The sequence below is a fragment of the Hypomesus nipponensis genome, chromosome 7 (genome assembly GCF_054491055.1).
Source record: "Hypomesus nipponensis isolate SF chromosome 7, ASM5449105v1, whole genome shotgun sequence".
In the NCBI taxonomy this organism is placed as follows: Eukaryota; Metazoa; Chordata; class Actinopteri; order Osmeriformes; family Osmeridae; genus Hypomesus; species Hypomesus nipponensis.
In genome coordinates this window covers 8412753-8474547 of record NC_140367.1, presented here as the reverse complement: position 1 = coordinate 8474547, position 61795 = coordinate 8412753, and the positions used below count along the sequence as shown (strand labels likewise).

Here is a 61795-nt window from a genome sequence, read left to right as displayed (position 1 = left end):
AGGTTAAGGAGGGAACAAACATTCTTAAAAAATCATTTTATTTAGTTGGTGGGTCACATATTCTGACGGCCGTCAGAAATGGTGACCTACGTGGTAATGGCAATATGATTACTCTAAATCGGAAAAAATGGCTCCATATTAGTGTGAATTGATTAAATAACTACCCCAAACCATCTTTCGAAATGTAAATACATTTGGGAAGCAGTTACGGAGGGAACACACATATTCTTAAAAAATCGTTTTATTTTTTGTGGGTCACACATTCTGACGGCCGTCAGAAATGGTGACCTACGTGGTAATGGCAATATGATTACTCTAAATCGGAAAAAATGGCTCCAGATTATTGTTAAAAGGATAAAATAACAACACCAAACCATCTTTTGGAGTATAAATACATTTGTGAATTATTTAGAGAGGGAACACACATTCTTAAATGTATTTTTTATTTTTTTGGTGGGTCACACATTCTGACGGCCGTCAGAAATGGTGACCTATGTGGTAATGGCAATATGATTACTCGAAATCGGAAAAAATGGCTCCAGATTAGTGTTAAATTGATGAAATAACAACCCTTAACGCTCTTTCGAAGTTAATACATTTGGGAATAGGTTACGGAGGGAACAAACATTCTTAAAAATCATTTTATTTTTTGGGTGGGTCACACATTCTGACGGCCGTCAGAAATGGTGACCTATGTCGTAATAGCTCTAGGATGACTCTAAATCGGAAATATGGCTCCAGATTAGTGTTAAATTGATAAAATAACAACCCCAAACCATCTACGAAGTTAATACATTTGGGAATAGGTTACGCAGGGAAAACACATTCTTAAAAAATCATTTTATTTTGTTGCTGGGTCACACATTCTGACGGCCGTCAGAAATGGTGACCTATGTGGTAATGGCTCTAGGATGACTCTAAATCGGAAGAAATGGCTCCAGATTAGTGTTAAATTGATTAAATAACTACCCCAAACCATCTTTCGAATTTAATACATTTGGGAAGCAGTTACGGAGGGAACACAAATTCTTAAAAAATCGTTTCATTTTTTGGGTGGGTCACACATTCTGACGGCCGTCAGAAATGGTGACCTCTGTGGCAATGGCTCTAGGATGACTATAAATCGGAAAAATGGCTCCATATTAGTGTGAATTGATTAAATAACTACCCCAAACCATCTTTCGAAATGTAAATACATTTGGGAAGCAGTTACGGAGGGAACACACATATTCTTAAAAAATCGTTTTATTTTTTGGTGGGTCACACATTCTGACAGCCGTCAGAAATGGTGACCTATGTGGTAATGGGTCTATGATGACTATAAATCGGAAAAATTGCTCGAGATTATTGTTAAATTGATGAAATAACAACCCTTAACCCTCTTTCGAAGTTAATACATTTGGGAATAGGTTAAGGAGGGAACAAACATTCTTAAAAAATCATTTTATTTAGTTGGTGGGTCACATATTCTGACGGCCGTCAGAAATGGTGACCTATGTGGTAATGGCTGTATGATGACTCTAAATCGGAAATATGGCTCCAGATTAGTGTTAAATTGATAAAATAACAACCCCAAACCATCTACGAAGTTAATACATTTGGGAATAGGTTACGCAGGGAACACACATTCTTAAAAAATCATTTTATTTTTTGGGTGGGTCACACATTCTGACGGCCGTCAGAAATGGTGACCTATGTGGTAATGGCTCTAGGAAGACTCTAAATCGGAAAAAATGGCTCCATATTAGTGTGAATTGATTAAATAACTACCCCAAACCATCTTTCGAAATGTAAATACATTTGGGAAGCAGTTACGGAGGGAACACACATATTCTTAAAAAATCGTTTTATTTTTTGTGGGTCACACATTCTGACGGCCGTCAGAAATGGTGACCTACGTGGTAATGGCAATATGATTACTCTAAATCGGAAAAAATGGCTCCAGATTATTGTTAAAAGGATAAAATAACAACACCAAACCATCTTTTGGAGTATAAATACATTTGTGAATTATTTAGAGAGGGAACACACATTCTTAAATGTATTTTTTATTTTTTTGGTGGGTCACACATTCTGACGGCCGTCAGAAATGGTGACCTATGTGGTAATGGCAATATGATTACTCGAAATCGGAAAAAATGGCTCCAGATTAGTGTTAAATTGATGAAATAACAACCCTTAACGCTCTTTCGAAGTTAATACATTTGGGAATAGGTTACGGAGGGAACAAACATTCTTAAAAATCATTTTATTTTTTGGGTGGGTCACACATTCTGACGGCCGTCAGAAATGGTGACCTATGTCGTAATAGCTCTAGGATGACTCTAAATCGGAAATATGGCTCCAGATTAGTGTTAAATTGATAAAATAACAACCCCAAACCATCTACGAAGTTAATACATTTGGGAATAGGTTACGCAGGGAAAACACATTCTTAAAAAATCATTTTATTTTGTTGCTGGGTCACACATTCTGACGGCCGTCAGAAATGGTGACCTATGTGGTAATGGCTCTAGGATGACTCTAAATCGGAAGAAATGGCTCCAGATTAGTGTTAAATTGATTAAATAACTACCCCAAACCATCTTTCGAATTTAATACATTTGGGAAGCAGTTACGGAGGGAACACAAATTCTTAAAAAATCGTTTCATTTTTTGGGTGGGTCACACATTCTGACGGCCGTCAGAAATGGTGACCTCTGTGGCAATGGCTCTAGGATGACTATAAATCGGAAAAATGGCTCCATATTAGTGTGAATTGATTAAATAACTACCCCAAACCATCTTTCGAAATGTAAATACATTTGGGAAGCAGTTACGGAGGGAACACACATATTCTTAAAAAATCGTTTTATTTTTTGGTGGGTCACACATTCTGACAGCCGTCAGAAATGGTGACCTATGTGGTAATGGGTCTATGATGACTATAAATCGGAAAAATTGCTCGAGATTATTGTTAAATTGATGAAATAACAACCCTTAACCCTCTTTCGAAGTTAATACATTTGGGAATAGGTTAAGGAGGGAACAAACATTCTTAAAAAATCATTTTATTTAGTTGGTGGGTCACATATTCTGACGGCCGTCAGAAATGGTGACCTACGTGGTAATGGCAATATGATTACTCTAAATCGGAAAAAATGGCTCCATATTAGTGTGAATTGATTAAATAACTACCCCAAACCATCTTTCGAAATGTAAATACATTTGGGAAGCAGTTACGGAGGGAACACACATATTCTTAAAAAATCGTTTTATTTTTTGTGGGTCACACATTCTGACGGCCGTCAGAAATGGTGACCTACGTGGTAATGGCAATATGATTACTCTAAATCGGAAAAAATGGCTCCAGATTATTGTTAAAAGGATAAAATAACAACGTCAAACCATCTTTTGGAGTATAAATACATTTGTGAATTATTTAGAGAGGGAACACACATTCTTAAATGTATTTTTTATTTTTTTGGTGGGTCACACATTCTGACGGCCGTCAGAAATGGTGACCTATGTGGTAATGGCAATATGATTACTCGAAATCGGAAAAAATGGCTCCAGATTAGTGTTAAATTGATGAAATAACAACCCTTAACGCTCTTTCGAAGTTAATACATTTGGGAATAGGTTACGGAGGGAACAAACATTCTTAAAAATCATTTTATTTTTTGGGTGGGTCACACATTCAGACGGCCGTCAGAAATGGTGACTTCTATGGCAATGGCTCGATGATGATTCTAATTCGGAAAAAATTGCTCCAGATGATAGTGAATTGATGAAATAACTACCCCAAACCATCTACGAAGTTAATACATTTGGGAAGCAGTTACGGAGGGAACACACATTCTTAAAAAATCGTTTTATTTTTTGTGGGTCACACATTCTGACGGCCGTCAGAAATGGTGACCTACGTGGTAATGGCAATATGATTACTCTAAATCGGAAAAAATGACTCCATATTATTGTTAAAAGGATAAAATAACAACACCAAACCATCTTTTGGAGTATAAATACATTTGTGAATTAGTTAGAGAGGGAACACACATTCTTAAATGTATTTTTTATTTTTTTGGTGGGTCACACATTCTGACGCCGTCAGAAATGGTGACCTATGTGGTATTGGGTCTATGATGACTATAAATCGGAAAAATGGCTCCAGATTAGTGTTAAATTGATGAAATAACAACCCTTAACGCTCCGGATGAGTGTCCGGATGACCTATGTGGTATTGGGTCTATGATGACTATAAATCGGAAAAATGGCTCCGGATGAGTGTTAAATTGATGAAATAACAACCCTTAACCCTCTTTCGAAGTTAATACATTTGGGACGCATTTACGGAGGGAACAAACATTCTTAAAAAATCGTTTTATTTTTTGGTGGGTCACACATTCTGACGGCCGTCAGAAATGGTGACCTATGTGGTAATGGCTATATGATTACTATAAATCGGAAAAATGGCTCCAGATTAGTGTTAAATGGATAAAATAACAACCCCAAACCACCTTTTGGAGTATTAATACATTTGGGAATAGGTTACAGAGGGAACACACATTTTAAAATTATTTTTATATTTTTTTGGTGGGTCACACATTCTGACGGCCGTCAGAAATGGTGACCTACGTGGTTATGGCTCTATGATGATTCTAATTCGGAAAAAATTGCTCCAGATGAGTGTGAATTGATGAAATAATTACCCCAAACCATCTTTCGAAGTTTTAATACATTTGGGAAGCAGTTACGGAGGGAACACACATTCTTAAAAACTCGTTTTAAGTTTTGGTGGGTCACACATTCTGACAGCCGTCAGAAATGGTGACCTATGTGGTAATGGGTCTATGATGACTATAAATCGGAAAAATGGCTCCAGATTAGTGTTAAATTGATGAAATAACAACCCTTAACGCTCTTTCGAAGTTAATACATTTGGGAATAGGTTACGGAGGGAACACACATTCTTAAAAAATCGTTTTATTTAGTTGGTGGGTCACATTTTCTGACGGCCGTCAGAAATGGTGACCTATGTGGTAATGGCTGTATGATGACTCCAAATCGGAAATATGACTCCAGATTAGTGTTAAATTGATAAAATAACAACCCCAAACCATCTACGAAGTTAATACATTTGGGAATAGGTTACGCAGGGAACAAACATTCTTAAAAAAACATTTTATTTTTTTGGTGGGTCACACATTCTGACGGCCGTCAAAAATGGTGACCTATGTGGTAATGGCTCTAGGAAGACTCTAAATCGGAAAAAATGGCTCCAGATTAGTGTTAAATTGATTAAATAACTACCCCAAACCATCTTTCGAATTTAATACATTTGGGAAGCAGTTACGGAGGGAACACACATTCTTAAAAAATCGTTTTATTTTTTGGTGGGTCACACATTCTGACAGCCGTCAGATATGGTGACCTATGTGGTAATGGGTTTATGATGACTATAAATCGGAAAAATGGCTCCAGATGAGTGTTAAATTGATGAAATAACAACCCTTAACCCTCTTTCGAAGTTAATACATTTGGGAATAGGTTATGGAGGGAACACACATTCTCAAAAAATCGTTTTATTTTTTTGGTGGGTCGCACATTCTGACGGCCGTAGGAAATGGTGACCTATGTGGTAATGGCTCTATGATGACTCTAAATCGGAAAAATGGCTCCAGATTAGTGTTAAATGCATAAAATAACAACCCCAAACCATCTTCCGGAGTATTAATACATTTGGGAATTAGTTACAGAGGGAACAAACATTCTTAAATGTATTTTTTATTTTTTGGTGGGTCACACATTCTGACAGCCGTCAGATATGGTGACCTATGTGGTAATGGGTTTATGATGACTATAAATCGGAAAAATGGCTCCAGATGAGTGTTAAATTGATGAAATAACAACCCTTAACCCTCTTTCGAAGTTAATACATTTGGGAATAGGTTATGGAGGGAACACACATTCTCAAAAAATCGTTTTATTTTTTTGGTGGGTCGCACATTCTGACGGCCGTAGGAAATGGTGACCTATGTGGTAATGGCTCTATGATGACTCTAAATCGGAAAAATGGCTCCAGATTAGTGTTAAATGCATAAAATAACAACCCCAAACCATCTTCCGGAGTATTAATACATTTGGGAATTAGTTACAGAGGGAACAAACATTCTTAAATGTATTTTTTATTTTTTTGGTGGGTCACACATTCTGACGGCCGTCAGAAATGGTGACCTCTGTTTTAATGGCTCTATGATGACTCTAAATCCGAAAAAATAGCTCCGGATTAGTATGACTTTATGAAATTATTAGCCCATACCATCTTTCGAAATGTAATACGTTCGGGAAGCAGTTACGGTGGGAAAACACATTCTTTAAAAATCTTTTGTTGTGGGGTCACACATTCTGACGGCCGTCAGAAATGGTGACCTCTGTTCTAATGGTTCTATGAATACTCTAAATCTGAAAGAATGGCTACAGATTAGTTTAAATTGATGAAATAACTACCCCAAACTGTCTTTCTTAGTATCAATACCTTTGGGAAGCAGTTACTGTGGGAACACACATTCTTAAAAAATATTTTGTTTTGGGTTACACATTCTGACGGCCGTCAGTAATGGTGACCTCTGTTTTAATGGCCCTATGATGACTCTAAATCCGAAAAAATAGCTCCGGATTAGTATGACTTGATGAAATTATTAGCCCATACCATCTTTCGAAATGTAATACGTTTGGGAAGCAGTTACGGTGGGAAAACACATTCTTTAAAAATCTTTTGTTGTGGGGTCACACATTCTGACGGCCGTCAGAAATGGTGACCTCTGTTCTAATGGCTCTATGAATACTCTAAATCTGAAAGAATGGCTACAGATTAGTTTAAATTGATGAAATAACTACCCCAAACTGTCTTTCGAAGTATCAATACCTTTGGGAAGCAGTTACTGTGGGAACACAAATTCTTAAAAAATATTTTGTTGTGGGTCACACATTCTGACGGCCGTCAGTAATGGTGACCTCTGTTTTAATGGCCCTATGATGACTCTAAATCCGAAAAAATAGCTCCGTATTAGTATGACTTGATGAAATTATTAGCCCATACCATCTTTCGAAATGTAATACGTTCGGGAAGCAGTTACGGTGGGAACACAAATTTTTAAATAAAATAACAGATCTTTTTTTTTTTGTGGGTCACATATTCTGACGGCCTTCAGAAATGGTGACCTCTGTTTTAATGGCTCTATGGTGACTGTAAATCCGAAAAAATGTCTCCAGATTAGTGTTACTTGATGAATAACTACCCCATACCATCTCTCGAAATTTTAATACCTTTGGGAAGCAGTTACGGTGGGAAAACACCATCATAAAAAAAATCATTTTTATTAGTTGGGTGGGTCACACATTCCGACGGCCGTCAGAAAGGGTGACCTCTGTTTTAATGGCTCTATGATGACTCTAAATCTGAAAAAATTGCTCCAGATTAGTGTGACTTGATGAAATAACTACCCCATACCATCTTTCGAAATTTTAATAAGTTTGGGAATTAGTTACGGTGGGAACACAAATTCTTAAATAAAATAACAGATCTTTTTTTTTTGTGGGTCACATATTCTGACGGCCGTCAGAAATGGTGACCTCTGTTTTAATGGCTCTATGATGACTCTAAATCCGAAAAAATGTCTCCAGATTAGTGTGAGTTGATGAAATAATTACCCCATATCATCTTTCGAAATGTTAATACGTTTGGGAAGCAGTTATGGTGGGAAAACACATTCGTTGTCTTTTATACGACGTTCCTAGTTCGAGATCCAAAGTCAAACATTCCAGAAGAGACTCTAAATAAACCACCACAGTCTGAGCTTGCAATGTCCAATGCTTCTCGCCTTGTGAATTTTAGGGAAGCAACTTCTGGTGCTGAATGGACAGCTCCTTTCTGACGCGAGAGGGTTGGATTCTTCGCATCCTCCTCCACCGACTGGCTGTGTGAAATTGAACAAAGTGATTAAATACATATTTTCATTTTTTATAGATATTTTTTGCGTGCAACTTTGAGGTTAATCTATTGAGTCCAGTAGGAGAGGATGCCAACACATGCGCTTAGCCGCGTTGACCTGTTGAGGACGCGCACATTCAACCCCGATTGCATTAGCTTTAAAGCAAAGTTGTGCTTGGCTTTCTGTGATGAATACAAACAAAGCACGTGTTAGAGGAATGCAACGAGTTAGCACTATAGAAACCCAGCCTGAATTAAGACACGGAGAGCGAGGGAGGGTGTGTCCCCTGGGTAGATGTCGTTTCACGAGGAAGACGCTCATTCCAAGGAAAGATCGAACCAAACCCAGGTCCGCGCGCCCCTCATACACCACGGTGGAGTGATGACTTTCCCAAAGAGGGCACAAGTCTGACGGTGACATGATCAATGAGCGAATGAGCTGTTCCGTGTGACTTCACCTGTCGGAGGGGCGCGAGGGGAGGAGAGAACAGGATCCCCGAGGCACACAAGCAGCTTGTATCTGGTGCTATACTGTTGGAGAGCATTCACATAAGGAACAACTAGTGGGGAACTGACAGGCGGAAAGATTAATGCTCCCCTTTTACGCTCGTATAACACTAAGCGTCATGGAAGCACCTGGTGGCTGAATGTGGATGCGCCCGGGTTAAATCTAACGAGTTCTGGAGATTTCTTAACGAACTGGGTGTGCACTGTGCTCGTTGTTACTCTGGTCTACATTCGATACTTTCTTTATCAAGTCATGTCTTATACAGAGCGATGGGCAAGTTTGACGACAACGAGAGGATAATCCTCAACGTTGGGGGAACCAGGCACGAAACGTACAAGACAACCCTAAAGACCCTTCCGGGGACACGGCTGGCCCTTCTCGCCTCCGATTCTGACATCGAGTCCGTTTTGGATCAGCTGCAACAAGTCCCCGGCTTCATCGAGTACAACGCGAGGACCAACGAATACTTTTTCGACCGCCACCCTGGGGTTTTTGCATATGTGCTCAACTACTATCGAACCGGGAAACTTCACTGCCCGGCAGATGTCTGTGGTCCGTTGTTCGAGGAAGAGTTGTCCTTCTGGGGCATCGATGAGACGGACGTGGAGCCTTGCTGCTGGATGTCATATCGGCAGCACAGGGACGCAGAGGAGGCGCTCGACGTGTTTGAGTTAAATGTTGATACTGGAGATGACGATGAAGAGATAGGGAAAAGACTCGGAATTGAGGACGTGGTCGCGGACGGTAATATCAGCCGCTGGAAAAAGTGGCAACCGGTGATTTGGAATCTATTCGAGGATCCCTATTCTTCCAGAGCGGCAAGGGTAAGGGCGCTCGGCCGCGTATGTGGAAAAGTCATTACAATGGTCTCACCAAAGTTCCCCTATCTTTTGTTTCCAAATAAAGCACAATGACAATAACCAGTGATTCATGCTCGACAAATACAATCATACATTTGTTTTTAATGTATTTATTGTCCGCACAATCAAAAGGCTACGTCTAAAATTACGTCTCAAACTTAAAAACAACCAAATCTTTTCAAATCAACAATTGTCCTTAATCTTTTTCTAGTTAACAATGACGTGCTCCATTTCCAAATACGCGATAAATTGAGACACTGGGTCTTAGATAGCCTACACTATTGTCAAATTAATAAATACCTTTTTTGTGTTACAAATGATCAAATGTGACATTTGCTATTATAGCCTATACACTACACAGAGGGGAACCTGGAGGAATCCCTTAACAAATGACCTAGCCTATGTCAGTCCAAACTGCAACTACAATATTGCCCTTCATATGTTCTTGAATCGTATGCTTCTGGTCTTATTACGCACATAATAGCCAGGCTGCTTATCTATAGATGAGATCGAACATATTGTAGCCTAAGCATTTCCCCAATTACGCACGCAAACGTCACACTGTGGCTGGGATGAACTGATAAAATGACCTTGAATTCATGAGGAAATCTTCGACCATTATAAATAAGTGAAAAATAGGCCTACATTTAATATGACCAATTTGAAGCTGTCTGGCATTTAAAGTTGTTTTCCCAACGCATAGCTTTACTTGGTGAATGTTCCTTCACCTTAGCATGCTTCAATGAATTCTTATTAACACCTGTCACAAACAATGAGAAATATTGTTAGTTGTCCCTTCTAGAATTTCTGTACCTATAACAGACAGGAAAGATCATCTTCAGGCCTGCCAGATTATTGCCGTGAATGGATGTGTGACAAGCTTAGGGGAGAGGTCACGTCACACTGGCTGCTTACAAACACTAACATATTCGGAGACATCTTACCGTCCCAATCTCCTCCTTCTGAAGAGTGGTGTTCACAAGCAGATCATCTCCCAATGTAGCAGTTCCAGGAATAGCATTGTCTGATGTGTGTGTGTTTGTGATTGTGTGTGTACATGTGTATGTGTGATGTCAGAGTTGTTTTTAACACTGACAAGTCTTCCAAAAAACGGAAGAAAATCTGCAGACGGAGGTTGTGATTGTTCTGTCTGCCACTATGACCTACATAGATGAATATGGTATTTATATACATGTTATCTCTCTCTACCTGTCTGTTTTCCTATACCCAGTGCCAGTTTGAAGTCGTAGATAATTGGCTTTATCCTTCTCTGAGTGAGGTATGCTCCAGATGAAACAGCAAAAAAAGTCAGCTCTGGACTGTTGATCTAATCGATAGTTAATTGTTTCTCCAGACATTTAATCCCAGCCCCTCTCTGCTATTTACATTTTTAACAAACGGAGGCAGAGGAGGAAGGGGGTGAAAGGGGGGAGGGGGGGGTTGTGCTTTGTCCTTGGTCCATCTCGCCTTACTTGTACTCAAGTCAGTATGCAGCCAACTTTTCCTGCATATTTCCTTTCTCTGTGTGTGCGTGCGCGTGGATGTGTTTGTGTGTGAGAGAGGGTCGTTAAGGGAAATACATGTGTAGAATATGCTTTTGTGCATGTGCTATGTGAGTGTAAAGAGAGGACGTGAGACGCACACACACACAGACAGACTTTGCACCCTGTGCTCGGCCTGGGAGGAGATCTGCAGAGAAGGAATTAAAACCACCCCTTTGGTGGGGTGTGAGATGACAGCCACTTCTTTAATAGTGTTCAAAGAGGTTGTACCATGGGCCTCCCACCTCCTCTCTACCCCTCCTCCTCCTGTTCCTCTGATGATGGTGATGGCGGACACGGCAAACCCACTGTTCACCTGCACAGCGTCGAGGGGGGAGGGGGGTGAGGCTGCTTGACTTTGATCCCTAAGCCTCTCTGCTCTTATGCCTAGGCTCCTAGTCTTTACTCACCCCCAAGCATTAAGGCTGAGATCTCTCACCTCCCAGTGTGTATGTGTTTGTTTACGTGTGTGTGTGTGTGCATGTTGGAGTGTGTGTGTGGGTGAGTTTGTGTGTGTGTGAAAGTGGATCCTCTATGCTCAGATCCCCTGTTGATAAGACAAGGTGTTAATGTAGAGGAGCAGGGACTTATCCCAACGTGCAAAGTAGTATTTGCATATAGCAGATGTGTGACATGAGACTAGCTACAGTCACATACCATACTGTATTGTTCCCTGGATCACTGCCCCTATTGGATTGGTGTCAACATGTGTGGTTAGAACACTTACCAGGAAACCCTGCTCACACTGAAGATATTGCAAATCCATAGATATTACAAATCCATAGATATACAGTAGTATAGTCCCCTTGACCATACAGGGTTGTGTTGGAGGAGCTGGTCAAGATTGTACATGATCTTGATGATGAATATGATGATGAGCGGGATGATTTTGACAATGATGATTGTGTTGATGAAGATGATGGTTATGATTAATGGTGACAGTGAAGATGAGGATGATGGTTGGGGTTTTAATGATGATGACAAAGATGAGAGATAAACCTGGATGCACATTCCATGTCCATGTAACCCCCACCCACCCACACACACACACGCACGCACGCACACACACAAACCCCCCAGGACTAAATATCAGGTATGATGGAAGTTCAAGGAGTGGATTGTTCTTACAGAAGGAGAATCAATACAGAGTGCTCCCTGATAGGACCCCACCACAGGCTTCAGCATCCCACCAGCCTGTCCATGAGTGTGCATGCCTCTACTCCAGGAAGTAAAGACAGGCAGGGTGTCATTGTGCTCCTCGACGCCCCCCCATGCTGTTGCTATTGATGTTGCCATGTTCTCTCTCTCTTTCTCTCTCTCTCCAGTCATGTTTCTGATTGGCCTGAACCTGCTCCTTTTGTGTGTGTGTTATTCTGTGTTTATTGTGTGTGTGTGTGTGATTGTTTTTGTTTATGTTCGTTCTGTGCCCTGTGTTAATCTGTTTGTGTTTGTCTCTCTTGTATCTTCTGTAGTTGGCCATGGTCGGACTTGGATGGTAATAAGCCCCCCCACCCCCCCCGACAACCCCCCTCCCCCCATGCCATGTTTGCTCCCCCTCCAGGCTGAGGTCCAGCCTAACCGACACCCTCGCCGAACGAAAGCACTCGTGCCTTTCCCCCGCCCCCATCCATGAAAAAAAAAGAAAAAAAAAGATTTTCCCATGATCTCATCTGAGACTTGCAGCTTGCTTCCGCCAGTTAAGAGGTTAACCCCCCTGCGTCTGGGTACCGCCGCCGCCGTGCGCCTGAAGATGCTACCGGGGCCAGGCTGAGCGCTCAGCCTGTTGTCATGGCAACATCATTCGCCTCATGCCGGCCTTGTTTTCATTGAGAGCTGCCCGGTCCATGAAACCCAATTGATTTCAGAAATGACGTCAACCATAAACCCCACCACCCCACCTGCCCCCACTGCCCCCACCCCTGCTTTTCTCCATGACCTCCTGTTTGTTTCACTTTGTATATTTCGAGTCTCCCCCACTCCCCAAATCTCTAACCCATAAGGTAGGCTTTTGTAAAGCCATGTGAAATACTAATAAGGGTCTTATGTGCATGCGAAATGCTACCGACACTCACATGCACCCCATTCATGAAAAGCATTGTGTGTTCTGGCTGTTTCAAGCAGAGGCTGACTCAAACACCTACAGGTGTGCGAGTGCCAACACCACAACAGCCTATAGGGATGTCCTCAGAGAACAGGAAGAGCGTGTGTGTGTTCGTTTGTGTGTGTCAGTGGAAGGGGGGCAAGGGTGGGGGGTGCCGCCGTGGTTACCATCCTGCCGAGTAAACCCAGACTGACGCGTAAACAGCAAGCAGACCTGACGGAGGGTGTGTAGCAGGGCAAATGGCTGCCCGCGCGTAGGTGGCGACGGCACGCCGCTGGGCATGTTTGGAGCCACTGACAGTCATGTTAATATCCCCTGTCAATCATCGCTCCCTTTCTTCATGGCCGGGTAACATGGAATATCAAAACAATGTGGCTTGAGATGGGTTTTAGGAAAACACTCATGATAATCAACAAGTTTGTACTGAACGGGTTCTTTTTAATAGCGTAATGTGGGAGAGAGAGAGAGAGAGATAGAGAGAGAGAGAGGAAGAGGAAGAAGAAGAGAAAGACAGAGAGGGAGAGAGATGGAGAAAGAGAGAGACGGAGGCAGAGAGGGAGAGCGACATAGAGAGATAGAGAGAGGAGAGAGCGAGAGATAGTGTTCATGGATTGTTAATGAAGGAAGGGTATTCTGTATGCAAGAGGGAACCCCACATCTCAGAGAGAGCCTGCCATGTTTTAGCTTCACCAGGCTATCTTTTCTTTCTGTTTATCTCTCTCTTTCTTGATATCTATATCTCTCTCCCCCTATGCTCGAATGACCAATGTAGGAGGCAATTGTTGCATACCTACGACAAACTGCAGCCATAATTGCTTTGAAAGACATAAAACTTATAGACTGTGGGAAGTCATCTGTATACTTAAATACCGGTATCCTAGTAGGTCTAAAACATACCAATAGAAGTTATCAGCACATTGTCACTTACCTGGAAAGGGAAGGTTCCTGGTATTACCCCCACACCACACCAACTGAAGCACATCTCAAATGAGCATGACCTTGAAATATGTATGAATGTGGCATCTTGAGCATGGCTTCTAACATGCATGTCATGTTTAGTATCCTCTTCAAGCTTGACTTCTCATTCAAGCAATCTGGCACCAGGTTACTGGACTTCAAGGGTGGGATCCCTTGAAAATCAAGCACATTTTAGAAGTGGTTTCATGGCTGTGGAGGTTAGAAAGACAGTGTAGGCCAGCACTGGTAAGGTTAGAATTCTACTTTTGGGGTGTCCGCATTTCAGAACCCCAAAACCTCAGAACCTCTGTACTTTAGAACTTCAAAAGTAAACAAAATATTTTGAATCTCAGAAACATAGATCCTGAGAACTTCTGAGCCTCAAAACCTCAGGATCTCATCTGATAGTCCTACATTTACATCTAGTCATTTAGCAGACGCTCTTATCCAGAGCGACTTACAGTAAGTACAGAGACATTCCCCCCGAGGCAAGTAGGGTGAGGTGCCTTGCCCAAGGACACAACGTCATTTGGCACAGCCGGGAATCGATCCGGCAACCGTCTATTTACTAGCCCAATTCCCTAACCGCTCAGCCACCTGACTCCCAGTTCTAGTCATTAATAACAGCTTCCTAACAAACATGCTCAAACAACAGGATGGATACACACATGCACTCTCTCTCTCACACACACATGAACACACACACATTGAAACATAACTCAAGATTGACTTTTTTATAAGAGATGTAGATCTCCCATCTCAGCGTTAATGGCTGTGGTGGCATCTCACCATCTCTCCTCTCCCCTTCCACGGTCCTGGATGCCAGGCAGGGTACCCGACACACCACCAGCCACATTAGCGTGAATAGAAATACCGTTAGTCTGGGTAAAGTACTGCATTATTGATACCAAGCCACTCACTGTCATGAAGCTCATACCAAGGACAATGGGCTCATTACAGATGCTATCCTCTGGGCTGTTCCCCAGCTTGTGGGGTCTCACATTAAAAAGGTGATTAATAAAGAGAATTCAAAGCCAATTTAAAGTTTTTTTTTGTAGAGCAATCTTTTTTCAGACATCTGTGATGATTAAGACCTGGTGGTGGGGTGGAATACATTTGAGTCTTTGAGTTGGAGGTTTGATTTACACTGGAATTAAGTGAACCAGGGGTGTGCATCAGCAGTATCAATAATGTACTGATTTCCACCCTCAATGAAAATCTGGGGGATTGTTACTGAGGTCTGGTGTAGTGTATCTAATATAATGTGGGTTAGTTGAACAAGAAACACATTCAGATGTGGATTATGAATTTGGAAAAAAAGCCCAGAAAAATATATCAGTGGGCTAAGTTTCCAGACTGGGCCATTAAACTATCTCTTTCAAGATTCATTGAGGATTTGTCACTGGTGATGTATTGGAAATAAAAGACCCTGAGGACATTCCAGACAAAGGTCACAATTTTCGCAGTGGCGTCAATTTTTAGAACTCAGACAAAATTGTTTCTTTAATATGTCCATTTTAGAACATGGTATGTACTGGGGCTAATGTTTATTTCCTCCTCCGTCCTGGCTGGGGCAACAGCTTAGCCGCCTTTGATTTCCAAATCCAATCCTTCATTTAACTCTGAGGAGAATGTATTTCTAAGATCCACACGCGAAGAGGGCCAGACTGCAAACTGAAAATGTCCGAGCTGCAATGAGGCGTTCTGTAGATGTTCCACCTTGTGCTAAAATGGAGTTGTCATCTCATATCCCTGTGACCATGCCACTGGCTGCCATCCGATGGACACAATGTCAAATAAAGCTACCACGGACTTAGGACAACTTCTTCATTTCAACATTTTACATTTTGTTCATTTAGCAGAAGCTTTTATCCAAAGCCATGTGCAAAAAGTACATAAACAAAGTACAGCAGACGCTAAAGGATCAGAAGTGTAGGGGTCAGAACGCCCCCCTCACCCCCCTCCCCCCTACCTCCCTATATCCGGCCCAAACTACCAACGGTTTTCCATTTCCTTTTCCCCCTCTCTATCTTTTGAAAATGCTAATTGCATGCATGGTCATTCCCCCAGCTGAACTCCTGTACTTTCAACTCCAGCCCGCTGACGGTTTTCATTGGTTCAAAGAGCGGCCTTAAAAGAGCGACCACTATTAAATCCAGCCGCGTCTGAGCGAACGCTGCCCAATTAGGAAGGCTGTGCCGCCTGCTGCACAGACTGACAACAGAGGCACAGGGAGCTTGAAATGGACCATTGATCATGGCGAGAAACATGTATCTGTCCTCTGTACTGCAAATGAGGGTAATGGTGGGCCCCACAATGACTGGATTCTCTGCCTTGCTAACTCACTAAACGATCATCAACCGAATCTAATCGCAGTGCGTTTTGTCCGCTCACTTTGACATGTCTCAAGTGAAGTTCGTTTTTCTCGGTGACCCAGTTGTTTTATTCCTCGTATATTTTTCCTGCATGCCCAGCTCCCATCCTGGTGACGGTTATGAATGGTAATAGAAAGCTTCACCAGCTTTGTATTGACTGAATCTGTAACCAAAGCCTCCCTAGAGGTTGTCTCTTGGAAAGAGCTAATCGCGCAAAGGGTAAGCAGGCTGCCTCTGTCCTCTGGCAGAAAGTAAATGTCAGTCGGCCGCAGAGACGGAGGTAGACTCACGCACATTGTGTTGTCAGTTGCTGAGTAACAACCCCAGACCTCCCCTGTCACGGAATGCCATTGTTGTGCCTGGGAGAGGAACTGTCCACACACTAGGTGGGAAAAGACACCGCGGATGGATCCAAGCCTTCCTCCAGGGATTGTGATGGACCACGCTTGGTCCTAGAGAGAGAGGTATACCAAACCTCCACCGATTGAACACTGTCAGAAACCTTGTCAGAACAGGCAGGGCAGCACCCCGGTGGCTCACAGGGTAAAGTGCGTACCACATGGGCTGGGGCCGTATGTCTTCCTCTCTCTCTTACCAGCCTTTCCTGTCACCTCGAACTGTCACATCCAATGATCCAAAGTGTGAAAATGTCCAAAGTTGTATAAAAAAAAAGAACAGGAAGAGCTTTCTGTGCTAAAGAACCAAAAGTTCTATATTGGATGGCCCCTCTCCTTGCCACCATAGGTGTGAATCACCCCCCCAAAAGCAATGTCTTTACACACCTTGTATCCAGATAGGAAGGGTAGGCTTCATCTTTTCCTGTTCCTTTCTCCAGCTCAGACAATCTGACATCCATTTCATAGTTGTCTAAAGCTCTCCTCAACCTCCTTACAGGCTGACAGGACCTGGTGGTACCTTGTTAAGAAGACTGCCTGCAATCTACCTTCTCCATGCTCTGTTGACCCTTCACCCTCATGGCTCTCGATATAAAAACCCTCTCACAGAAGACTGCAGTGTAAGGAGACTCACCCTGTCAAATTCAAACTCCCACATCAGAGGTGCTGATGTATTCGAATGTCAAGCTTAGTTTATTCAGATTGTACCACAGACGTTCATATAGAATTAGTTATTCTGTTTTGGGTTTGTAAAATCCTCTTGACTGCGTGCTAAACAAACAAAAATAATAGACTCAAAGTTCACAAATGCAAATGACACTAATATACGGTACAGCACAGGCTAGCATGGACTGATAACCGACTGTCTGCTCCTCACCTCCACGGTTCTCTACCTAGGCCAGGTAAGTTGTCTCATCAGCACTATCAGGGGGTTCTCCAGAGAGGAGTGTTTAGAACACCTCACTTCTCCTACTTTTATCCAGCCGTCTTGTCCAGTGTGAGGCGAATGGAGAGGAAAGGGATGTCCCGCTTGGTTGCGTTTTGCGCTCCACTGCTCTCCGTAAGGCTCTTCTGCTGCTGCTAGGATACCCTGCCAAGCCTCAGACCAGGGGAGGGCACTCAGGCCAGGGGACACTGTGCAGACTGTGGAGATTAGCTTTGCCCCACCGTTGACGATTTCTTAATAGCAACAAGAATAACTTTTATTTAGACATTCTCACACCAAAGTATGCTTTACAGCTTTACAGACAAATATAAAATAAAATAATAATAACAGTATAATTTAAAATACAAATACAGATCTATAAATGGTAAAATACAATAGAGTTCAGCAAGACTCATATAGTGAACAGTACGTCTAGTTTGTTGGGAAGGAGGGAATGTGTAGAATAAAGCGGTGTATTTTGAGTTGAGTTTTGAAGGAGAGAAGCTGTTTCAAGCACAAAGTTGTTGTGGTGTTGAGTTCCAGAGATCAGCTTTGTTCCTCTGAAGGGGATTTCTTAGTTCCTGTGAAATGGTTGTGTGAACAAGTTACATCTGGACTGCTCTGCGGAGAAGGTGGTAGCTCGTACACCGCAGAGCACAGCCTCAAGCTAACTTTAATATTGTTTATTGTATTTTATTTGTAAGTTTATGTTACCCTTTATAAAAAAAAAATGTTTTAGTTATAAACATTCAGATGTGTAATTCTAAGAATCAGACCTGGACAATGAATACATATACAATAAAACAACACAACACACATTCATCAATCAAATAAATGGTAATTTAATCAAATGCATTTGAGCATGTATAATTTGTAATCTCTTGAGGATGCTCTGCCTTGCATACCCATCAGTTACAGCACACATGTATGCAAAATTCCCCACCAATTTATGTTGATTAGAAAACAATTTGTAAATCATATAGCCTTGGCTCGTCAGAGATGACATTTGATATGTAAAAAAAATATATATATATTAATATGGGCCGCAAGTATTTTTAATGGTTTTGCTGGGTATTAAATTGATAGGAACCACGTCAGAATAATCAGATGGTGCTTCATGCGTCAGGCACCCTTGATAGTGGACTCATTTATAGGTTGTTTTCATCCTTTAAAATCCTGCATTAAAGACACCTTACAGGGCTGTAATGTTGGAACTGTATTATTGAAGCATAATATTGGATGTCTCTTGAAAACTACCAATCTGATTTGAGATTTGTTATAATGCATTGGACAAATTATGAAAAAAAAAGTGATTTTGAATGGAAGTGCTGACCAAACCATAAGTATAGAGGCTGATGCCATAACTATAACAACCAGTTGTGAATGATACTTAACCCTCGCAGGGCTGTTCCATTCCTGGTAATTCCAATGTACAAATAAGAACTGTATTAAGATATGGCTTGTCAGCTTATCCTCACACAGAAAAGAAAAATGACATGAACATGTTTGGAATATGATAGGGCTGTTTATCTCAACTCACAGTGCAGCCCCCCAGGGAGGAGCAGTCATAGAGCGGGTCACCAGTAATCCTTTGCCTTTGATACTCTGCAGTCAAATAGACTATTTATTGTTGCCTTGAGAAGTAAAACAAACCAACCGGGGGTAAGATGCCCATTTACACCTCCCCCCGAGGCATTGTAGCCATAGCACATGTTGAAGCATAACACAATAGTGTCCTACCCCCTCTCTTTACATTATCTCCAGGGACCAATACAAAACCTTAACCGTTTAATAGCAAGCTCAAGGACATACTTGTTGTGGGCCCTGTGGGCATTAGAGAGCACAGCCTTTAAATCACAAGCTAAATCCTCTCAATGCAATAACACCATTGATATCCTAAAACACTCCACTGAAAGGCCCATAGCTCGTTATGCTTTCGATTATATGGAGACTTATGTTGGTTTCTCTCTGGGAAGGTCAAAGGAACATCCCATTTGAAGAGCAGTGTAATGTGCGCGCCTTGTGTTTAACATGATGCACAGCTGTCATAAACCATCAACTCAACCCCTCTCACACCTTCTAAGTTGGGCAGCTGGTTTGGGAGTCAGTCTCTGGGTGTCCCAGCTCACCTCAGAGTTTGGCCACCTCTCTCAGCAGATGCAAAGTAACCTTTTGGCTCCATCCTCAGAATTGTGTCCCCGAGGGTAGAGTATTGGCTGAGCGCTATTGAGCAACGCTGACCGCAATGAAAAAAGCAGTTGTGGAAAATACAAGCAGTGAGGGAAATCTGTCTGCTTGAGAGAAATGCTCTTTCACCATGGTCCTGATTGTTCCTACGGGGGGGGGGGGGGGGGGGGTTGGCCAATCATGTAATATTCTGCAAAAATAAATACTATGTTATTGTACTGTGAAAGTGTGTAGATAGGAAAGCCACTCATACCACAATTTTTTTTCTTTCTTCAATACAAAATGGCATCCACTGCCATCTGACTCATCTTTCTTGTAGCTGTTTTGTGACCTTTTGACATTTGACTGAATGCAGCAATAAAGAACTCAATTTCATGACTTTCAGCCTGTCTTGAAAGCAGAGATGCCCTTGTCAAGTACTCCATCCAAGGAGAGATGGGAACACTGAGGTAGATCTGTAGAAAGACAAATATTTTGGGATCTGCCATTAGGTGTAAATATTACAACAGACAGTCCATCAAATAGTGGTTGGGATCTTTAAGCTGATCAGCATACAGTGGCACAGTCTTAAATGTCAGTTGATAAGATGCCTCCCTATTTATATCAAAGTATCTGTCAACCCTATCACAGCATGTTCTAGTAGCATGCCCCGAGAGTGTCTTGACTGCCACGATCGTTAAAACAAAGAGCCATTTGATGCTTTTTCTTGGGCCTGGACTCAAATTGGGAAAAGTGAACAGAATTTGGGTTTGTAGACTCCTGTCGGGCCAAGGACTCAGGCTATTTTAAAGCTTCATTTAAATATCACATGTGGGAGAGACTGTCTCTCATGGCTATGGCTGACATTAGCTTAACGGCGTGTCGTTTATGTACTGGTGGTGCGCAAAGATATTTGACAAGAGTTTGAGAGGCTTCAGCTAGCGGATGCGTGCCACCGCTAGCCCATAAAGCTTCTTGGCATTCGTCTGCTTCTTCAGTTACCAGCTCTCTTACCTTGTCATTATGAAAAGGAAGTGTTTAAAATAGACACCTGTGTCAACTAGGAGCCTTTTAAATCCTGCTTCTTGGCTTTGCAGGTGCTCTTGCATGCAGGAAAAGGAGATATCATATCGAAAAATATTGTGCTTGTTTATGTAGCCTGAAATGCACATTTGGACTGGAGCCAAAAAACATTTTTTTCCATAAGAACCCATTTCTGTCTTCAAACTGTTCCTAGTCCTGCTGTGTTGGCGTGGCCAAGGTAGCTTTACAGTAATACTAGTAATACTTAGTAATATTAGTATTTACTATGATATTGATAAGCAGATGGATCAGAGAGTTTGGTGTGTTTGCTTTTGCCCTCGTCTCTGGTTTTCCATGGTGCTCTGTCAGACCAACCCTGCCTAGGGTGGTTTCCTTTTTTGGGCTCATTTCTCCAGGATCTGGGTGAACTCTCATCAGGGTTGGACTCGAAAGCATCTCCTCGAAATATCCACCACCTCTTCCACAGCAACACAGTTTAAACCCTGAAAAGGGCCAGTAGTCCAGTGTGTGTGTGTGTGTGTGTGTGTGTGTGTGTGTGTGTGTGTGTGTGAGAGAGAGAGAGAGAGAGACACACAGAGGGAGAGACACAGAGAGAGAGAGAGAGAGAGAGAGAGAGAGAGAGAGAGAGAGAGAGAGAGAGACAGAGAGGGAGAGAGGGAGAGAGGGAGGGAGAGAGAGAGAGAGAGAGACAGAGAGAGAGAGAGAGAGAGAGAGAGACAGAGAGAGACAGAGAGAGAGAGAGAGAGAGAGAGAGAGAGAGAGAGAGAGAGAGAGAGAGAGAGAGAGAGAGAGAGAGAGAGAGAGAGAGGAGACAGTGGTATTGCAAGAGAAAGATAATTAGAGATAAGGAGGACAAGAAGAAGAAGAGAGGAGACAAGAGAGAGAGATAAAGAGAGAGCGGGTGGGAAAATAAAGCAAAGTCACCCATGTGTTTAGGGTTTATCTAAATGACCCCTGATATCACGTTCTGCCAGATGCTGAATAAAGCCTGATTTGAGGTAAACAGCTTGACTTTGGAGGGATTACACTTTTGAGCTTGCTGTAGCAAAAAACTAGAGTCCGAAAGCCTGAATTCCTGCTGCCATAAGCCAAGCTCAAGTGTAACTCAGAGACTGTCTGGACAAAAGGACACCAAGAATCTTTAGACTCTGAACTTTCCAGAGTTCCAACTCATACTGCAGGGTGCTGAAATGCAAGCTGCACAAGAAGCCTATTAGTGAATAACTGTCAATATCACAGCTCATGATATAGCTACTTTGACGCTGACTTCTGACTATATGTGTCAGCTCCCCTGACTACTGTTTCAGATATAAATGCCATGGTGTGTCTAAATACACTCACCAACCCAGCATGTAAATACAGCCTTTTCTTACTAGCACCCTCATATTTCCGCCCCCCCCCCAGCCAATTATGCTATTCACTCGCAGCCATGCGCTGAACCGTGACTCCTTGAGCACTAGGACCCAGAGCCGGAGTCATGAATGTGGAGAGATGGTGTCTCTCCACACCTCCACGCCACACTGCTGCCGCTGGCTTGTTGGGGTGGCCATCCAAACTGACCAAGAGACATCGCCAGGAGTGATGGGGAGCCCTGACTCCTTCCAATCACCCCTCAGCCCTTTGTAACCACCCCCCCCCCCCCCCCCATCTGTGTCTGAGACTATTACACACCTTGTCCTCCGCACTCCAAGTCTAGAGATACGATTGGGCGGCGGCGGCGGCAGGCGCTCGCCGTCGAGCGTTGGTTCCCTCATCTCTCGTCTGCCTGCTTGCTCATTAGGGATTCCTATTAAGAGTGTCAAGGCTCACAGAGAGAGTACATCTGGGTAGCTTCCTCAGCCTCTGGCTGTCTCTCCATCTGTCCGTTTCTGTCCGTATCTCTCCCATTTCTCTGTTTCTCTACCTTTCTTTCTTTCTCTTTGTCTCTCCCTCTCTCTCTTTCTCTTTCTCTCTCCCATGCTGCAGAATTACGGTAATTTAATAGAATGACAATCACGGAAATGCCCCAATTTAAAACGTAGCCTTTCACAAAGTCAGTAGGGTGTGAGGGGAAAAATATGACCAGTAGCAGGACCAGGCGTATGACTACTGGGGCTCAGCCGGGTTCTCAACACTGTCTTGTTCCTCCAGTAGTAAGTCTTGTGAGCGGGCCTCCTAGGACAGTATACTGTGTTCTCTCCCCTCGTGTGTGGATAGGCTGGGTCTGACTGACATACCTCAGGAGACCCATGACACGGGAGAAGCCCTGCATTGACACCATCTGTGCCACGCTTGGCCTAGCCCACCAAGCCCAACATCACATGATCATCCACTAACGTCACTCCTGCAACTCGGACCACGGGAGCTTAAAACTCACACACACATACACACGGGCACTCACAGACACACGCACATGCGCTCACACACACACACAGGCACGCACACGTGCGCCGCCACACACAGTCAAACTGGCCCGGACACACATTCAGGCGTACGCACACACACCCGTGCACACGCACACGTGCACAGGCATACACAGGGACCCACACATGCATATGCACGCTCAGGCACAGGCACACATGCAGGTACTGTTCGCACGCACACACCAGCAAGCATCAAACCCCTGAGCTTTTGACGTGATATAAGTAGAAGAAGAAAAAAAAAGATCATGAAATAAATAAATGAAGAAACGTCTTCACCAAATGCTAAAAGACGAGGTCACTACCCATCAGGAAAAGGCCTGGCCGTCTCCCATCTCTCAGCTTAATCGCTCGCGTCACATCGAGGCCTCCCTTTGCTGAACTTGTCAGAGTTGCTGCTTTGATCTGTCCCGTCGACATGGAACCAGCACCCTGACGTCTGAGAATAACACTGCAGCGATGAGCGGAGGCGATAACCATGGGTTATACATGACCGTAGTTCCTCCTCTCTCTCCCTTTTTCCTTCCCTCTCTCTCTCTCTCTCTCTCTCTCTCTCTCTCTCTCTCTCTCTCTCTCTCTCTCTCTCTCTCTCTCTCTCTCTCTCTCTCTCTCTTCATTTCCCTCTCTCCATGTCTCCTTATGTCTCTCTCTCTCCCTGTCAACCTCTCTCCGGCTGTCTCTCTCTCTTTCTCCCTCTCTTTCCCTTCTGATCGTCTTAGAGTCTCGATCCCCCCCCCCTTCTCTTTGTTGTTCCCTCTGTCTCTCAATTTTTTAGATCAGAATTGAAACTCTTTGTAAACACAACCCTCGCCATCAAAACATGTCCATCCCAGTGTTCAGTATCTCTGGAATATCCTCCCTCTCCATCCGCATCCTGTTTATGCCCGGATCACACCGTGTCTCCCAGACTCCAGTTCTCCAGGCCTTGCTCCTGATGGAACCTGCAGGCCCTGTAATATACAGTGACATGTGAAAACACTCGGGAGGTCTGGCCTGCAGTCACAGCCCCAGGCCCAGGTGGTGGGGGTGGGGGTGGGAGTGTGCCTGCTTGGGGGAAAGGTAAAGGAATCTTTCCAGCCATTGTGGAGATATTCTGGGACTTTCCCTTCTGCCCTGGGGCCTCACGCCCCCACGTACTCACAGTGTTTGAGTGGTGGAATGGGGACCCCCCCCCCCCTAGAGGCTAATCCCTGTGGACTGCGACAGTTCTCCGGGGCCCTCACACAGGTGCAAACTGCCAAATGACTAGTGAAAAGCTAAGAGAGTGGACTCAGAGTGAGTAAGAGTGTTACAGAGCTCCACATGGTCTGAATACAGAGAGAACAAATACCCAGCAGGTATTCCAGCAAGTCTGAATAAACTGGATAGACTGCTGAGTGACATTTCTTACGAGATTATAGAAGATTCTAGAGGGTACAAGTAGTTGTGGAGCCTTAAGGGTCATTCTGGAATCCAGAACTACAGACTCTTTTTCTTGAAATTGCATTGTGTCAAAAACCTTTGATCTTGGTTGGAGTGTGATAGATTTCCTGTTTTAATGTACCTGCAAAATCCATGAAACAATTAGAAAAATGTGGAGCAGGAGAGAGAGAGAAAGGGGAGAAAGACAGAAACACAAGAAATCTCACACTGTAGTCGTGTTTCGATGCTACAGGACAAGTCATGGAAATATGTTCAGTGATCTGACTTAAAATATCCCATTTGCATAGATATTACTTGGTACCTCTGAGGGTAAATGTAATCTTCAGTGTCACACCAAAGGGCTGGCATCCTGGTCCAAGTTGTCAATCACACTGACTGACATGTTAGCATTATTCCCTGACAATTATGTTCCACTACTGCGCCCTCTGTAAGCAGTTTGAGAAGAGGAAAAAGCTTTTGGTAACTGATCAAAAGCACTCTCAAAGTAGTCCTTTGGAGAAAAGGGATCTCCTTTGCAATGTATTGAGGCCATGGTGTCCTCTAGAAGGTTTGATAGTAGGGTATTACCTGGCCTGGAAAGGGGCTGTGTGGAGATATTTTTAAATCCACATCCTCCGAGCGGATTGCAGGGGCCATTCAGTGAAGCACTGCACAGGCTGATGATGGGGAGAATGCCGTATTTCCATAATGCATGACACAGACCCCCAGGCCCTGAATGATGTCCTGGGGGTGAAGGTAACATGGTTTCCATCTCTTTGCTTTTCTCACTCTCCTCCTTCTCCTTCCTTCCTTCTCTCTCTTTCTCTCACGATGTGACACACACACTCTCTCTTTCACACACACACACATACACACACAAATCAAATCAAATGTATTTGTATAGCCCTTTTTACACGCAAGCATGTCACAGAGGGCTTCACATACGCCCATAGAACTGTCCTTCAACCAACCTAAACCCTCAAGGAAGACAAGGAAAAACTCACAGAAAAACTCACAGCAGGAGAAAAAATGGAAGAAACCTTGGGAGGGATCCCCTCCTCCAGAGACGGTTGGTAAGAGAGAGGAGCAGAACACAAGCTAAACATAGTCATAGAGTGTCAATGGGTTTTGAAACACCAAAATCCATTGTTCGGCTTTATAGGTACAGTTGTGCCAATCCATGCAGAGATTTGTAAGTTAGTAGTAAAACTTTGAAATCAGCTCTGTCTTGGATAGGGAGCCAGTGTAAAGAGATAGTAGATGTTATTTGTTCAAACTTTCTTGTTTTAGTCAATAGTCAATAGCAGCATTTTGCACCTGCTGTAAAAAAAATTGGTAGGTAATTGGGAAGCCAGAGAACAACACATTGCAGTAGTCCAATCGGGACGTAACAAAAGCATGTATTAGTTTTTCAGCATCATCCTTTGAGAGGAATTTTCGTATTTTGGCAATATTACGTAGATACACACACACCCAACACACAAATCCACCCACTCTCCTTTCTCACTCCTCTCTCTCACACACACACACTCTTTTCTCACTCCAAAGGTAGCATGTGCTCTGTTTCCTTTACAAACCCAGATTGGAGGAATATTCTTGGCTGGAGCTGAAATGACAGGGGAAGAAAGGATGAAGTATTGGAGCGGCTCTGAGCTATTTCTTTGGAACCCAACAATGTTTATGTTTCGGTAGGCTCAAGAAAACCGTCTTATACGATCAGCAATCGGACCATGGGGCATTTGTATTGTCTGGCTTGTTTACTACAGTAAGAGTAAAAAAACAAAACAAGAGAAAACACTGGCAAACCCGGGGACAGGATTTTTTTCAACAAGTAGTATATCATGGCTCTCGCAAGTTCTCATGGGTAAATGGATCCATGCCCTGAAACATTCTTGGATAAGGTTTCATCGACTGGGAATACACCCTGGTTACACTTCCTAAACACTCCGCCACAGCCTTTCCCCCCCCCCCCCCTCTTTCCCCCCCCCCTCTCTCTTCCGCTCACCCTCGTCTCTCCATTTGTCTCTCCCCCTCTCTCTCTCCCCCTCACCCCGACCTCTTGTTCCCTCACCCCCTCTCTCTTTCTCTTCACACCAGTCCCCCCTCTCTCTTCCCCTCACACTCTCCCCCTTTTTTCTCCCCTATACTCACTGTTCTCTCCTCCCCACCCTCTTTCCCTGAGGATCCATGCCTATGGCCCTACGTGCTCAGTGTCCCTGGGCACACCGAAGGGTCATGTCAGAAGGGATATGTAAACCTGTCAGGGTGGAATGGGAGTCCCGGGGCCCGGGGACACGTTAATGTCTAGCAAAGGCCACATTTTATGAGGCTCTTTCTTAACCCCTCCAAATAGAGGTGATTATGGGGTGTGCGTGTGTTTAAGTGTGTGAGTGTGCGTGCGTGCAGGGGTCGGAATCCAGCGTCCCTGTGACCGACCTCATTGTTCACTCGAAACCCAGACGCTCTCATAATAGCAGCACACCTCATGTGTCCCTGCGACAGTGCATCCGCCGGCTGGTGTGTGTCACCCTTATTGGTCCTGTGACTGACTACTGTGCCCCCCCATGAGTCACTGGGCTGCTCATATCATATCCTCCGCTGTGTCATCGCCCAGGGAGCACAGCGCTTGGTTGATGCTCTAGAGATGAGTTATGTGCCTTTTCCTCACCATGCTCGACACCTCTGATGTACGGCTGTCAGGCTGACATTCTCTCTGACACTGGGTTGGGTTTGTGGCTGTGGAACAATCCATGTTGCACTCAAATAAATGTGGTGTATTTGTTTGATACAGATTTGTTTGTTCGCCAAGTCAATTTGTTTTCCAAATCATTTTCAAAGTATCCATATTAATAATGCACATGAATGGTTTACAGTCTTGGAATAGCTAGCCATATTGGCCTACTGAACTTCCCCCTGGCTTGATACTCACTTCAGGGATGTGGTTTATGAAACTGTGAACACTGGGGTCTAGTGATCAATAGCCATTAAACCGTAAGGCTACTGTTTAAGTGCTAGGAGCTGTTACATCTAACACAACAGGAAGGACTCCAAACCTCTTAGTGGCACTTTCCTGTTTGGCAAGCACAATTAACAAAGGCCCTGAACAGAGGCCAAACCTACAGGGGAAAAAGGTGATGTGATGTAGGATGTGTTTTACACTTTGATGTTGCAGAGACAAGCGGCCTCTCTCTAAATGGGTGGGAGGGGTAAAAGGAACTCTGGCAGAATGATTAACCAACTCTGGCCCAACGCATCATCCTGATCTGTTGGCTCTCTGGTCCAATAAAGTTTAGTGTGATCATTCTCTTCACCCATCCTTCCATTCATCCATCCAGGTCTTCCTAATCCATCCATCCTTACTCATGCATGTCTTCCATTGTGATGAGTAAAGAGGGAAGATGAAGTGTCAGAGAAAGCTAAATGTATGCAAAGAGTTCTGGTGTGTACAGTGTGTTTTGGTGTGTTGACTGTGTTCTTACTGTGTGTGTGTGTTACTCCTCCAAGCTCCCGCTCCTTCGTCCTGTGTGGCAGCAGGAGTGTTCCAGTGCAGGCGGTGAAAATAGAGCACTCTATGTCACCTCAAGGAACCTCAGGTGATCTGTTCGGGAGAGGAGGAACGTTCTAGACTCCAGGGGGAAACGGGAACCCTGGGTTCTACCTCGTGTTTCTCTCTCTGTGTCTCTGTGACTTTGGCTCTTTTTACCCTGACCTACATAAGCAAGCCGGCTTTTATTTTAACTAGGTCTACCCTGTGATATTACAGTAAGGGTATAGGCGGTGCTCTTTGGGTTCATAAGATATTTTTAAAAGCACCTTGCGACAACTTCAAAATGTCCTGTCCTTGTTGGAGTCTGGTAAGTGTGGACGAAGCAGTGCACTCCTGTCTTGTGTGGTCATCCTTCCCTCCTTCTTCCTTCCTGCCTCCCCCTCTGCCCCATATTAGTGGGTAACATTATATACCTGCCCAGCACACTGGGTAGGATGAGATGTGTGCCCTTTTCGCATCAAGTCGGCCGTCCTGGCACTGATCCTGTTGGCAAGCCCCCTCCTCTTCACTTTCTCCTTTGAAGGGAATACTTTCTCACTGCTCTATGGGACAGCACGTCTCCACTTCGCACTTTCCTACCGCAAACAGCAGTGATCAATCCCGGGAAAGTGTCTGCTTGGCCCATTTATTCCTCTCTCTTTATTTATAGCCTTTTTCAGGTGTTTGATTCTTCACCTATCCAAGTTTTTCTTTTGTACTTTCTTTTTCTCTTTTTCTTTCATAATCTCCTGTGTTGTTATTTGTAGCCTGTCTATTTATAGTCCTGGAACGCAAACAGACAAGGAAGACTTTAGGTGTAAAATGGCTGCCAGGGGGTGTGAGATTGGTGATTTGTCACTGGGCAGAAGTTAGTGAGCTCTGAGGACAGAAATACCACTGTCATATCAAGCCAATCAGGCGTAACGCTGGAATAAAGGCTCTGGCGTGGGCCTGGCCGGGTCACTGACCTCTTCTTCTTCCTTGGAGTCCTCCTTCATCCACACCTGTCACACAGCAGAGCTAAGCGCACGCACACAAATGCCTAGCATGTGCTTCTGTCGTACAATACATATGAAGTCCTTTTGGATGTTGGAGTGTCATTGTGTGTAGAATGCTATCTCTTCACGTCCGTACTGTTCTCAAAATGATATGCATAAGCCTTATTCTATTTATCTTTAATTTACTGCTTGTCTCAACTAAACGATTAAGTCTGTTCTTGATGCAGATGGAGTGTACAACTGACTTTGCTTCTAAGGCTAACCTAACATTCCTTGACACTCGCATTGCTGTGGACGAAGTTGTTTTCTTGGGATTGTGTTTTTGCCTGAGGGTCAAATGTGTAACCCCTGCACTGTGAAGCCACAGGCAACAGCACAACTGCCTCTATCACTCAACTTGTCAGTTGATAAAAATTGTCCCCAATGTCCACCTGCAATTGTAAAGGCAATTGTAAATCCCTTTTCGCCTCCCTGTGAGGTTAAATCAGGACTGGGAGTGTGAAAGGGAGTGGGGGGGGGGGGGTGGGGGGGGCGTGGGGGGTGTTGATTCATGTGGTGTCGTTTCCCCAGAATGGCCAGGACTACTGGGACGTGGCGCACACTCCACAACAACAGACGAGCCCATTGGTCATTCCTCATCTCCAGCTAGCGACTAGAGAGCAGGTGTGACTGATGACCACTTTGGAGTTTTAAGAGATAGGTTTTATACTGGCCGAGGAAGACTGAGGATGGGATGGATGGATGCACCCAGACCTTCCCCTTCCACCATTTCTTGCTCTCTCCATTCCTGTGTGTTTCCATTTTTCTATCCCACCCTTCTCTAACCCCTCTCTCTCTCTCTCTCTCTCTCTCTCTCTCTCTCTCTCTCTCTCTCTCTCTCTCTCTCTCTCTCTCTCTCTCTCTCTCTCTCTCTCTCTCTCTCTCTCTCTCTCTCTCTCTCTCTCTCTTTCTTTCTCTCTCTCTCTCTCTCTCTCTCTTTCCCTCTCTCTCTCTCTCTTTCTTACGCTCTATGTCTTTGTCTGACCTTGAGAAGAAATAATCATTGAGAATCCATGGCTTTTTCCACTTTGTTGGGCTTTGAGTGCAGTTGTGGGGGATGGAGGGAGGGGTGCGGGCTGGTGAAGGATTCCAGTACTTTGTCTTGGAGACCTCATCCGGGATTTGGGGAAGGGCGAGGAGTGTGGTTTAGTTACGGAAGCCGATACCCAGAGACAAGGATGAGAGCAAGGGCAGAAAGCTGGATAGATTAGTACGAGGTCCAATATGGGTAATGTGAATCTTCTCAGCGTTATCTCTGTGTTTACGCTCTCTCTCCTTTGTGTTCTTTGTCTCCTTTTCTTGTTCTCTCGCTCCATTCCATCACATGTATATACAAGTACTGCACAAACAAGCATGTAACTATTTTACTTTTTTCTTAAAATGTTTTCCACGTCTCTGTCTGTAAATATATATTATAAATATATATATATATATATATGTTTTGTATATATATATATAAAATATATATATATATATATTTTGTATACATATGTTTTCCTTCTACCTTTCCCATTATCCCCTCAGACCTGTGGTGCTGTCCACCTCCCTCTAGCGATCCACTTGTGTGTTTACCCAACAGAGCTCTCCTGTGCTGTGACACACCCCGGCCGTGCTCCTCCCACTCTGCTAGAGAACAACACCGCAGGCCTTCACTCTCCTCTGCCAACAACAAAGAGTTTCTCTAGTCATTTATGTAACATTAGACAAAGCACCTTTAAATCAGTGTAGGCTGACACAGGTAATGGGCGTTTGACCGAGGTGAGGTACGGGCAGACACCTCATCGGGCCTCATGCTTCTGTCTCGAGGGGGCTGATGGGAAAATGAGCAAATCTCTTCTGGGATTCGCTCTCTTCCCAGGGTCTGTTTGGGGATGCCCCTTTTGCATGATAAGGCTGAACTGGGTCAGGAGATCCCTTCACTGGGTGATGTTGTTTGTTTTTGGTCTGGGAGAGAGGAGCAGGGTGAGGAAAGGGGTGGGGCGAATAAGGGCGGGGCGGCTTTCATTGTAACTTGGTTACAATGAAATTGGTACTGATTGGTAACTCATTGGTACTTCTTGAGTAATTCCTGAGTATAGTATTATTTACTGACAGGTCCTCCTGTCTAGACAATTTTTTTAATGTCTTTAGCGTTCATAGCATGCTGTGTATTCAACTTTGTTGACACGGCTCGGAAGTGAAGTCAACAGACTCTCCATTAGGGTTCGTTTTAGGGTACACCTGCGCTGGGATATCCAACCTCCTTACAATCGTCAGACTCCATCTGTGTAACCTGTGCTTGAATCACATGTCTCATACTGTGCTCCTCCCAGTACAGCTCAGCACTTCTCCAAAATCTGGCATGATAATAATGAAAATAACTTCATGAATCATTAATTTTTCCCTCTGAGTGCTATTTGGCTAAATGGATACGAACGATCCAGCTTAGTAATTCCATTATTTAACAAAAGTGGTGCCAGGGTGAATAGTTGAGCTGGTTCTCTTGAGCTGGAGGAGATGGACTCATCCATCATTTCTTGTCTCCATTAGGGGTCTTCCTGCTTACTGGCTACCGGCTCGAAAACTAGCTGGATATCAGTCATTGTTCACAGAATACTACTATGAATGTGTTGTGTACGTATAAACGGTACACTGCCTATACTGTAGATGTAGGCAGAATTGTTATCTTTACTGTTATATTATGTTCTTATATATATTTTTGAATATGTACATTTTTACCAATTTGCAATACTTTGCAATGATTAGAATTAAACTATTTCCTTAAATTATAAAAACGGACTGTATTATTTTTTACAATATCAAGTTGGATCTATATGTGTGCTACAAATAGACAGCTATCTTACCTGTGGGCCAATCTGTGCAGGCTGAAAGCACTACTTGTATTAATAATTCAGGGAGCGCACCATAAATAGATTAGCAACGACGCACCAAACAGACGTGTGTTGTGTTGATCGCTTTGATCTTGTCTGAGGAACAAATGGCTGCAAAAGCTCTAGAAACCCTATTATAAATTCCTGCCCACCATACTGTACTGTACACCCACAGTACCCTACTGTACTTTCCGTAATTTCTCCAAGGGGATGAATAAGGTATCTGTCTGTCTCTGTCTCTGTCTCTCTGTCTGTATCAAAAAATGCACACAGTATCCACCCATGGTACTGAATATCAAACAAAGCCACAGAACCTGATAGGATGGTGGGTCAGACTGAGAGAGGGAATGAAAGCTGACTGGAACAATATTTACATTGAGTACTGAGTAAATACACTCACTAATCAATGATTTACTGATACGTAGTAATTGTTTGAGCACTGATTATTTACACAGAGGTCAGTGTTTTTATCATCTCCCGGTAATTAGTAGCTTTTAAATTCTGTGATGTCCTCCATGCAAGGCAATATTGTCCTCAAACAGAAGTGCTGTGCAAATGCTGTCAACAGACGGCACATGACACCAACTCATGTATTTATTGCAGTGACCAGGCATGATCCTTTCTCTATTCTGGAAACTCCTGTGGGAGCAGGCAAGCTGTACTGCATTCCTCTATGAGACTGGCTAATAGGAAACAGGTTATTTTACATTGTGCCACAGGCAGCGTCGCTTTTACAGTAAAAGTCCAGTCTTGAGGTCCAGGATAGGAGTCATTTATGAATGTATCCTCGTGGTATGCATCATACATGCAGGCAGAGAGGCCTTGTGTGGACTTTGCTGGTGTGTGTGTGTGTGTGTGTGTGTGTGTATGTGTCCTTGGGCCAGAGTGAGGAAAAAAGAGTGAACATGGATTGTTTCAGTGGCTCCCTCACTGGATCTTTCCGAGTATGGTTCCTGTCTCTTAGGGTATTCTGATACTGCACGTCGCTTCATGCCTGCTTCAAATGACCATCCATGTGCCTCGAAGGCTTTGGGCATTCCCTTGACTAATCACACCAGCCCATATGCTTATACATATTATACGACACACCCATCAATTCATTTGAAATTGCTTACTTCACCATTTCCGGGACACCCCCATGAGTCGATGTGTAATTCGAACCCTGCGTGACACAAACTCTAAGGATAGCCTTCACACGGTGACCTTCAGTGAGTCAACGGCAAACCACCCAGCAGGAATCAAATTACCGGTCAAAACAAAACAATATGGAGTATTGGCTCAACGTGGCCACCGTGCTGTGTGTTTTTGTGGCGTTGGTGGCTGTCATATCAACTAGCCTGGAGGGAATGATAAGTGCTTGGTGAGGTACTAGCCCATCCGCCAAACCCACCCCCCTGGCCGTTACCATGGGTACAGCGGCGTCCAACGGTGCTTGACTGTTGTGAACAGTAAGCAGTAGCGATAAGGTCGTCTGGACGTGGACCTGGCATTGTCACACCTGGTCTCGTCATGAGAACACTCCTTGACGTCAACTCACATCACCTCCTTTGCACTGACCGATGTCGCCATAGAAACATTTACATTTACATTACATTTAGTCATTGTGCAGACGCTCTTATCCAGAGTAAGTACAGGGACATTCTCCCCGAGGCACGTAGGGTGAAGGGCCTTGCCCGAGGACACAACGTCATTCGGCACGGCCAGGAATCGAACCAACAACCAACAAATTAATAGCCTGACTCTTTGACTGCTCAGCCGTCTGACCCCCGAAACAGGCGTACCCCTGTCGTCATCCTCTAACCAGAGGCCACAGCCCAGCAATAATGGCAAAGATAAATAGAGATGATTTTCTGAAATTACACGGCAAAGGAAAGAGAAGGGTTGACGGAGTCATCCGGATTGTGCTTCTGTTTCTTTTTTTAACTGTGATCCGAGGCTCTGCATGGGGTATCATATCCTGTGTCTCATCTGAACCCTGAAATGTTTATTTTTAGATGTCCTCGTGCTTCCTTTGGGTTGGTTGGGGGACTAGGGGTGTGGGGAGAATTTATAACACATGACTTTTGAAAATCAATCATGATTTTTTTTTATGCTGTTTTTCAGGGGTGGAGGGGTGGGGGGGGGGGGGTGAGGTTGGTCGGGGGGGGGTGAGGTGAGATGGGGGCTGCACCATAAACAGAGTTCCCTCATGCCACCAGACTAGGGGGCGCTTGGCCCCTGCTCCATCTCCATTTCTCTGGCCCACCTGTGGGGGAGAACCGGGGATCCATATACCTCCAGAAAGTTCCCAGAATGCTGTGCAACTGACCCTCCCAACCCTGCTATTTGTGCCTGACCCACTTGGGTGGTGCTTTACTAAATAAAGCACAGCCAATATGGAGCAGACTACTCATCTGAGAACATGAGTGACAAATAACAGCCCTGTTTAGTCGAGGAGCGACTGGTTGTTCTCAGCAATAAATGATCAAAGGTTTAGAGTGCGTGTGTGGGGGGGGGGAGAGGGGGGGAGGAAGTGTGGCGCTTGGTTTATGGGAGGAGACGCAAAAGTTTGTCAGAGCCTTATGCTTATTTTTTTCATTAAATATCCCTGTACTTTGATAGTGTGTTTGTTAGTTTTAAAATGACAATGATATATTCATGTATTCAGGAACCCATGAGGGGCTGACTTGGTTTTTATCGCATCAGAAGTCTGGATTCTGACACCCACTCAAATGCACGTACATTTGTGCACGTGCATTTTCAACCATACACACAGCCACAAACACATCCTCATGAACAAACACACACATACTGTACACACAAAGAAGGACAGAGGAAAAGAATAAAGGAAGAGAGGAAAAAGAAAACGGAAGGGTGGGAGTTACGTAGGAAGGATCAAACATTTAGTAATTCTGTCTCTACTTAAACAACTGTATCAAATCACATTTGATCTTAAGAGATTACTGCTTTTTGTTTGCTGTCAAATCAGGGATCATAGAACTTGGACCAAGATGTGGTTGCAGACATTATAAAGGGGGAGTTGTTGAATGTCTGTGACTGATCTTCATCTCTGCTGTCCATTAACATGGCTGCCACTTCTGCCTCCCGTACATCTCCTCAGTCAAATGAAGTTCCATTAGAGGCCCCATTGATGTGAGGTCTGGGCTCTGCTCTGAGCAGACACACAAAATACATTTGCCACACAGAAAGTGGCTCTGCTTATTTGGCCTGAAAAAGGATCTTTCAGCTACGCTACAAATCCTCTTCAGATGACGTCAGCGAACGGAACGATCAGTACATGACCCATTCACGCTAGCCCGTGTTTACGTGAAGTCCAGGTTGAGTGTGTTAAACAACGTGATGAGATGCCATTCGACAGGCCCCTCCTGGCACATCCATTGCAAAGACACTGGTAGTCGACTGACATGTATGGTGTTGCATACAGTATGTTTATCTATACAGACATCCTTTATACATAAACATCTGAGACTTTCAGCATCAGCCATTGTCCTATGGGGACGCCGAGCTCTTTGTCTATTAACAACTGTCGTGTGGTACATGGGCATTGTGCGTGTCTCTGACCTGTATTGTGTATTTGTAAAACTTTCCACCCCTCGTGCCTCTTTGATAACTGACAGTTACGAACTAACTAATGGGCTGCCTCCTTTCATCTTTAATTGCCCCACAGCAGATATGGCACAGTAGGCTACGGGCGAATGGACATGACTGTGTTTTACCTGTCGTTCTGGTAAACCTTTGGATGCCATGTAGACTAGCAGCGCAGTGTCTGGTGTGAATTAAACTGTCTGTGCCCCCCCCCCCCTCCACATCTACTTCACTAGCTAAAGTGACAATGAATTATTCAAATTAGAACGCCTGAAATTTTTTGATATGCTATTTTTAGCCCGACATCTGGTGGGTTGCCAAAAGCTGTGGGTTTGAAAGGGTTCCCCAAGCGAGAAGGGCTGTCACGTCATGGCAAGATGTATAATGAGCACGAGAGAGAGCTGGGAGAGAGAGATGAAGAGAGCGAAAGGGGAAAACCGTGGAAGAAGAGAGGGGAAAAGACAGAGAGAAATTGAATGACAGGGGATGAACAAACCTTCCTCTCTCATAGAAAGAACTGTTGTCTCTCATTTATTCCTCGGTGATTATCTGAATACAACCTTTCTGATTTTCATCAATCAAATGTGCATCTGGTCCATTTTAACCTAAGCCTGCAATTTTTGTCAAATAAAAGGCCAATCGGCAATCCAGTAAAGCGACCACCCAGTCATTATTGCTTCTTGTTTTGTCATATTTCAACACAAGAAATCCCTCTTTCATTGGTGGCGGAGAAGAGAAAAAAAGACAGAAATAGACAGAAACAGAGAGACAGAGATAGAGAAAGAGAACAGAATGGGGGAAATCCCTTTTCCTTTCTCTGCCAAATAACAAACCTAGACTATTCATTTTTCGTCTTCTCCACCTCCTGCTATTCCCCTCCCTCCCTCCCGCTCTCTCTCACTCTTTCCCTCCATCCTTCTCTCTGTCTATCTCTCTGTCTATCTCTCTCTCTCTTTCCCTCCATCCTTCCCCCTCTCTCTCTCTCTCTCTCTCTCTCTCTCTCTCTCTCTCTCCATCCCTCCCTCTCTCTCTGTCTTTCTCTCCATCCCTCCCTCTGTCTCTCTATTTCTCTCTCTCCACATCAACGTTTCACCATCTCGAGCTGTCAAAAAAAAAAAGAAAGGCGCCGTTACCATGGCGGCAGTGGATGAGGGGAGAAGTGGAGGCTGTGGTGTGATAAAAGGAGTCTTTGTTTGAGGACTTCATTGTAACATGGGACAATCTATTACTTGTCTTGTCACCTCGCTTCTCCCAGATAATCCTCAGTATCTCTGTGTGATCATCATTTCCACGGTGCTACTGGCCATTTACTTTATACGAGTGTCTTTTCTCCCGGGGTTGGTCCCCTATAAGATGTGGCTGAGAGAGAAATCGGGTTGTTTGGCAAGTTATTTATATAATTGTTTTGCGTGATGTGGGTTGTTAAAACCAGGTAATCAACCAATCGCAGTAGAGTGCGCTCCTTTGGGTTTGTTGTCTAATTTCAGAACCGGTAGGAAACGAGATAGCTGTCAAAATAGGGCCAATTCCAGATGCTATTTGCAGGGAGATGATGTCTCTGGATGTGTGATCCCTGCCTGTCATGTGTACACGTGTATGATTGTGGCTACATGGTCTTCCCCCTGTCATTAGGGTCCTGCTGCTTGTTTCCCAGTATGACACTGCTGTGATGTCAGCACTGTGATGTCAGAGGGGTGGGGGGGGGGTCTTTGAAGAGACAGGAGCAGCAGGCAGGAGCAGACAGGAGCTGCAGACGGGGGTCTGCCTGGGGTTCCTGTTCCCAGCTGGAGCCTCTGTGTGTGTGTGTGTGTGTGTGTGTGGGGGGTGGTACTGAAGCTGGTCTGTGTGTGTTTGCAGCCCTGATGGAGTGTATTTGTGCATCCCTGCGCAGGTATAGGCACTGCCTCCGGTCTTCCTGAAGTGAGAGTGCATTATAACGGTGCATCCAGGCGGAACAGACTGGCTTGCTCTGTCGTAGCTGTTCCAACTAGCCCAAACCACAAATCACAAATAAGCCAGTGGGTGGATGGGGGTGAGGATGGGAAAGGAACCGTCGGTGATGGGGTCAAGGATGGGGGGTGAGTTGTTGGTGGTGGTGGTGTGGGGGGTGATCTGCAAAAACGTATTTATGTCGAAACCTTCGGGGTCCCCCTCTATGTGGTGATGTCACACACGCTTTATGAGGGGAGGGGGGCGTGGGAGGCGAGGTGGGGGGGGGGGCACAGAGCCAAGACAGTATGGCTGTTCTCAGTCATGTGGTGTTCGGCTGCTCCTTACGAAGCCAGGCTGCGAAGCTCTACATCCACACCGCAAAACAGATGGTGGAGGTCCAGAGGAGGCGCCAGTAACAGGCTTTCTGATTGGCCGGACCTGCCGGGCTGTTTACGAAGAGGATTGCGAAGGCGTGGTTTCCTGATCCGGGGGGGATTTTTTCCCGTGGACGTTTGCCAGGGTGTCCCAACACGGCAACGCATTTGAGAATTTCCTTCTGTTCTCGGGAAGCGTTCCACACCTCAGTACCCCTTCTCATCATCCTCCCAGCCTGCATTCTCTCTCCTCCTCTTCTTGGTGGAAGCCATCATTGTATCACTTACAGTTCATAGTATCCCCCTGGCCCAGCTCCAGTGTCAGTGTGCCTGTCTGACTCTCCTGCTTCCAGTCAGACTGGTGAGGCTAATGTGTCGGGGGAGATGGCACCGTGATTGACCCGTGTTGTCTGCCCTCCTCCTCGTGTCTCCACGCGTCCACACACACAGCTCCAGGCTGAGGCGCCCCGACAAAGTGATGCGATTTGTCTTCTGAAGAACGACCCGTGCATCGGATCTGGTCTGCGAATTGCTTCCCGTCGGCTGTTTGTGTTGGCTGATAGGCCGGCTGATTGGAGCAGTTCCCCGTTGAGGGAGAGGAAGAGAGAAGGAGCCTTATTTCACTGGCCGTGGTGATGGAAGGTTAAACTGTACATGTGCTGAGTATTTACCCTTGAGGGATGCGGGCCTCCTCACCTCCCACAACGGGATTTATGGGAGTAAGCATGAGAACGTGCTTGGAACCCAAAATGTCATTTAGTATGCAGTGTGTCACATGAAATACATGCGTAAAGAGCTTGATCTCGTTTTCTTTTTATCAATATTTTTTTTTGGGGGGGGGGGGGGGGTTTCAGATATGTTTCTAAAGACAGGAAAAGCAGGGAGAGAGAAGGGAAGACATGCGCATATTTCCTCTTCTACTCTTCTTTTCATCTGTTCTTCTCTTCTTGTCTTCCTCTCTCTTAGCCTCTTCTTCTGTGTGTCTGTCTGTCTGTGTGTGTGTGTGTGTGTGTGTGTGTGCACGCGTGCGAGGGCAAGTCTTCCTGTCTATGTCCAGTGACATCATTTGGTCGTTACAGGCCATAGGGGGGACTAATGAGAGAGTGGAGATAAGGCACATCCTGTCATCCTGTCACACGTGTATGTGACACCAAATGATACCCCAGTACTACACAGTCTGTTTTTGTTTGCTTGGTATACTCTGCACAGGGGCAAACTGAACAAACACAATCTGTCTTGGTAAGAAAGTAATTTTTTTGTAATAATGGAGTTGAAATAACAGTTGTTTCACAACTAGGAAGTAGAAAAAAGGACAAATAAAAAACGAACTCCTGTGAACAGATGATGATTTGACTTCCGGTAACAGCTGAGCTGGTGTCCTGCGTATTACTTTAACATTTAGAATCGATCCACCACCATCATACACAGCTGTTGTCTTGAATATGTGTGGGGTTTTATACATATTCATGAGTTGGAGACTGGAGTTGCCAGTTCACTGATTCAGTCAAATGCAAATAAATCATGGATGAGTAGTTTGACGGAAACCTTTTGGTACCAAAAAAATGATGAATAAATGGCAAAGACTGTACTGTTAAAGTAACATGTATAAAACAGTGTAGGAACCCATGTATAATACATGGTTCACAGAACATGCTACGATTCTGAAAACACAGTTGCACTTACATAGGAACGAGGGTTACCCACATAGTGCCAGTAATATCCTGAGCAAGACAGTGTGAGTCATGCAATCCAACCAGAAGGCAGAGTGTGATGTGGTTCCTGGAAGCGTGCCTGTCACGCCAGACCCTTTGCTGTGGTCCTAATTGCACCATCCCTGCTTAAATAAAGGTTAAGTATTGAAGTAAAACGGAGCAAGAGAATTTGATGGAGGGTGTAGAGAGGGAAAGTGGTAAATTGTGCACCTGTGGCAAATACAAACACACACACACACCCATACTGGTGTTTGTCCAAAGTTATGGTATTATTTCTTGCTCAGAACTTGATATTAGGGTGTTAAATGTCAGTAACAGTTTGTGTGTAAGGTCACCATAGTGTCTGTCTTCAGGTCTTTAGTCTCTAATAACTGTCAGTTGACTAAATGATCAATCCCAGTTACAGTAATCCCAGATCCATCCCAGAAGCCTCTCCTCCTTCCTATCAACCCCCACCAGTGAGCCAGAGAGCCTGCCCAGTAAACGAGGCTCGAGGGCTAACAAATAGGACCCATGAGGGCTGTTTATCTGTCTCTGCCTGACTTTGCCTTGGGGCCTTCCGGAGAACCGTGTTCTGGAGACACTGTAGCTCGGGGACGCGAGAGAGAGAGAAAGGAGAGGAGAGGAGAGGAGTGGAGGAGAGGAGGAGAGGAGGGGAGAGGAGGAGAGGAGGAGAGGAGGGGAGGAGAGGAGGAGAGGAGGGGAGAGGAGGAGAGGAGGAAAGGAGAGGAGGAGAGGAGGGAAGCAGGAGAGGAGGGGAGAGGTGCCACTTGCTGCTGACAGGCCACAGAACCTTGGCCAGTCGGTCCCAGCATGCCTCCGTCCCTGGCGGCTCTACCCCAGCATGTGTCTGTCCCAGGCCAGAGGGAGAAGTGCTTCCTGGGGCCGGCCATATGCCGAAAGTCCTGGGCCAGCCAGGAAGGAACAGGGAACAGAGAAATATAGAGAGAGACAGAAAGAAAGACAATCATATAGGGAGAGTTAGACAGGAGGCAGGAAAACCTCCAGAGGTGACCTCTGCTTCCTGTTGGTCAGCAGCAGCCGGGTGAACATGTGTCTGTAGTAGTTGATGATGCTCCAGCAGAACTGTTTGCTACTGAGAAGTCAAAGTTGGAAAACATGGTTTGGTTTTGTCGTCCTTGCAGCTCTGAAAAGCAGACCTTCAAAACGATACAGTTTCATGGCCCAAACACGCCATCTTTGACGTGATGTTTTGCGACCGTCAACTTTTCTATCTTCTTTGTTATTCATTTTTTGATTCCTTATTTTTATACAGTATTAGACATAACATTCAATGTTTATTGAATGTTCTTGCTAATAGGTTGTACCTCAATCTGCAGTTATTGTATCTAATGGCATTAATCTCTCCTCTCCTCTCTCTATCGCTCTCTCTCCTCTCTCCTCTCTCGCTCTCTATCTCTCCCTCTCCCTCTCTCTCTCTCTCTCTCTCTCTCTCTCTCTCTCTCTCTCTCTCTCTCTCTCTCTCTCTCTCTCTCTCTCTCTCTCGCTCTCTCTCTCCTGTCTTTCAGTTCGTAGCCTTTGCCTCCTTGTTCTTCATCCTGGTCTCCATCACCACCTTCTGCTTGGAGACCCACGAGGCGTTCAACACCATCGTCAACAAGACGGACCCCGTGCGCAACGAAAGCCTTCCAGACCCGGGCCCGCAGTACGAGATTGAGACGGACCCCGCGCTCACCTACGTGGAGGGAGTGTGCGTCCTCTGGTTCACCATCGAGTTCCTGGTCCGGGTCATCTTCAGCCCGGACAAGCTGGAGTTCATCAAGAGCGTGCTGAACATCATCGACTTTGTGGCCATCTTGCCGTTCTACCTGGAAGTGGGGCTGAGCGGCCTGTCGTCCAAGGCTGCTAAAGACGTGCTGGGCTTCCTCAGGGTGGTCCGCTTCGTCCGGATCCTGCGTATCTTCAAGCTGACCCGTCACTTTGTGGGTCTCCGCGTGCTGGGCCACACCCTGCGCGCCAGCACCAATGAGTTCCTCCTCCTCATCATCTTCCTCGCCCTGGGCGTGCTTATCTTCGCCACCATGATCTACTACGCCGAGCGCATCGGCGCCAACCCCAACGACCCCACCGCCAGCGACCACACCATGTTCAAGAACATCCCCATCGGGTTCTGGTGGGCGGTGGTCACCATGACGACGCTGGGCTACGGCGACATGTACCCGCAGACTTGGTCGGGCATGCTGGTGGGCGCCCTGTGCGCCCTGGCGGGGGTGCTGACGATAGCCATGCCCGTGCCCGTCATTGTGAATAACTTTGGGATGTACTACTCCCTGGCCATGGCCAAGCAGAAGCTCCCCAAGAAGAGGAAGAAACACATCCCCCAGGCTGTGCAGGGGGGCTCCCCCATCTACTGCAAGGCCGACCTGGACACCCCCTGCCTGAACACCACCTGCAACAGCACGCAGGGCGACCTCTGCCACGTGAAGGGGAGCAGGGTCCCGGAGCGCCATCGTTCAGGTGAGGGCGGGGGAAGATGGGGGAGGGCGGGGAAGGTGGGGGAAGGCGGGGGAAGGTGGGGGAAGGCGGTGGAAGGTGGGGGAAGGCGGGGGAAGGCGGGGAAGGTGGGGGAAGGCGGGGAAGGTGGGGGAAGGCGGGGGAGGGTGGGGGAGGGCGGGGGAGGGTGGGGGAAGGTGGGGGAAGGCGGGGGAGGGTGGGGGAAGGTGGGGGAAGGTGGGGGAATGGGTGGGAATGTGGGTGAGACCGGGGCGGGTCATGCTGTGGTGGACTAGGGCTTGGGCTGAGAAATATTCATGTGGCGCTTTCCAGGCCAGTTGGGAATGGGGTATTATGTATTGAGGAGAAGACACAGAGAGGGGGAATCTAGAAGAAAATCTCATTTCAGGTGGAAAATGGAGGCCATTTGACTGACTGTCCTCGGGGAACAGAAGGGTTTTCCCTTCTGAATGGTCTCCACCTCCTCTGCAGCTCTCCTCTGCATCCGTGAAAGATTGAACACTTGCGACTCACAGCTTTTGTCAAATTGCCACAGTGAAAAGGGAGGCATGCGAAAGGAATTGAGAGTTGGGGATGAGGGTGATGGGGGTGAAATACTGTATATATATGTACTGTATATTTACACATAGATACAGCATATCTTTTTTAGTGTAAGATTTTAGTCAGGGATAGACAGTCTGGCCTCGAAGGAGGGATTGTTCTTTTGTGTTTGGATGAGTAGGTGGCTGTTTCTCCACTGCAGGGTTGTGTCAGTAACGTACTCTGACACGTCTGATATTGATGGAAATTTGTGTCGACCTCTGTGTTCCTGCTTTCTTTGAATTATAATGAAGGAATTCCTCAGGGTATGCGTATGCTGTAGGTTTTTTAGCAATAAATTACTTTACGAGACAATATTTGTATTTCATTAATGTACTGCGGGCCATGGTTTTATATGGCATTTAAGATTCAATCTGTAAATCATCCATAGAGATTTCTTTTAAATGAACCACCAATGCACAGTACTGTAGCGTACATTGGAGATTTATCTAAATTCCGATTACCCTTCTCATACATTTCTTCCAGATAAATGTGTTCTCTCAGCATAAGGTGTGACTCACACATCTCTCGCACAGAAGTCTGTTGTGTTTCTCCCGCGCGACTGCTTTCATTGCAACAAAATACAAAGCGTGGCTCGACTCATTCCATCGACTGTGTCCTCTCTATATGAACGTTGACCTCTCTCCCGCTGTGTGGAGGTCCTCATGGCATTTGGCACGTGCTCTTGATGTGGGAGGCTGTTTGATGTTACTCCTGACCCCTCAACCCCTCACTGTCTCACCCCTATCCACACCTTACCCTATCTTTCTCCTTCTCTCACTTTCCTTTTCTCTTTTGCTTTCTCTCTGTCTCTCTCTCTCTCTCTCTCTCTCTCTCTCTCTGTCTGTCTTTCTTCCTGTCGTTCTCCCTCCCTCCTTCACCTACATCATCCAGTGCTCTCAGCAGACTGCAGTGGAGGAAGTGACCTCACCATGTCCCCAGAGGAGCGTGTTCCCATGCGCCGGTCCAGCACCCGGGAGCAGGACCAGAGGAGCGAGGGGACCTGCTTCCTGCTGGCCGCCAGTGACTACACCTGCCCTGCCGATGGGGGGATGCGCAAGACAGGTACTCAGGTGCCATCCCGTAATATGTCCTACTGACACGTGCTTTAGGAGGAAACCATCCCACTTGTTTTATTAGATCTCCATATGACATTTTGTTGCAATTGCACTATTGTAAAGTGTTACCATGATGTTATCATGAAATGTACCATAATATGTTGTTATAATTATACACTTGGACAAACCCATCAGATTCCTGCATCTTATTACTAACAGCATTCACAAACTCAATTGAACACTCATTCCATATTCTTTTCTTTCCAGACACAAAGCTGTGTAGTCTAGCTATAACTGGAATAAGATGCAAATATAAATTATTCAGTTAGTGTGTGTGTAATTTCAAGATGGGGTGGGGGGTGTCATAGATACATGAGGTAACTCATTGTGGTATCTAGATACAGTGTCAGAACACACAAGATGTGTACATCTTGAAGATTCAAAAATCCCAAAGGAAATGCTAATATCCATTTATTGTACTGGAATGTAGACCAAATAATCAAATGAAGACTAAACATGAAATTAGACTGACAAAGCGATAGACTGAGGAATATGTAAATGTAGATGAGACTCCACTGTCTGTAAAATAACAGATTATTTCCTCTGCTGCATGTGCAGAAAATAATTGTCCTGCTATGATATTTTCATGATAAAAAATATGCTTTTACATCATTTAATGAATGTGTAGGCCTAAAGCTTCTTAATTTCTCAATGTTATCTCTTCCATCTTGAAGCATGTTAATGTTGTGTTAATCTGCAGTGTAATATGGTACTCGGTTAAACCTCAGCTAATTGCCTGCCGTCAGAAGTTAACTGCCTCTCCAGAAGGCTCTCAATCTTCTGCTTTTCACGGAATAGCTGTAGGGCCTGAAACACTACTCTCCGCTACTGTACGGTACTGGAGAAGTAGCAGAGTAACACAAGTCTACCAGTAATTACAAGGTCAATATATCCACTTATGTTCCACACTCTTAGAACCGCTTTCTTATTGGGTTTGAATAAGAATTCCAATCCTGTGAAGGACGAGGTAGGCGTCTTTAAGATGACCGCACATGTGCTAAGAGCCTCTCTGAGCCCCACTCTCGGATGCTCGGTGAACAGCACCACAACCACTACCACCACTAATCTGCCAGCTCCTCAATCAGAGGATCAGCTCACTCTGCCCCAGGCACACCCAGCAGCACCCTGCCAAGGTACCAGCACGGCGCTGGGTCCGGGGACAGCCCACCTGGGGCTGGTTTCAGCTCACCTGGGACTGGCTTTAGCTTCCCCCCCTCCACAGACCAGTGCATTGTGGGGAATGTAGTCACCCGGTACTTCCCAATACCACGCTACTGAAGTCTTGTTGTTAGGGTGAGGAGGCGGGCGTCCAGCTGGGCCGTGAGTCTATGCTGGCCCAGTGGGTGGTGGTGAACAGCACTGTGCCAGGGTTCATGCATTAAACATGCGGTCCTTTCTAGAGCCGTGCTACCTGTCGGCACGAATTCAGGCCCAGCCTTTGTTCCACCCCCTCTCGGCTGGTTGTGAAGCGCGTCCATTTAGAGTTCTCTTTCTGTGCAGTGAATGGAGCTCTGTCCACGAAGGATGATTGGCTTTCTATGAAGGTGGCTGGTCCTCTTATCCCTGTGTGTGTTTACGCTACTAACTGGTGCGTTGTGTTAACTCTGGCTGGTTCGGAGGAGGTTTGCCGATAGCGGATACTTACATCCTACAGTGTGGAGCTATGAGATTATTATAATAGACTTCAATGTATTTCACTGACTCTCTCTGCTAAAGACTCATTATCACGGTCATTACCATTTTTATGATTTTATGTGGGAAATACTTATCATTCTGTATACTACATGATGTGTGGTGTCCAGGGCATAGCTCAACATTGCATATACCATGTTTACATAACTCAGTTTTTGCGTTGTTTTCAGTGACTGTTATACCAAATGTGAGCTAATTATAATTGAACAGCTGTTTTCAGCATGACTGCATATAATGCCACTAATTTGCAATTGGAATATTGCATATTTGTCAAGGATTATTCTTAATACATGGTTGAATTAACCGCACAGTAATGATTTCATTGTAGGAAATAGGCATGTTGGCTTTACTTCCTCTCCATAAGGATTTAAGATAATTTAAATTGTTTTATGACCTACCAATGTATTCAGTGAAATGGCCTCACCCTCTATCTATCACCTGGGTTGTTTGTGCATGTCTTCACCATACACTATGTTGCTGTTGCTCTGTCTCTTGTCTCCTGTCTCCTGTCTTTTGTCTTGTCTCGGTTCACTTGGTTGTCTTGGACTGGGAACGTTGACCGTGTGCCTGCCTGTGTGTGTTCACGTCCCCGTTCCTGCCTCCCCCCCCCCGGTGCTCGCTCGCTCGCCGTCCGAAGGTTGTGAGAAATCTCGAAGCTTAAGCAACATAGCAGGCATGGCCGCTAACGCTCTGAGGCTGTCTCCCGTCACCTCGCCCTACGACTCGCCCTGCCCGCTCAGGCGCTCCCGATCCCCCATCCCCTCCATCCTGTGAGGCCTTGGCGGTGGCTCAGGCCAGCCTCCACCTCCACCCTCCACCCCCCCACATCCACATACACCCACAACAAGCCATTGACGAGTAACAACATCGCTCAGTCACGTAGACTTTGTAAATGCTGTCGCCTTTGATCAGCCACTATCAGGACTGATGTTAGTGGCTTGGATACTTTAACCTCATGTTATCCCCATTCCTAATGGACTATTGATGCTGTAGATGTTGACCACCTTAGTTTAGCTTGCCCTACGTCACTTTGAAATGATGATGAGTTCAATATTATTGTATATTAATGGCAATAAGGGACTTTTTTTGCGGTTGCCTGAAAAGTAGCTGTCACAACATTTCATGATGGAGACTTATAGGATCAGGGAAATTATATGTTGCTATGTTTCTATATTTTGAAGAAAAAAAAGTGCTTCCAAAAAAGAAGAAATTATGTTGCTTCATTTTAATCTCACATGACTGTTATTGTGTCTGCTTCTTGTCATTTTCTTTGGGGTGGGAGTTATGGGAGATATGTGTAGGACTTTGTCTTGATTCACGCAAGCACGCACGCCCCCTTGCCCACCCCCCTGTCACTCCCACCTTCCACTAGGCCTAGTCATGCTTGCATGGACCATCCTGTCATCGTCTGCAAGCAATGTGGTGGGAGAGACAGACAGAAAAACAACAAGGAGCGAAGATCAAAACTGTGGGTCTAAGAATGTGCCTCGGATCTGACCTGCTGTGTCTGCATCGTGCTTTTGGCTTTGTCTCCACTGGCGGAACACACAAGAAAACAAACATTATTGTTTGCTTTTTGTTATTCACTTTGCATGTGGGTTACGCTCCTCCTCTGTTAATTTCAACTGTGTTTGGTCAACTGTTGCCTTGTTGCCAAGCTGAAGTGTGTCCGATTGTTTACTCACAGATAACTGCAAAGAGGTTGTCTTTACTGGTTTCACTCTAGCAGAGAACAGCGTTCTGTCTTAATGACGGAGGGATAAAGGCATCTCCGCTAAGGTAAAATTGTTGTCCTAGTGGCATGAAGGTTCAGACCCCAATGTAGATCTACAGTGTATGTAGATATGTGCTTCTGGTGTTCAGCAAGAGGGGTAATTCAATCATCGAAATCATAAACATTTGTATTTCCTGAGGATATCATTACTTTTTATGTGAATACAGCAATACAGTCACAAACACAAATGTTCTCTTCCTCTCTCTCTACCTCTCCTTCTCTCGTTTTCTCTCTTTTGTTCACTCTCTCTACCTCTCCTTCTCTTGTTTTCTCTCTTTTGTTCACTCTCTCTACCTCTCCTTCTCTTGTTTTCTCTCTTTTGTTCATTCTCTCTACCTCTCCTTCTCTCGTTTTCTCTCTTTTGTTCACTCTCTCTACCTCTCCTTCTCTATCTTTTGTTTGCTCTCCTTCTCTCCTTTTCTCTGTCTCCATACTTCTCTCTCTATCTATCTCTCTCTCTGTACAAAGCCCTAACCAAGAACCATACTTTGTGTTTGACCTCTGTTCTCTGACAGACAGCAGGAATGTCCTTGATGCATTGATCATGTCACTAAATCTTTCTCAAAATCAACCGGTGTCCTCTTTACACACACACACAAATAAATTAATAACAATATGTTTCATTATTGATTATTGATTGATTGATTTATTATTGACATTTTACGCCACAAATAAATTGTTGCCAAAGTAACAACAGGTGCGAGGCTGAGGCGAGGCTGAAGACCCAATCTTATGTCTATACCAGTAGCAGTAAGGTTGCTAAGCAACTGGCTCATCATCATGTGTATCTTACGCTTTAACACAAACTGTCTCCAAATTAAATACAAGCTTCAGCCAACAGTCTCTCCAGACTGTGTGTATGGGAATAAATGATTGAATCACCCCTTGCTCCCCAATTATGGCAATACTAAGCATTTGAGAGTTTACAATGAAGTCTATACATTCATAGAATGTGATAGATTTGTGTACAGTTCAATCCATGTTTACATTATGTTTACTGTAATTGAGAAGGGGGCAAATGTAAATACATAGATTTGAATTAACGTCAGTCTGCATGTTAGCGTACTTAGCTGTATTCTACAGAGGCAGATGCATTTCTGATATTTAGAGATGTGACCTGTTTATATTTTGTTCAGACTTTTCATATGTGAATGACGGTGGGATAGAGCAATCATCGGCAGTGGATTATGACTCGCTCTGGGTGTGGATCCCTCATTCAGACAATGAAGCGTTACCGTGGACATGGCCCAATGGAACACTCAGGCAGGGGATGGAGGCCTGATTGACAGCCTCAGGTCCACGATCACTTTGAGAGAAACTGTCCGAGACTTAGAACAAAGAAAGTTCAGAGAATCATAGGATTACAGTACTGGAAGAACTCTGCGACTATTCTGATTCCAATGCGAACACTGACTACTTCTTGACATGAGGGGGGAGGGGGAAACAATTCAAAGTAAAAAAAAGAATACAAATAAAAGGACAATTCCTAAAGTGAGGCTAGCTACTGTATATGCATAGACATGTTGGATTTGTAAATAGGACACAGCACAGCATACCTGGGCCAAGAAGCTCCTCCCCTCACCTGTCCTTTGATGGCGAGTCAGGTAACGAGGCAGTTGGCAGAGAAGATCCACGATCTGTCATGTTAATCACTCAACTTACCGTGGTGTTTCCCATCGCAATAAATGTTTTAAGACGTATCAGTTGAGGCACTTTGTGTTCTAAAAATGGAGTGTATTCATATATGAACTATTACATATATACAGTGTAGAGAGACTAATGTGCTAAGTTGAATAAATGTTCCATATGGCCATAAATGCTTTGGTTTCCCTTGGTAGTTTTCAGTGGGTTCATTGCTCTGGTGTGTGTTTTACAAATGTGTGTATTTTAGAATACGGAACTATAGACCTATAACAAATAATTGTTAGGGCAAGTAAAGTAAGACCTAGTTATGAAATATTTACTTCCCTCAGATAACCAGCTTGAAACAATTATAACACGTTGGAAAAAATTATAAAGATTATTTTATTGAGATATGTTACCCTGGACTTAACACCATCCCCAACAATTAGATAAGATTTGCAATAAGAATCCAAATCCGAATGCACCGATTCACACTGTGATTTTAGTAACTGAAAATGAGGACACGTATGTCTATAAAAAGAATTCAAAGCTAAGGAATCATCCCCTCATTGGCTGAATGAGGATTGATTTGTGACTCTACCAATCGAAAGACTAAGATGGTCAACAGTCATTGGCTGTGAAGTTTCCTTCCCTTAGCCCCAGTCCTACCTGTGTAGTACAGTACACTGCTGCTCTGACCTAACAATGAGGTCACTACTCATTATGTATTCTATGACAAAGTTGTAATTCTAAAGATGTTTATCCTTTGAATTCAGAACATGTATTTTTGTGTCTCTTGTAGAGTATGTTTCTTGGTTACTTGTACAAGTCATGGTAGTCCAATGCTGTGCTTCTCCATATCCTCCACAATTGTCAAGGTTTATTGATCCAGGTTCATGTTTTGTATGTTTTAAATGTGAGGACAATTCTAGTTTGAAGTCTGTATTCGTGGAGCCATCTGTTGGCATACTGAAGTGCATGCTAAAAAACCATAATGTCAAATTGTAAAAAAGGACAACATATATCACGTTGAAACAATGTGGATAGAGTAAACGTACATGCTATGTGAGAAGATCACATAAACATATTTATCTTTTAAGTGATTGTTGGGTTTTTTCTTCAACCGGTCACGGCAGGTTGACATCTAATTATTCATTTACAGGCAATCCAAGACAAAGGTATTATTGCGAAATCATCCGATTTCGCCTTAAGGAAAACTACATTAAGACCACAATGCCTTCACCATTAAGATCCAGCTAACGCATCTTATTCTTCTGTTGGTGAAACAAAGACCAGACCCACAGTATGTTGTAATCTACCTCTGGAATGGAACTCGTCTTACTGCTCCTGCTATCAACAATGACAGACGTGATGATAATGAGAGGTCTTCCCTCTCCCCCTGTTCCTGACACTCTGCTGGGCTTCTTCTTTCTTTCACTCCCGTCCAGCAGTCAGCCCCTCACTTAGAACCAGGTCTGAGAGACATCCCGACTATCTTTACTCCCGTCACCATGGAAACAGCCGCCGACGTGCTGGGGAGATGTAAACAGCTGGGGATAGAAGGGTTGTGTTCCACACACTCTCTCTCACACACACGCATGCACGCATGCACCTACACCACACACACACACATGCGCACCCACACCACACACATACACACGCGTACGCGCACACAGACACACGTGCACCACAAGGCATCCTTTGGCCCTGTGCTGCCAAGGGGCGGTTGAAATTTCCAAATACCAAAATCGTGACCATGAATATTGCATCAGAGGATACTTTACCCCCCCAGACACACACCCTCCACAAACAGCAGCACCCCCCTAGTCCCCCCAGATTGCCTCACTCCCTGACACAAGCATGACTCAAACAGAAAAGGACTGTATGAAGTTCCACCTCTAGTCTAGGGGTTCAGGTTGTTCAGTCAGTACAATCCCCCCCTCTCAAAAAAAAAGAAGAGAATGAAAGAATGAAGAAGGACGAATCTCCATCCAATAATGAATGACGAGGGAGATGGAAACAAGCCTTTCAGTGGCAACGTTCCATTTGAATCCTAATTCAGTAAGTAGTCTGTAATGAGATTGACATAGCCTGGAGGCCTAGTGGGTTAAAGTTAATCTGATAACAGAGTAGGTCTCATTTTCAGGCATTGTTTCACGTCCGTACTCGAAAAAGCCACAGGAAAGCTCTCAAACGCTCATTTAACTGAGACAGACCTCTCCATTGACTACCAGGAGGGCATGTTGTAGTGGTGTGTGTGGAGTGCCGGAACGCGAGAGGCCAATAATCACAGCATTAGCTCTCGGAAACAGACAGATGAGATGACTGTAATGACAGTCGAGCTACAGCGCGGATGAATCATCATCATATCGTATCCTGTGCACATCGACCAGTCATTTTTGTGAATTTGACTGACTGGCTGAATTTGTGCTGGCTGACATTTCATGTTGGATTGTGCTGTTTACTATTCCCATTCCTACTTATGTATATGTCTTTATAGGGGCGATATGAGATTGATTTCATTGTTACAAAAGTAATTTACATGTATTAATGTGGCTTTTTTATCCAAAGCGACTCACAAAATAATGCATTTATATGAAGTGCAGCAGAAAATCAAGAACTAGAAGTGCACAGTTTTAACAGTATAAAAGTGGTTTGTGCCAAGGAACGGCCAGTATTTTACCAGACACAGTCAACAACATCCACTCCACTAAAAGAGTGGATGTTTACACAGCTGTGGAATAAAGCAACAATTCATACGATTCATTTGTAAATAGAAACATCTTGAGCTGAAACACACTGCATCACAATTCAGTTCTCTCCCATAATTTGGGTCTGAAGATGGGCAAGAAGGTGACGCGTTTTATGGTGCCGTGTGACTCTGAAGGTTAATTAGATTTTAATGGTGCCTGACTGTTTGTGAAACCAAACAATCGGAGGCACAGCCCCAGACGCTGAGAGCATTAACAGCCGTTTTGACGACATCTGTTTCATGATAGAAAGGTGACTGAGCAGGAAAAATCTGGGAAACGACTGAAGAAGCTGGACAACATAAATTTACTTGGGCAGTTACACTAGCCTGGCTGCCAGCCCAACTTAGCCCCGCCCGAAAAATCATTTGATCGGGAAGTTGGGTCTAAGGAAGCTCGGTTGGGGAAAAACTATGTCCGAACAGGTGGTGTTCGGACCAATGAAATTGTCAGGGCGGGCTTTATACGATGATGGACAGATGATCAACAGTAACGTAATCAACCACTTCACCAAAGAGCGCTTGGGATGAATTTGTTTTCAACAAACAACATATTACGTTGCTCTGATTGGTTGTAGATCCAATTGAGCGAAGAGACATTTGTTTTACGAGTTTGGTTGAAACACGCCCATACTCACAGCCCAACGGAGAGTTATCAGACTTATATTTTGACTAGAATTATGAGTATGACAAAGTCAGGCTACAGTTACATAGGAATGTAGCTCAAATCAAATTAAATCAAATGTATTTGTATAGTAGTTGTATAGTGTATTGCTTTTTTCAAGCAATGTCAAAGAGGGCTTCACATATGGCCATAAAACTGTACCTAAACCAACCTAAACCCTCGAAGAAGACAAGGATTAACTCCTATGAAAACGCAGGGAACAAAAAGGAAGCTTGTGTGGAGAAGTTCAGTGAAGAGTGGGAGTCAGATGGCTGAGCGGTTAGGGAATCGGGCTATTAATCAGAAGGTTACCGGTTCGATTTCCGGATGTACCGAATGACGTTGTGTCCCTGTGCAAGACACTTCACCCTACTTGCCTCGGGGGAATGTCCCTGTACTTACTGTAAGTCGCTCTGGATAAGAGCTAAATGACTAAATGTAAATGTAAGAGTGTCCTCCATAGACAGTGTGATACTCACAGGTGCAGACCATAGGCTGAATACAATGCAATGACACAAGGAAAATGCAAAATGTGCAGACAGATGGCGAAACACCTGTATTCACAAATGGAGTATCCTATTTAGAGGCTGCCGTGTACTGTGTAGTTCCGTAAAGTGTCGTGAGGTAAAGTTCTGTGAAGGAAAGCATTTGAAAAAGAATTCACGAATATGACAATGTTGCCATGTCAACTGTAGTTCTTAAACAAATGGTGGGTCAGCTCACTCTCTGACTCCCATTGGATATCGATGCAGCCTCATCAAACAATGAAACAGAGCAACCGTCTTCCCTACGGGGGTGTAAAAGTACACCTGCAAGACTGAGATTGCACTTCACAGGGAGAGGAATTAATACAGAGGACTGGCAAGCGTTCCACCAGAAGAAGAATACAGGCTAGGAAGAATCAAGTTCCCAACGATAGGAGGATTGTGGTTATTAGTATGTTCACTTCTCCATGTTCACTATCTTTTAAATGTAATGTTTGGTCGCTAATGCAGAAATAATGCATGTAAATATGTGTTATGTTTACATGATTAACTTTGTAGCCATCTGACCCGAAACCATGCCGTGCTTGATGAATAGGCTGTAACTAGTGAAATTCGGACAGTTTGTGAAAGCAAACTAGCTATTTATGAATTAAAGGCAGCCAACGTTGCTAACATCTGAGCGTTTCATAATTAGAAATTGTGAATTGTCTTGTTTTTGTACATACACTATTTCCCATGTAGTGGTGACCAAGTGGACCATCTCAGTAAACTTCCAGAATCTTTGATCATACGCTCCTAAATACAGCACATCCACAACCCTGCCCTTCCTCATGTCACCATAGTAACGCATCGAGTATGACTTTGGCGAGCTTGTCTGATGTCGCTGACAATTCCCTTGCGTGGGATGCTATAAATGTCTTCAGCCGTGCGTGCGTGTGCGTGCGTGTGTATCATCATCAGGGGGCTTTCATATTCGGCATGCTCAGTGCCTTAGCGAGACATACAGGCGTGGTGCTAGATCACAGGGTGAGTAGAAACCATAGGAAGCACTGATTGATCACTTATAGGGCAGTGAAAGCACACAGCAGGGGGGTGAATTCATTCTCTCTGTTTAGCAGATATGTCAAATTTGAATGTATCTCTCCTTTCAGATTCATTGTCAACAGCAAAACAGAGAGCAACTGTTTCTGGGTCTCTTCTGTAGCAACATGTACATGAGACTGGTTTAAAATAAGAGTTACGAAAGTGAGTTGACTTTTCACACTCCAACATTCCAAGTGATCTGCTTTGACCGTGCGTGGAGGGACTCTCTGAAACCAGACAGTCTCTTTTCAGACCCTGGTGTGACAGACATGGCATCATCCCTGAGAAACAATCTGCTGTTAGATCTCTAAACAGCAGGCATTGATGATCAATCACCGCAGCACAGGGACACAAAGGACCCTTTTTGCACCACACAGGAATTGATGTCCATGATTGGTTGTTGATCTTTAAAGAACAACAAGAAGTGGAAACTTACAATAGGTAATAATATATGCTAAAACAAAGTGGTTTTCTCTGCAGTTGTGTCATGAGTAAAATGTTTTAACGGAGAGCAGTATTTGCGCTTTTTTTTTCATTTATTGTCAGCGCAGCTCTTTTACTGAAGTACTGTACTGTGTCATATTTGGGCATTTGGAACTTTTCCACTATGTCCAATTAGATGAAGAAATGTCTTACAGCACTGCAAAAAGGCTCTGCCCCCAAATGGGAGGTTTCTAAGAGACAGATGGCATGATTAAATCAGGCATTGAATTGGTGAATGGGAATGATGTACGTGTGTTTTCAAGGTCAAGGAAGAGGCAAACATGCATACACACACAAACACACACAGGCATACACACACATATACTTATCCATATACACACCAAATAGACATCCACACACATAGTGTACACACACAGACATTCACACACATGGTCACTGCAGACCAAGGCCCACTGTAATTGATGATCTTGTCTCTGTGATTGCACAGAAGACACAAAATGAGTTTGGTTGCCTTATCAACCACATTGCATTGTGGGTCTAACTCATACACTCTGGGGCCTCCAGTTGATATGATCAAAAATATATCAATCAACGGATAGAATCAACGGAAGAAATCTGTAAATTACTCATCTGTGAGTAATCATCACTGATTCAAATGACAACCGAGTTTTAATCAAAGATTATGTACAGTCACTCAGGCAGTGCAATGCCATTATTAAAACAAACAGCACGGCTTGTAATGAGTTTGTTTTTACAATAACTTTGTAAGAAGTTTCTCTTCTCTCAGGCGGACATGTTCTTAATAGTCTTTTCTTGAAACATTAAACATCACAACAGTGGTCTTGCTTACTTGTGCGGAGTTGTGCAACCAAGCTTCAAATTGGAGGAACAACACAGGCTCTACCAGACACAGTAAGTTTCCATTTTTAGCTTGTGTCCTCCTCACATACAAGATCAAATGAATACAACGGTTGTTTATCAGTAACAACTCTCCCTCACAACCATTTACGTCTGAAATAAACGTCCAATGGAATTTGAAATTCAATGAGTAAACATTATGTGCTTTAGTCAACTGAAGATATCAAACGTTCACATGCCTGCCAGACTGCCTCAATCATATCCAAACAGGGATGAAGGCTTTACTGGAGACAAGGCTATATTTATCTGCCTATTTTTATACAAATGGTGCTATTTATGGTGCTGCACACATGCACACAAACTGTGTGTGGAGCGAGTTATTGAAAAACACTCATTTCAGCACGTGTGATCCTCCCCTGCAATCTCAGACATGTCATATATGGTGTGTGTTGATGAACTAGAAGGCAATTAAGCTGTCCTCTTTCCCCATAGCCCTTGTAACTGGCTGGGTGAGTCATGCGTTTATATATCCGGGAGCCCATAGTTGTTCTGCTGCATAATAATTTTTACCAACATCCATGCCAATTTAAGTTCAATTCCTCAATTAAATACACGCTATTAATCCCGAAGGAAACTCAGTGTTCAGGTAAACTATGAAATGTGTTAAAATATGGAGGCGGTTTGACACACGAGATGTCTATGAATTGCAACTTCTGAGATCGCACTCTATCACGACATAATCTGATGAAAAGGGGCTGATGTTCCGAAATTCTAAGAATGTGCTGTGATGTTTCAGTCTAAAATCCCCAAATAATATTTACAACTTCAATTACACTTTGCATACTCCAACGGTAATAACCGGGAGTCATTTCAGGCTGTAGATGCATGGGTACTACACCACTGTAGGGTTGTGATGTACTGGCCGTAAACCAGTGGTATTGGGACTAGCCAGTATACACTACTCTCCCCATGCCAAGAAGAGAGAGAACAGGCCGACAGAAACAGATCTTTCATGGAGAATTAAAGAGACGCTGAGGTGTAATTCACAGAATCCATTTTGACTTGTTAATTACAAGTGGATTAAAGCCAGCTGCTTTCCTGGAGATACGTTCCTGCACTCAGTGACCGTTGGAGCCTCTTGCATCGTGGTAAGGAACAGTGTTAATTATAGCTGTGTGAGCTCCCTTCGCCAGCTCCTCCACTCAACACTAGACCTTTTAGAATGCTTTTATTTTACCAAACATTTTCAAGACAAATAAGGCCCACAAGACAAACTGTTGTTTATTCACTTTTTTTATTCACCTTTTTTAATTGCTAGACATGCACTGCCAAAGCAAAAAAATGATGGACATTAATGCATTTGTTTGCAGACGTTCTACCAGGCTGATTCAAACACCTGTCTGGATTCCATCCATACCACAGGACTTCAGGTTTAGAGTTAAAAGTGCATTAAACGGAAACAGAAAAAACAAAACAATTCTGGGTCTGGCTACCAGAATCCCCTTAAAGAAATTGAAAATATGGAAATCACTGATGAAAGTTGAAACCGATCAGGATCAGCACTTCTTGCCAAGTTAATGTGTTACTCAATGTTAGACTCATTAAAAGGCAAGTGCAGAATGAGTAAATGATGTAAGATTAATATACATGGCTACAGTACAGTTGGTAATTCAAAAATGTATAAGCGATAGTTTGTACAGGATGACTTCACTAAGCCGGTCTTCTAGTAACTGTCCAGAAAATTTGGCAGCATTTGAAAGGATTAGAAACACTTTTCCTTCGAACCAGGGGGAGACCTACTTACAGCCTACCAATTACTGTTGCTGAATTAGTTTAATCAAAACGCTTCAAATCAACCCGGCTTAGGATAAATTAGTAAAGGGACTTTGTCCCATGTCAAATTAGAAGACATGAATCATAGTAAATTTTACCTGCAAGATGAGGTTGTTTGTACTCATCTTTATAAAAACGGGGCAGCTCCAATCAAGCAATCTGACAACATACCACTATATTTTACCTAAACTATAATATTGAGGGAAATAATGGGAACGATTTGTCACTGTCTTTTCTGCTCCAGAGAAGTCATTTCTCGGGGGCTTAGCTTGAATGAACAGGACCAACACAGCGCTTTGAAGGTTATCCGGTATACATGTCCTGCTTGGCCTGTAATAAGCTGTGTTTCATGGTGAAAGATTGAAATAATGGCACTCTTTTTTTGCATGTCAGAGCTAGAGCTTGTCCTTGAAGAGTCTTAACTGTGCCGTATAAAGATCCATCTTCAGAAGTCCATATCTCAGTTTGAAAGAAAACATTAATATCTGCCTCGTGCAGAAAGTATAACGTTGTGATAAAGGTAGTTTAAGACAACCCATTTACATTTCTTTACATGAAAATTACACCTATTTTCATAAGCTATAAATCCTCCTGTATAATAATTTACAGTTAAAAAGTTTGTATTTAAATCTCCTCTCCGTATTTACCTCTACCTTGTATTGAAACCACAGTTTGAGTTTCCACCCTCTGCTCTGCTGTCTCCATGTAGATATTCCAAGTCAGTCTGATTGGTCAGCAGTTTGGCGTCTCACAGAATGATCAGTCCGCTCTTCATGCACTCATGCGCTGATTTCCCTTGGCTGCGACATATGATTCTCTATCCATAGCTTTCACCTCCTGTCAGAGCAATGCTCCATCATGAGTGAACTTCATAGGGAGGTGGTGTTGGGTTGCATGTTCAGTGTAACTTGTTAGCCAGTGTCATTTACATCCATTACATAAGCCTAGTTCCTGGAAAGTAGTTACATTTTTTACTTTGAAACTTGCTTATTAAGATGTTAGTAAGTGTGATAGATATTGTGTGTAAAGTACATGACCTTCCAAAGTGACCTTGTAAAGTTACATTACAATCCTCTTCATTCATCAATCACCGGGTCAGAATGAATCTGACCCCAAACAGTGAATATGTGGTGTCAGAATGTCAAAATCAGATCACAATCAATTCTGAGCATACACTGTTAAAGGTAAATTTGTATCTATGACCATTTGCCAGGGTATTGATCTTTCTGTTTACTGGAGTTGATCAGCAAAAACGAACAGTGGAATAATTAATATGCAAATGTTTCCATTCCTTTGAGGCCATTGGAAATTACAAAATTAATTCTTATGTTACATCACACTTTTGTATGATGTATTTGTAAAAAATATTAGCCTTGTCTTTGTCCCTTGAACTTGTGCAGGGCCTTATGCAACTCCTCTGACTTTTAACCTAGGATTGGAATGAAGTCAAAGACTCTATGACTATCCATAATAATGACTACATTTTATGTTACAGTAACTCTATTTTATGTTAACAAGCCTCCCCATCCAATTACTAAAATTGGTCAGAAATACTTATTCACTGCTTTTGAGTCAAGTAAAAAATAAATAACAATTACAATAAATGTCATATGTCAAGTAAACAGTGGTGATATAACTGACATAAGTTTTAGAACACTTGACACTGGACAAAATGACACTGACATACATTTACAAGGCACAGAGGAATGACAAAGTCAATTCTGAGTTTACAGTCAAATTTGGTCATTTGTATTCCCAGTTATCAGTGTCCAATGGATCAGTAACCAATCACCTCATAAACTCCCCAGCAGCTAATGTTGCAACCGCTTCAGCACACACAATGGCATACAAATGACGGTCATTTAAATCCTTCAGTATGGCGTCCATGCTTTGTTTAAGTATTTTAATTCCCTACTCTTTGGCCTCTATGGGACAGATTTGTTGCTCCCCTTACCCGGCCTGCGTTCACCAACTCCGCCAGTCAGGTTTCATTAGCCTTATTAGTTTATTAATCAACCTGTAATTAAACACCAAAGACCTCCAAGGCCCCCTCTCACCCAGGACAAAGGAGTGTCACCTCTCCAGTTATCCTTGTGACAGTCTCTTCAGATGACCCTGAGGGTGGGCTATGACCTGTCACCCCTGCTGCCATTGATCGTGAATCTAGAAATCGTTCCTGTCAACTTACTTACTTGAGAGTTTAGTCACAGGTGTATGGATTTGTTGGACTCACAGAAATATATGTCAACATGCCGGCATATTGATATGCTACTGTAAACTTGAATTGAGGTGAATGTTAAATGTTTTGAGAGCTTAGGTGTAAGTGTATGTACTTGTGGTGCACATGTGTTGGAAATGTATGTAAACATATCCCAAATCCTATGTCATTTAGTCATGTATGAAATACATTCATAGCATTGCTACTACTGTAGAATTTCAAAAAAACAAAACAAAAAAGTACATCCTGTCGGACAATCTGTGGAACAGTTTGGACCAGTTCCCTCCAAGAGCCAAGAGAGGCCCTGAGGTGACCGTGACTTTGGTGAGCCGTTCAGAAGACAGCACGCTTGGTTACCTTGATCCACCCCATCACACACAAATAAATAAAAAAATTCCCCAGTAAGTAGAAGTCTGAGGAGAAAGACCCTCTAGGCAGCTTCTCTCCCTTGGATAAAACAACCCTTCAATCTTCAGGTCACTCATTGCTTTTTGGGATCACATCACCTTAATCCCTGCCTGGGGAACAACTGTCTGCACTCCTCACTGGTCAGTCCCCCACATCAGGGTGTTTTTGGAAGGAGCATTATCCCCAACTCGTTGGGAATTTTTAAACCCCAATGAACAGTCCAGCGTCAGCCCTTGTAGCTAATTAGCGACACGATGCGTTTGACTGGTTTCCTTGTCGGGTACTAGCATGCAAACATGTCTCCTGGTGGCGCTAGGAGCACCTGTCGACGGCCGCTCAGGCGCACTGGCTAATGGTGGAATTAATCCTGTTACCTCAGAGACCCGAAGCATTTCACTGAGGTTTCAGCTCCAGAGCTTTTAGCAAACGTGATGGGGCTCTGGAAGTGTTGCAGCGTGCTGTAAAAGGAGTCTGGAGGATGTGTTCCCTGATGTGGCTTCTGCAGGAAGTCAAGCCATCAGAACATTCCCCCATGCCTCCAGCCTAACTCCACACAGACACACATACACACATGCACCATAGGATGCACACACACGCACAAAAGCATGCACACAAACTTCCATATTTACCGTTTTTGAGTGTCAGAGTTTATGTGCCGACATTTAGCTTGGAATGTTTTTCACATACTATACTTGTTTAACCTCTCTCCAAAATACTTGGAGTTTTGGGTGAGAGACTCACCATTGACCCATACACATGACTTCATGACCTTCATTTAGAAAAAGACAAGCCAACTGAGGTGATGAAAAGACAAGTTTGCAATGCCCACTAGTGCGGATGCATGGAGGCCTATGTTGTGTTCAACAATGGAAAAGTTATTAGTGATCATGTCCATGCAGAGTGATCATTGTTCTAACAAGCACTGCAGTCAACATAATGAGGCTTTACAAATGTTCCAATTTAGTCTTGTTGCCCAACATCCCATGTCTAAAGCATTCTTCTTCCTTGCGTCATGTATTCACTTTGAGCGTAGGCTACTTAATTGAAAAGTGCACAATATTACCAAAAATAATTTTAACAACCTAATTTTTTTAAGTAAGTTCTTTCTCCAAGGACATTTATCCACCCATTTTGCCTTTTACCAGGCCGTCAATACTGAGGGTTTGTTTGATTAGCATCATTTGATTATTACTGTCTGAATGGTGAATATTGTTGGCAGCATTCTGACCTGGAAACGGCCGTCTTGATGTGAGTGGGATGATAAAAGTGCCGCAGTGACTCACACGCACACACTCTAAACACACACACATGCTCAAAGGGTATACACACCAAACACACACAAACACTAAACTCACACATGCTTCTGTACGCACACAGACAAAACACCCCGACACACCACACGCAGTTACAAACGATTGCTCGAGGAACTCTGCCCCAGAGCCCCAGAGCATTTAATGCTCTCAAAATAATTCAAAACCCATAATGCAACAGGAGTAAATAAAAAGGTTAGAAAGTCATCCATTGTCCGGGTCTACGTACTACACATAATGCAGTACATTCTTTCCTCAGCATATTCTTGGCAGTAGATCAAGAGCTTCAGTATGAAGAGGCATTGGTAGACAAAGAACTAATGCTACAAGACAGCTAGGAAGCTATTAGGAGATGTCTTTTTTCTTTTCTGCGATCCATTATACAGTATTTTTCAAAAATGAATAATGCATCCAATAGCACATTTGTGTAGACAGGCTGAGGTGGGAAAATGCCTGGCAGGCTTCCCAGAAAGATGCAGAACTAAATAAACAGAGCAAAGGCCTTGACATAGAGCACTTAGTGACAGTGTCAAATAATCCAATAATGGTGAATGTGTATATAAGGCATTGTATTATTACACTGAGGGTTGCTATGACTGGGTCAAGATGCTGTCTAGGGGGGTGCAGTGCAAGCTTGCCTTGTCATCGCCTGGTCTGTTATTAAGTCTGCAATTGCAGCTATCACCACACTAACAATAAGGAAAATGGTTCCTTTATGTCTGGAGTTGGTCTGGATCCAGTACATTCCTGAATACATCTGTTATCTTCTGAAATTGTTTTTGTAAAAAAAAAAAAATGCAGT

At 44.0% G+C, this 61795-nt stretch overlaps 1 protein-coding gene across 2 annotated transcripts; it reads left to right on the top strand.

The window, feature by feature from the left end:
• The first annotated feature begins 8304 nt into the window (after nucleotides 1–8304).
• On the top strand, nucleotides 8305–50040 carry kcnc2 (potassium voltage-gated channel, Shaw-related subfamily, member 2). 2 transcript variants are annotated; one of them, XM_084701297.1, is made up of 5 exons: nucleotides 8305–9304; nucleotides 41210–42158; nucleotides 43629–43799; nucleotides 47232–47323; nucleotides 48455–50040. In XM_084701297.1, the coding sequence occupies exons 1-4, from the start codon at nucleotides 8750–8752 to the stop codon at nucleotides 47291–47293; spliced, it is 1737 nt and encodes a 578-aa protein (XP_084557423.1). In that variant the 5' UTR covers nucleotides 8305–8749; the 3' UTR covers nucleotides 47294–47323; nucleotides 48455–50040. The 2 variants fall into 2 exon arrangements, with proteins under 2 accessions (XP_084557423.1, XP_084557424.1); XM_084701298.1 differs by lacking the exons at nucleotides 47232–47323; nucleotides 48455–50040 and adding exons at nucleotides 44341–44352; nucleotides 46182–47209.
• The last annotated feature ends 11755 nt before the right edge of the window (nucleotides 50041–61795 follow it).

Excerpts from the sequence above, each read along its gene's own strand:
- kcnc2 (XM_084701298.1), top strand. The coding sequence starts at position 8,750 with ATGGGCAAGTTTGACGACAACGAGAGGATAATCCTCAACGTTGGGGGA. Across the intron at positions 9,305-41,209 it reads ATTCTTCCAGAGCGGCAAGG|TTCGTAGCCTTTGCCTCCTT; the intron begins GTAAGGGCGCTC and ends CCTGTCTTTCAG. Across the intron at positions 42,159-43,628 it reads CCCGGAGCGCCATCGTTCAG|TGCTCTCAGCAGACTGCAGT; the intron begins GTGAGGGCGGGG and ends TACATCATCCAG.